Raw genomic sequence first — 72,089 nt, 5'->3', positions numbered from 1 at the left:
TAAAATAAACGTGGAAAAAACAAATGTAGACATTAATAAATGCTTTTCTATACCTTCCAAAATATTATTTTTTACAATGGTGGGGGGAGTGCCAAGATGGAAGCGTGGTGGCTTCAAAAACAGCCCCCCTGTCAATCTAGTGTTTATATAAATCATTGGGTGTATCCCAGAAAATGGTTAAGGCCATTGCAGTATCTCTTTGTTTGTAGGATAGGCCTACTACTGTACCTGCCAATGAAGAGAATAATTCTGTCAAGAGCTTTACTGAATGCACACTACTTTTTTAGGGACATGATATTTGTGTTTGAGTTTGACTGGGGCTGCATCTCAAGTTAACTGCCTAAAATTAATGGCCTCTTGGCCTTTTCTCCTGACCTCTGAAAAACCTGCACAGGTGGAAGTAAAATGACCTGAGAAAACCAGACCATGATGATGAGACGCAGCAGTGCAAGTAAGTACATCAGGTAATGGAAAAGGTCAGACTGTTGGAGTGTTTGTCAGTGGCAGACATTCAAACAATGGGCCTATTGTTTTATAGAGCAGGGACCCATACAGATAGTCACAATCACTGCCTATTTACCTAGGCAAGTCAGTTAAGAACAAATTATTATTTTCAATGACGGCCTAGGAACATTGGGTTAATTGCCTTGTTCAGGGGCAGAACGACAGATTTTTATTTTACCTTGTAAGCTCGGGGATTCGATCTTGCAACCTTTCAGTTACTAGTCCAACGCTCTAACCACTAGGCTACCTGCTGCTATGATCCCTTATTGATGTCACCTGTTAAATCCACTTCAATTAGTGTAGATAAAGGGGAGGAGATGGGCTAAATAAGGATTTTTAAGCCTTGAAATGTGGATTTTGTGTGTGCCATTCGTAGGGTGAAAGGGCAAGACAAAATATTTAAGTCCCTTCAAACAGGTTATGGTAGTAGGTGCCAGGCTTGATTTGAGTGTATCAAGAACTGCAATGCTGCTGGGTTTTTCATGCTCAACAGTGTGTATTAAGAATGGTTCATCACCCAAAGGACATCCGGCCAACTTGACAGCACTGTGGGAAGCATTGGAGTCAACATGGGCCAGCATTCCTGTGGGATGCTTTTGACACCTTGTGGAGTCCATGCCCTGACGAATTGAGGCTGTTCTGAGGGAAAAAGAGGGTAAAACTCAATAATAGGAAGGTGTTCCTAATGTTTTGTACACTCTGTGTATGTTGGGGACCATTTCATCACATCATAAGCTGTAGAGAAGCAGGCATCCAGGTAGCCTGATCCATCATCCGGTGATAACTTGGGCTAACACTACCATCTGAAATATAGCAATACAATTGTTTTAAACAGTTATGTGCCTGCCAAGATACTGAATAAAATGACATTGGAATTTACTCTAATGGTTTTTTACAAAATATCCAAAGGAAATCATTTTTAAACAGACTTCAAAATGCTGGAAGACCATTTAGATTTCGATTACCTGAACCATGCGCACACAATGTAAATACATGCACAAAAAGACTATAGAGTGCCTATTAACACGCCCTCCTCAGAGAGAGAGAGACAGCTTAATGTGAGCTCTCACATTTTTCAACATGCTTTTTTACAAAAGGATAGATTTGTCGTTAGATAAACTTGGATTTTTCGGCAGGATGCTGCCCTCCACAGCATGACCTTCGCTCCAGATCAGAACTCCAAACCTACAACCTAATTTTGACCAAAGTTAACCGGAGAGATTACTACATCCAAGGTTTTCTTTTTTCAAGCTATACGGAGGGTCGCTCTAACAGCAGAGACCTGAGGACACCATTCCAACCTGGAACTGAGTGACTAGTGTTTGGTCTGATTCTATTTTGTAAGCCAAATAGAAAATTAAAAATGAAATAATGAAAAATAAAGTACATTACGATTATATATTTTATTTTATGGGGACTGAATGCTGAGTTAAGACTCCCAGGCTTGCAAGGATAGACCAATCCAGATGTTGGTCATTACTGAGACGTGGTGAAGGAAGAGTGTTTTGAATACTGATGTTAACCTTTCTGGTTATAACCTTTTTCGGCAAGACCGATCTTCCAAAGGTGGAGGAGTGGCAAACTTTACCAAGGAACACCTTCAGTACTCGGTTGTCTCCACCAAGTCTGTCCGCAAACAATTTGATTTGCTGGTTTTAAGCATTCAACTTTTATATAGCTCTTTGTTGACTGTTGCTGGGTGCTATCGTCCTCCATCAGCACCGGCCTGTGCACTACCTGCCCAAATCTCTCCTGGTCCCTTACACTAAGTCTGAATTTGTCCTGCTAGGTGACCTAAACTGGGACATGCTTAAACCACCTGGTCCTAAAGCAATGGCACTCCCTAAATTTTTCTCAGATCATCACCAATCCCACAAGGTATGACTCCAAACACCCAGAAAAGGCTACTCTCCTCACAAATAATCCTGATGGGTATCAGTCTGGTGTTTTCTGTGATGACCTTAGTGATCACTGTTTTACAGCCTGTGTTCGTAATGGCTGCTCAGTGAAACGACCTGTCCTGATTTGTCATAGACACGTGAGAAAAACTTTAATGAGCAAGCCTTCCTTCATGAACTGGCCTCTGTAAAATGGTATAGAACCAGCTTGATGCCCCCTGTCGACGATGCTTGGACCTTCTTTTTTGATATTTTCAATGGGATTGTTAACAAACATGCCCCCATAAAGAAAATGAGAATTAATAACAGGTTCAGACCCTGGTTCAACCGTGATCTTGCAGAGTTACTGCATGTGGCGAAAGGCTCGGCTCACGCATACTCAGGCTGACTGGCTATTGTTCGGGCAAATGAGAAACAAGTGCACACAGGCTATCTGGGAAGGCCAAAGTTTGTTACTTTAAGGAGCATTTCTCTCTCTGTGGGTCTAACCCCAAGAAGTTCTGGAAAAAGGTTAAAGACCAAGAGAATAAACCCTCCTCTTTACAGCTGCCCATGTCCCTTAATGTTGATGATGGGGTTGTTACTGACAAGAAGCACATGGCTGAGCTCTTTAATCACCACTTCATTAATTCAGGATTCCTATTTGACTCGGCCTGTCCAACATTTCCTCATCTCGCACCCCTTCTAATGCGACTATCCCCGATGCGTCTCCCTCTTTTTCCCTAATGCGACTGGAACGAGCTGCAACAAATACTCAAACTGGACAGGTTTATCTCAATCTCTTCATTCAAAGACTCAATCATGGACACTCTTACTGATAGTTGTGGCTGCTTTGTGTGATGTATTGTTGTCTCTACCTTCTTGCCCTTTGTGCTGTTGTCTGTGGCCAATAATGTTTGTACTATGTTTTGTGCTGCTACCATGTTGTGTTGCTACCATGCTGTGTTGTCATGTGTTGTTGCCTTGCTAAGTTGTCGTCTTAGGTCTCTCTTTATGTAGTGTTGTGCTGTCTCGTTGTGATGTGTTTTGTCCTATATTTATATTGTATTTATTTATTTATTTATTTTAATCCCAGGCCCCCGTCCCTGCAGGAGGCCTTTTGCCAGGCCATCATTGTAAATAAGAATTTGTTCTTAACTGACTTGCCTAGTTTAAAAAAATGTTTTTAAAAAATGTGACAAATAAAGTAACATCCCACTGGGCAGAGATGTCAGTTCAATGCTTATTTCTGATGTACATTTGATTGAGTTGTCAACAAGAAATCAACAACAATTTCACCATGACATTGGATTTAGGTTAAAAGTTGGGTGAAAAAAAGTCAATTCCCTTATGTTGATGACTTTCTGCAAATCCAATGCACGTTGATTCAACATCACATTTATTTATTTTGGTTGAAATGATGTGGAAACATTTATTCCACCAGTTTTTACCCAGTGGGAAGATAGACTGTAACCGGGTTGACAATTTCTTCTTAAATCAGACACAAATTGAGACGGGGAATGGAAGCTTGTTGTGTGCAACAGGGAGTGGCAATTGAATGCTTCACAAAAAATAAAATAAAATTGTTATAACATTTCTAGCCTGTCTATCTATGGGTAACAGGGTTGTGTTATGCTTGACCCGCTCAGTTTTCCAGCACAAAATACCAGAAAAGTACATAGTTCTATCAAGCAACAGACAAGATTTACATTGCGCCAGGTTTCTGTCTCTAGGTCATTTACTGCTTGTTTATACAGGGGTATCTTCTCAGTTTCACCCTCCTTAACACACATATACTAATGCAACAAGTCCTGTGTTCTTCTGTATGTAAGAGAGAAACTGGAGGGAGGGTTCACCTGGCCCTGGCAGAAAGGCCACTATTTCGTAGACACTATTCAATCAATGGAATGCAGGCTGTAGGTTCTATCACCTAGCCATCATAAATCAATTGCCAACCCCAAGCCCCAGAGACCCAAATCAGTCCCACAGACACAGATGAGACTGTACAGAGAAACCTTATTCAATGCATAAACAGTTTTAAAACAATCTTGTAATATTCTACTATAATCCCCCATTTTGAGACTTGAAGAAAATATGTTTTAAAAACACATGAATACAAATGTAGAAAAACACATCAGGCATGAAACAACTTCTAACTTAAATATATAAAAATAACTTCCTTGCACTATTATATTACCATTGTAAATTACCATCCGTTGGTTCATTTTGTTTAACCTTAACAAATGATTGGTACATTTTTAAATCAGTATGAAACACAATCACATTGACACTGAGCATACTCCCATTGGTCAGCATGGTGGAAATAACTAAACTCAGCAAAAAAAGAAACGTCCTCTCACTGTCAACTGCATTTATTTTCAGCAAACTTAACATGTGTAAATATTTGTATGAACATAACAAGATTCAACAATGGAGACATAAACTGAACAAGTTCCACGGACATGTGTCAAACAGAAATGGAGTAATGTGTCCCTGAACAAAGGTACAAAAGTAACCGTCAGTATCTGGTGTGGCCACCAGCTACATTAAGCACAGCAGTGCATCTCATCCTCATGGACTGCACTATATTTTCCAGTTCTTGCTGTGAGATGGTACCCCACTCTTCCACCAAGGCACCTGCAAGTTCCCGGATATTTCTGGGAGAATGGCCCTAGCCCTCACCCTCCGATCAAACAGGTCCCAGACGTGCTCAATGAGATTGAGATCCGGGCTCTTTGCTGGCCATGGCATTCCTGTCTTGCATGAAATCACACACAGAACGAGCAGTATGGCTGGTGGCATTGTCATGCTGGAGGGTCATGTCAGGATGAGCCTGCAGGAAGGGTACCACATGAGGGAGGAGGATGTCTTCCCCGTTACGCACAGTGTTGATTGCCTGCAATGACAACAAGCTCAGTCTGATAATGCTGTGACACACCACCCCAGACCATGACAGATCCTCCACCTCCAAATTGATCCCGCTCTAGAGTACAGGCCCTGGTGTTAACGCTCATTCCTTCTAAGATAAACGCGAATCCGACTATCACCCCTGGTGAGACAAAACAGTGACTCGTCAGTGAAGAGCACTTTTTGCCAGTCCTGTCTGGTCCAGCGACGATGGGTTTGTGCCCATAGGCGACATTGTTGCTGGTGATGTCTGGTGAGGACCTGCCTTACAACAGGCATACAAGCCCTCAGTCCCGTCTCCCTCAGTCTATTGCGGACAGTCTGAGCACTGGAGGGATTGTGCGTTCCTGGTGTAACTCGGGCAGTTGTTGTATCTGACCTGCAGGTGTGATGTTCAGATGTACCAATCCTGTGCAGGTGTTGTTACACCTTGTCTGCCACTGCGAGGACTATCATCTGTCCATCCTGTCTCCCTGTAGCGCTGTCTTAGGCATCTCGCAGTACGGACATTGCAATTTATTGCCCTGGCCAAATCTGCAGTCCTCATGCCTCCTTGCAGCATGCCTAAGGCACGTTCACGCTGATGAGCAGGGACCCTGGGCATCTTTCTTCAGCTGTTTTTCAGAGTCCGTAGAAAGGCCTCTTTAGTGTCCTAACTTTTCCTAACTGTGACCTTAATTTCCTACTGTCCGTAAGCTGTTAGTGTCTTAATGACCGTTCCACAGGTGCATGTTCATTAATTGTTCATAGTTAATTGAACAAGCATGGGAAACAGTTGTTTAAACCCTTTACAATGAAGATCTATGAAGTTATTTAGATTTTTATGAATTATCTTTGAAAGACAGGATCCTGAAAAAGGGATATTTATTTTCCTGCTGTGTTTATTTTCATCTGTATAGCACCATCTGAAGAAACTAAAATGAGCATATTTTGGACAAATCCAGGTAGTGACTCTGGGTTTAAGTAAAGGTTCTTCAGGTTGGTGCCTAATGAACATGATCCAGGACAAGCATTATGATCCCACTATTGATTTATTTATATTTATTTTATTTCAGCTTTATTTCACCAGGTAGGCCAGTTGAGAACAGGTTTTCATTTACAACTGTGACCTGGCCAAGATAAAGCAAAGCAGTGGGACAAAAACAACAACAGAGATGCACATGGGATAAACAAACGTACAGTTAAAAACACAATATAAAAATATATGTACTGTGTGTGCAAATGTGGTATGGTTAGGGAGGTAAGGCAATAAATAGGCCATAGTGGCGAAATAATTACAATTTAGCATTAACACTGGAGTGATAGATGTGCAGATGATGATGTGCAAGTAGAGATACTGGGGTGCAAACAATATGGGGATGAGGTAGTTGGGTGTGCTATTTACAGATGGGCTGTGTACAGGTACAGTGATCGGTAAGCTGCTCTGACAGCTGATGCTTAAAGTTTGTGAGGGAGATATGTCTCCAGCTTAAGTGATTTTGGAATTCAATCCAGTCATTGGCAGCAGAGAACTGGAAGGAAAGGCAGCCAAAGGAGGTGTTGGCTTTGGGGATGACCAGGGAAATATACCTGCTGGAGCGCATGCTATGGGTGGGCATTTCTATGGTGACCAGTGAGCTGAGATAAGGCGGGGCTTTACTTAGCAAAGACCTTAAAGATGACCTAGAGCCAGTAGGTTTGGCGACGAATATGTAGCGAGGGCCAACCAACGAGAGCATACGGGTCGCAGTGGTGGGTAGTATACGGGGCTTTGGTGACAACCGATGGCACTGTGATAGACTACATCCAATTTGCTGGGTAGAGTGTTGGAGGCTATTTTGTCAATTACATCGCCGAAGTCAAGGATCGGTAGGATGGTGAGTTTTACGAGGGTATGTTTGCAAGTAAGAGTGAAGGAGGCTTTGTTGCGAAATAGGAAGCCGATTCTCGATTTAATTTTGGATTGGAGATGCTTAATGTGAGTCTGGAAGGAGAGTTTACAGTCTAGTTAGACACCTAGGTATTTGTAGTTGTCCACATATTCTAAGTCAGAACCGTCCAGATTAGTGATGCTAGGTGGGCGGGCAGCAATCAGTTGAAGAGCATGTATTTAGTTTTACAAGCATTAAAGAGCAGTTGGAGGCCACGGAAGGAGTGTTGTATGGCATTGAATCTCGTTTGGAGGTTTGTTAACACAGTTTCCAAGGAAGGGCCAGATGTATACAGAATGGTGTCGTCTGTTTAGAAGTCGATCAGAGAATCACTAGCAGCAAAAACTACATCATTGATGTATACAAAGAAAAGTGTAGGCCAGAGAATTGAACTCTGTGGCACCCCCATAGAGACTGCCAGAGGTCCGGACAACAGGCCCTCCGATTTGACACACTGAACTCTGAGAAGTAGTTGGTGAACCAGGCGAGGCAGTCATTTGAGAAGCCAAGGCTATTGAGTCTGCCAATAAGAATGCGGTGATTGACAGAGTTTAAAGCCTTGGCCAGGTCGATGAAAACGGCTGCACAGTACTGTCTTTTATCGATGGCGGTTATGATATCGTTTAGGACCTTGAGCGTGGCTGAGGTGCACCCATGACCAGCTCGGAAACCAGATTGCATAGTGGACAAGGTACAGTGGGATTCGATATCGTTGGTGATCCGTTTGTTAACTTGGCTTTCGAAGACTTTAAAAAGGCAAGGCAGGATGGATATAGTTCTGTAAAAGTTTGGGTTTAGAGTGTCTCCCCCTTTGACGGGGGGGATGACAGTGGCAGCTTTCCAATCTTTAGGGATCTCATGAAATAGAGGTTGAACAGGCTAGTAATAGGGGTTGCAACATTTTCGGCAGATAATTTTAGAAAGAGAGGCTCCAGATTGTCTAGCCCAGCTGATTTGTAGGGATGCAGATTTTGCAGCTCTTTCAGAACATTAGCCATCTGGATTTGGGTGAAGGAAAAGCAAGGAGGGCTTGGGCATGTTGCTGTGGGGGTGCAGAGCTGTTGGCCGGGGTAGGGGTAACCAGTTGGACAGCATGGCCAACCGTGGAAAAATGCTTATTGAAATTCTCCATTATCGTAGATTTATCGGTGGTGACAGTATTTCCTAGCCTCAGTGCAGTGGGCAGCTGGTGCTCTTATTCTCCATGGACTTTAGTGTCCCAAAACCTTTTGGAGTTAGAGCTACAGGATGCACATTTTTGTTTAAGAAAAAGCTAGCCTTAGCTTTACTAAATGACTGTGTATATTGGTTTCTGACTTCCCTGAAAAGTTGCATATCGCAGGGGCTATTCGATGCTAATGCAGTACTCCACAGGATGTTTTTGTGCTGGTCAAGGGCAGTCAAGTCTAAGGGCATTGCCTATGGACTCTATGTGCCATTAGCACAAACCTGCTATAGTTCATAAGTATTATCATCAAAATGTAATTTGGTAATGGAGATAGGTCAAATAGATTAGGATAAGATTCACTCTCAGGATCAAAGGGTTTCCCCTCTCCATTTAGCAGGGGCATGGTGAGATCTTTAGTACACAACTTCTTAGCACACGTGACAATTTGCATAACAAATCAATCCATAATACATTAATTGCTCCACTCATATCGTTAACATACTAAAAACTTTCTCAAATCATTGTCAGTTTCCAAAAACCTTTCAGTTTCCAAATCATAATTAAAACCCAATTAATGAATTATCCAACCCAAATTTAGAATTACAATGCTTAGAACTAACGTGAATCACTATCACTCAACGTTAAAACCCTTAACTTAACACACCAACACTGGCAGATTGACATTAATATAAACATACAATATATTCATCTTGTAATTCTAGCATTGATTTATCATGGTCATAATTACAGATCAGTATCTTAATGCATTCTTAGTCTAAATTACTATACATTTTGCAGTGTGTAGACCTGTACAATCAACTTGATACCCCAAATAAACAATTTAGGGCAACCCTAAATCAATTATGGGCACAGTTGACCCACCCCTGCTTCAGGCACTCATTCTTATGGCATCTCTTCATTGTCTTCTTCAGATAGATTCAAAGTTCAAAGTGGTTGGTCCATGATAATGTCCTGATTTCAATGTCTCACCTGGGTTGCCACCACCTTTATCACCCATTATGTCTTGTCCATTTGCCAACCAATATACCAGCAGCATGAGAGAAGTTTGGACAGGATCTCTCTCCATGCTCCCTCCACGTGGACTCATGTCGCACCCCTGAGAGGAAAGGCATGAGAGAAAAGGCAGTTGATAGCTTCGACTGGATGCTGGGTACAGGTTGCTGGCTCGGACTCACGTCTCAGGTAGAAGTGGGGAAGGACAGGGCTGTAGTGAAAGCCATTTTCACCATTTCTTCAGCTGGTTATAGGGGGTTTGAGGTCCACACTGTTCCTTGGGCAAATTGTCCCTGCTATGCCTAGATACCATCTGTGGTGACCTTTGCAGTAACATACAAAGAGGACAGATCAGAACAACAGTGTAGTTTAGAGCATTTCTGATTCAGGAATCCCAGACAAATTATTTCTGTATGACGAATTACTACTACTAGCAATATTCTTAATACTAATTTCTAAGACAAATGTCAAAGAAAATGACACAATCTGTTAACCATTTTTTCAAATTGGCTTATACTCCCCTATCACACCGTCGACCTCACTGCAGAGTCACAGGATCAGGAAGTTAGACCGCTAATCCTTAGGGAGAAATCTTGATCATCCTGCAGACCCAATCTGGTGAGATTTGTATCGAAACAAAATGGAAAGAGAACAAACACAACAATACACTCCTTCACTCCTATATCACGCAATACACTTCTATACATCACTCGAGGTGTGTAAAACATCAATCCAAAAAAACTCAGAACTGGTAATTCCCCTATTTTGACACACATTTTGACTCACAACGTGATTAATGTGTAAAAAAAACACTGCTGGTTAAATAAAAATAAAACAATTTTTTAAAATTAGAATTACTACCTTTAACTCCATAAAGAAATACATTTTATCTCATAACTCAAGGAATAGAGAACGACTAGAGACAGGTTTTCCATCTCCTAGTCCGAATCACTCTAACTATTAATTATAAAACTTATCCGTAATTATGAGTACTTACATATTACATATAAATCTTACCCAAATGTTTCTAGGCCCTCTAGTGAAGGTGATCAAGCCTCACCAGAAAGTAAGAAGTCATTCAACCCCTTCAAGTGAGTGTTTATCTCCCTTTCCTTTCCTTTCCCTGTACCTCAGACGAATTATTTAAAAACATGTCAAACATTTTGTGTACCAGGTTTGTATTGTTTTTTTTTCAGTACATTCCTTATCAAAATAATTTACAAGTGTTCAACCAAAACTAACAATGGAAGCTTCAGAAAATGTAATGTGTGCCCGTTAAGGTGCATCCTTTCTAACCTGTGAAAAACCCACTAAAACCAAATAAAAGAGACCCCACACAATGCATCAAATACGGTATTAAGACCACTAACAAATATTCATTACGTAGGGTAAAAACAAACTAAATTGACCAGGCCTTATTTAATTTGGGAGCACCCTTAACATACATACTGTAATGGACTTCCATCAGTTCTGGAAGAAAGAATCCTAATTAAGAAACCAGATAATGGTATCCTATTATGTGGAATAGACACCTAAAGTAAACAATCCCAGAACCCCTTTCATGTAAGTTTATCATTATAACCGGTTGTTTAACAAATCTAGGACCTTCAAAAAGTTGGTGCTGTCTTATAAGATTAATATTCAATACTAAAATATTAATTTCAATCTACGTTAAATACTTGACACTGTTTCACGTAATGGAAACAGATTATCGTTTTAAAGGACATTACCTTCCGGCTTATAAAATTGAGTAATAATAAGTAGAAATGGTCAAAGAACATCTCCCATTGAACTATTCATACCTCTGCTCCAAATGTCCCACATGCATCCCTTACAGCCTGATATAGCCCAGTGAGCACGACTTGCTTTCACCCGCGGACTAAAACATGACATCATTAGAGTCTATCCAAAAACACTAATAACATATTTCCATTATTAGAAGGCATTGTTTTCATTTTAAACAATATTACTCTATATTCTGAATACCGACCTCTATTGGATATTTCCTTTCTGCTTCACACTTAAATATATATTATTTTAAGATTAACATGCAATGCGCCAAATGTATAAAATAAATCAGTCAATTCCTAAGGGAAAAGATGCATTTCGATGGGAGCTAAAATAGTTCAATACTAGAGTCTCTTTCTGCCCACAACTTCAATCCATTGCAGTTGTAACCTTGTTTTATCATAATCATGTTCACAGCGATATCGCAATTGCCGATCAGATGTTATTAGAATGCATTAGATTTAGGTAACAGTCTGTAAGATTAGGCTACAGGTAATAAAACAAACACTGGCTGTTGTTGACAAGCATACACTACCGTTCAAAAGTTTGGGGTCACTTAGAAATATCCTTATTTTTGAAAGAAAAGCACAATTTTTGTACATTCAAAATAACATCAATTTAATGTTATTTTATGGACAAAAAGGTGATTTTCTTTAAAAAACAAGGACATTTCTAACTGACCCCAAACTTTTGAACGGTAGTGTATATTCAGTTCATATCCATATTATTAATATTTTGTGATTGAAATTATGACACCATTCTCAGTAGCCTATTCTAGCAGGTTATTAGGCAACACAAAAACGTATTACCATAAAATGTCCTCACTATTCATGTTGAATAAATTAGCCTTTCAATTTGAACTAAGCAAGCTGCTAAATCATTCAGTTTACATCTTAAAACAGACTGGCTGCTGTTTCTAGCGATGAAAACCATGGCAATAGTTGAAATACAATTAGAAATCCAGATTTTAGTCAGTTACAGATGCAAAGTTATTGAATTGACAAGTAAATCTCACAAATAACCCAATTATAATGGATTTTAAAAAATGTAATTATTTCACCTTTATTTAAGCAGGTAGGCTAGTTGAGAACGAGTTCTCATTTACAACTGCGACCTGGCCAAGATAAAGCAAAGCAGTGCGACAGAAACGACAACTCAGAGTTACACACGGAATAACCAAGCTTACAGTCAATAACACAACAGAAAAAAAAGAAAGTCTATATACAGTGTGTGCAAGTGGCATGAGGAGGTATGGCAATAAATAGACCATAGTAGCAAAGTAATTACAATTTAGCAGATTAACACTGGAGTGATAGATGAGCAGATGATGGTGTGTAAGTAGTGATACTGGTGTACAAAAGAGCAGCAAAGTAAATAAAAACAATATGGGGATGAGGTAGGTAGATTAGGTGGGCTTTTTACAGATGGACTATGTACAGCTGCAGCGATCGGTTAGCTGCTCAGATAGCTGATGTTTAAAGTTAGTGAGTGAAATGTAAGTCTCCAGCTTCAGCGATTTTTGCAATTGTAGTCTTAACATCTGGCACATAATAACGACACAATTACCAGAAAATAGCCTTAAAGTTCATACAATTGTTTCTATGCAAAGATTTCAGAAGCGCAAAGGGAATTTAGTAGTCAATGAGTGGAATCGACATTCATTGATTTGGAAACAGATCTGGCGAGTTTAATAAAAGTGGATGATCTTTTCTCGTGCGAAATAATGAAATTCCTTTATTACTACATCACATTAGCTCTGCAATAATTATTATCTTGATAGAAAACCTCATTCGATTTTTATGTCGTTACATTTATGTCTTCATTCCATGTTAATTCCCTTGAACTTTATGAAAAAAAGTGTTTATTCGATAAATATAGCAACTCCTCTCTTACTGTGGGAAAAAAATAACATTTTCAGTCCTTATGGGCAGTTAAAAAAAAATATTATTACCTGGACAGAGGTAAGTCAATTATTACCTGGACAGAGGTAAGTCAATTATTACCTGGACAGAGGTAAGTCAATTATTACCTGGACAGAGGTAAGTCAATTTCCCATATTTTTACAAAAAATGGATACACGCCAATCTTTTTCTGAGACTCTTTCCAAGACTCTTTCCATGACTGTAGACAGTCATAATGCATTAACCTTATCTCTATCAAATGATCCATAAAGGGACCAACTGAGAATACTTCTAAAATACTTTGTACTCCCCTTACATACATCTACGTGTGAGTTGTTTAAGTTGCATATCATTATCACTTTATCAAATCTGTAGTAATCAATTATACACACACATTAAAACATGACAAATTATATATTCACAGAATCCATATATAACGTTAGAAATCTTAGGTACTCACATCAACCACTCCGTGTGTGTTTTCAACGACTCTCCATTGCCACAAAGTTTCAGCTGTGCAACCAAACTCCCAGTAGAACCCCAAAAACCGTCTTCAAGGACAGGCGGGGATCCAATCTGTGTGGTCTAGTGGAGTACGGCATCCCCAGCTGCATCTAATGCAACTCCAATCTGTGTGGTCTAGTGGAGTACGGCTGCATCTAATGCAACCCAATCTGTGTGGTCTGCATCCCCAGCTGCATCTATGCAACTCCAATCTGTGTGGTCTAGTGGAGTACGGCATCCCCAGCTGCATCTAATGCAACTCCAATCTGTGTGGTCTAGTGGAGTACGGCATCCCCAGCTGCATCTAATGCAACTCCAATCTGTGTGGTCTAGTGGAGTACGGCATCCCCAGCTGCATCTAATGCAACTCCAATCTGTGTGGTCTAGTGGAGTACGGCATCCCCAGCTGCATCTAATGCAACTCCAATCTGTGTGGTCTAGTGGAGTACGGCATCCCCAGCTGCATCTAATGCAACTCCAATCTGTGTGGTCTAGTGGAGTACGGCATCCCCAGCTGCATCTAATGCAACTCCAATCTGTGTGGTCTAGTGCATCTAATGCAGTACGGCATCCCCAGCTGCATCTAATGCAACTCCAATCTGTGTCTAGTGTCTCCCCAGCTGCATCTAATGCAACTCCAATCTGTGTGGTCTAGTGGAGTACGGCATCCCCAGCTGCATCTAATGCAACTCCAATCTGTGTGGTCTAGTGGAGTACGGCATCCCCAGCTGCATCTAATGCAACTCCAATCTGTGTGGTCTAGTGGAGTACCCCCCAGCTGCATCTAATGCAACTCCAATCTGTGTGGTCTAGTGAGTACGGCATCCCCAGCTGCATCTAATGCAACTCCAATCTGTGTGGTCTAGTGGAGTACGGCATCCCCAGCTGCATCTAATGCAACTCCAATCTGTGTGGTCTAGTGGAGTACGGCATCCCCAGCTGCATCTAATGCAACTCCAATCTGTGTGGTCTAGTGGAGTACGGCATCCCCAGCTGCATCTAATGCAACTCCAATCTGTGTGGTCTAGTGGAGTACGGCATCCCCAGCTGCATCTAATGCAACTCCAATCTGTGTGGTCTAGTGGAGTACCCCAGCTGCATCTAATGCAACTCCAATCTGTGTGGTCTAGTGGAGTACGGCATCCCCAGCTGCATCTAATGCAACTCCAATCTGTGTGGTCTAGTGGAGTACGCTGCATCTAATGCAACTCCAATCTGTGTGGTCTAGTGGAGTGCCTTCCAGCTGCATCTAATGCAACTCCAATCTGTGTGGTCTGTGGAGTACGGCATCCCCAGCTGCATCTAATGCAACTCCAATCTGTGTGGTCTAGTGGAGTACGGCATCCTAATGCAACTCCAGCTGCATCTAATGCAACTCCAATCTGTGTGGTCTAGTGGAGTCTCCCCAGCTGCATCTAATGCAACTCCAATCTGTGTGGTCTAGTGGAGTACGGCATCCCCTGCATCTAATGCTCTGTGTGGTCAGTGGAGTACTCCCCAGCTGCATCTAATGCAACTCCAATCTGTGTGGTCTAGTGGAGTACCCCAGCTGCATCCCCAGCTGCATCTAATGCAACTCCAATCTGTGTGGTCTAGTGGAGTACGGCATCCCCAGCTGCATCTAATGCAACTCCAATCTGTGTGGTCTAGTGGAGTACGGCATCCCCAGCTGCATCTAATGCAACTCCAATCTGTGTGGTCTAGTGGAGTACGGCTTCCCCAGCTGCATCTAATGCAACTCCAATCTGTGTGGTCTAGTGGAGTACGGCATCCCCAGCTGCATCTAATGCAACTCCAATCTGTGTGGTCTAGTGGAGTACCGGCATCCCCAGCTGCATCTAATGCAACTCCAATCTGTGTGGTCTAGTGGAGTATCCCCAGCTGCATCTAATGCAACTCCAGTGTGGTCTAGTGGAGTACGGCATCCCCAGCTGCATCTAATGCAACTCCAATCTGTGTGGTCTAGTGGAGTACGGCATCCCCAGCTGCATCTAATGCAACTCCCTTGCACGGTTAACCTAGATTACCCCGGGAACAATCAGCAAAATTAAGATGATCATCGCATCCTAGTCGCCAAATGGCTTTACTATGATGTCGACATTGAGATTAAGTGGGTTAAAATAGTCCTAGAAGTGACACAGGGTTGACGGAAGGACATGTCAAAATGCTGAATTGAGACTTTAGCAAGCCTTTTTCATATTCTGATTTATAGAATTTCCATGTGGTCTATATTAAACATGTTAATGCACAATTTCTACTTAAAATATTAGAGGGACACAAGGCACTCGTTTTGTGGAACGACTCACACTGTCACCCAAGTTTCCCAATTGACTCACATTCCTCCTGTCAATCCAGTCAGACCAGAACCTGTCCTTGAGAGCAGACTTCCCAATTACATTGTTGATTACAGATCAGCATTTGGCAACCATCTCAAATGGATGGACAATGTTACTTTGTTAAATAAATTCTAGATATACAATTAAATAATCATCTTCAGACTGTCACTAACTTTTAAGTCATCATTGCCTGCAACAGATATATTTCTCTCATAAACGGTTTTGCCTGCTACAATGACATTAATGTGTCCATCCATCCATTCCCAAGGGTAGAGAAGTGGACATTAGTATGTAGGGGCAAAAGGAGGAGTATGTGGCCCTAACAGCAGCAATGGGTGGAGGGCCATTGGTAGTCTCTCCTGGAAGCATCTGGTACTTGTGCTCACCAGCTGTATCAATGTCCTTCTCTGGCCTCCAGGGCTGTGTTTCACCTGGCCTTACCCTGCTCAGCCTCCACAGTGATCTCTGCATACATGTGCTCCTGATGGGCACTCCTCTTATTATGGAACTTCCTCTGACTTTACATCTTAATTCTTCTGTTTGTTGGGATTTGGGTCCAGGTGGTGTGTGTTCAGTCGGGGCCTGTGGTCGTCAGTCTGTATACACCATCCTGGGTCCTGGGGGGCCTTCAGGTGCAGTGCTGCTCTGTGTCTTGATCTTTCTCTGTGGAAGAACAGGGAGCTCTGGCAGGTAACTCATGAGGTTGGTCTGGCTGGCCCACGGTGACTAAGTGTATCTTTCTGGGCATTGGCTTAGCAGTACAATCTACCTGGAATATACAGCATAGATAGACTGTATTCTTACACTAACTTAAGTTCTCTTTGATCTCAGTGGATTCAACCTGCAGACATATGTAGGCAATAAAGGCCTACAATGCTTTTGCAATAGCAATATTTCAACATTTAAAAAATAAAACTTTAACCCTATCCCCCAACAAACACACAATGTAATTCCAGCATTTTTCTGATGCTTGGGTTTTGGAGGCTCGTTGTGTTTAACTCTGTCTCCAGGCAGGGGTAGAGTCTTGGAGGATGGCCGTTTGGAGTTACTAGCATTTGGAGGGTAGCCGGCAGGGTCACTCAATGTGCTGGGATGATGTTGGAAGGCAGGTTAAGTGTCCTCAGTTGGTTTTAGATGAGTACTACTGTTCATGTGTGGGGGGTTATTCAGCAACACACCATGATTAGGGTTCATGGGTTGTCTTTTGGGGGAATAAAAGTTCGGTATAATTAGCCCCGTCCGTTGATACCAACAACAACAAGTAGATGAAAGGGGAGAATGTTTAGTTAAAAACATGTCAATTCACTTACGTATGTATCCACAACAGTGTTCAAAAATTCAGCTCAGTGTGCTGTACCCTGACCACTGTGTGTGTGTATGCCATATCAAACCAACTCAATTCAAGCCTATAGGATACCTGTGTGTGTACAAAATGAACAATATGGTAGTTTACGGAATCAACTATAGTTCCTCACCTGTCCACAAGCTACAGTCAGCAGCTCATTGAAAGGCATGACAGGCACCCTGCAGTGAAAGTTCACCAGGTCTTGCAGCACGTCGATCCTGAAGTGCCTGCAGTGATCAGTGGCACTAGAAAAAAACAAAATAAGGAAGTGGAGAAGGACTTTAAACTACACTGGTGAATAGAACAAGGGCCTGTCAGCGGGTAATAGGTGTGACGATGGTGTAGAATCAGATAAGATACAAGCTATGGAAACAGAACACAACTCATTTGCTCATGTGCCGATTGTTAACATTTCTTTGCCTGCCTGTTTATAGAAATGCCATTCTTCATGTTTCAGCTGAACAAACAACCAGTCTAATGACACCTCGCCTGGAAGTGTCTCTAGTGTACAGACGCTTACCGATAGGAGAGCGTGTATCCTATCCTGCTTTCACTTACTTGGAACAGGAAGTAGTCTGTGGGCTTGGAAAGGAGCATTTCCTCAGCAACCCTGCAGCGAATAGACACAGCCATGTTAGTACAGACTTCAGTTTTAACTTACTTAACTGAAGAATATACAGCATGCAATGTCACAGAACACTACCGTTCAGTGCCCTACTGTAATACAATAACAATAGTCATAAGGCATATTCATGAATGTCTATCAACCCAAAGTTTGCATGTTTGCATCTCATCACAGACAACTTTAGCAGTTTAGCAACTACTGACAACTGTTTAACTACTTTTCAACTACTTAGCATGTTAACTAACCCTTTAACTTCTAGATGCACCCATCCCGTTAGCGGGATCATTTTCGTCAACATCCGCTGAATTGCAGAGCGCCAAATTAAATGACTAAAAATATTTAATTTTCATGAAATCACAAGTGCAATATAGCAAAACACAGTTTAGCTTGTTGATAATCCACCTGGCATGTCAGATTTAAAAAATGTTGCACTCACGAGACTCCCAGTTACACAATACATTTTCCTTTTGTTTCATAAAGATGATTTTAAAATCCAAAAACCTCCATTTGGTTGGCGCGTTATGTTCAGAAATCCATAGGCTCGAGCGGTCACGACGGGGCAGACGAAAATTCCAAATAGTATCCGTAAAGTTCGTAGAAACATGTCAAACGTTTTTTTATAATCAATCCTCAGGTTGTTTTTACAATGTATAATCAATAATATTTCAACTGGACTGTAGCTTCTTCAATAGGAGAGAAAGAGAAAATGTCTGCTCCACTCTGTTGGCGCATGCAAAACGCTGCTGGCACCCAGCCATCCAGTGACGCGATGTGATCTTTCTCGCTAATTTTTTGAAAATAAAAGGCTGAAACTATGTCTAAAGACTGTTCACACCATGTGGAAGCCATAGGAAAAGGAACAATGGAACAGAGAGCTTTCAGGAAAAACAGCACTTCCGGGTTGGATTTTCCTCAGGTTTTCGCCTGTCTGCTCAAAAACGCTGCTGGCACCCAGCCATATCATTATGTTCAGAAATCCATAGGCTCGATGTTATACTCACAGACAATATGTTGACAGTTTTGGAAACTTTAGTGTTTTCTATCCTAATCTGACAATTATATGCATATTCTAGGCCTGAGAAATAGGCAGTTTCATTTGGGTAATTTTTTTCATCCAAACATCAAAATACTGCCCCCTACACTCAAGAGGTTAACCTAGCTTCTAACCCTAAACCCTAGCGTAGCTAACGTTAGTTACCTAGCAAACATTTAGCGGCCCAAAGTTTGCAATTTCGAATCTCATCAAGGATAAATTTAGCTATTAGCAACTACATACTACTTTTTTAGCTACTATGAAATTACTTAGCATGTTAGCTAACCCTTCCTCCCCTAACCCTCTTACCCAACTCCTAACCTTAACTCCCCCAGTGTTTCTCAATTTGTTATCATGACCCCAAGGGGTGCACATTTTGTTTAATTCCCTACCATTATGCCCTAGTTTTGGGGACAGAAAACTGTATTGAGATCAAATGTTTAATCAATGAGAAAATTTGCAGAATGTCAGCCAAAATCCATCTCTTTTCCATCTTCTCCCATTGCCCGCCAGTAAGCTTCCTCTTACTACCATATTTGGTAGTGAGTGGAAACGGCAAGTGGACACTTCACATTTAAATATCTAGTGAAATATTTGTCTCGTGGTTCTGTGGTACTGTCCTTGGTATTACAGCTTTAAAGCTATTTTGTTTAAAAAAAATGTTAATATGAATTCCATATAGGATTAGGCCTATTCAATATACATTGATAACATTTGATTAAGATTCATTCGAAAATGTCTGACAAAAAAATGTAGCAAGTTAAAATAATCTCATTTTAATAAATCATCAAAAGGACACATCTACAAACATGTAGATCAATTCAACCAGATTTATGAAAGTAGGTAACAGTAAAATGTATTTCTTATTTACAATTGTTTTCAAAATGCGATTTTTCTCCTCCATTTAACCCATAATCAACTATGAAATCCAAATTGTCTTGAACATGGAATGCTAATTATATGTTCAAAGGAAAGTAATTTATAAACTGAAATATGTACAAATAGTTCCACCAGAAGGAAAAGAAAACTTCATAATAACTGGTATTCTGATGAAACATTTGCCAGACCTTTGTAAAGGTCCTAAAAGATACAACAGTCCGACAAACTGACTGTGCCCCACCCATTGGAATTGAATTATTTTATGTCCTCTTGTAAAACACTTACACTTATAAAATAATTCAATTCCAATTTACTTCATTGTCACAACTAGAGAAACAATTTGTGATAATTCATGGGGAAGTCACTGTTGTTCCTTTGCTATGATTTAACATGTGCTCCATTCCCTATAGATTTGCGTTGAGAAAAGCAAGTTCAAGGTGACAAAAAAAAGTAGAACAGAAAGCTATACAAGAATGATCCTTTGCACATTTCTAATCTCAAAGAGAAGCTCTTCAAGTCAAATATTAAAAGCCTCAAGAGGTCCAACAGTCTCATGATGAATAGTTCCAAAGCCCATTATATCAAGCATCAGGTGAAAATAAGCCACTTCTGTTGCGATGGACAGGGGCAAGCTCCGAGGGAATGATAGACGAGAACAAAAACAAAATGCTAAATCCAATATGAAGTCACTTTCCTCCAGCCATCCATTTAACATCGTCACACTGAAGGCGACTTAAATTAAGTCTTGAGGATAGAATCTGTACTGTAGAATATCGCAACTCATTCATCATAAATCATTTGGTCTTTCATGACAATGGAGAATTATTGAAAAGTGCATAATCAAGAGCAGGCTTTCTACAAGGGCACTTTCATACTTGGATGTTTTTTTTCCACTCTGACTACACGTTCTCTTGCTTGTAACATTTTAGTCCATTGCCATGTCACTACAGTGGTATGCCGATGTCTTGCTTCGAATACAGTACGCAATGCAAATACCTTCAACTCAAAACACTCCAAAATAGATTGTGGTCTTAATACTGGCACATCAAAAACCAACATTTGGGCCTTGGCGTTAAATTAGGACAAACATAGATACCGCTCTTGACTAAAGAAGGGGAGCGGCGACAAGGACACTAGTGACCATCAAAATGACTAACCAGAATCTGAAACGGACCCTTACCTTAACGGCCATGCATTCATATAATCTCCGCCCAGCCAGAAGAGTACTGGACATCCCAGAGCCTGGTTCCTCTCTATTTTCTGATATTTCTAGGGAGTTTTTCATAGCCACCACACTTCTACATCTGTATTGTTAGCAGTTTTAGGCTGGGTTTCTATTTAAGCGCTTTGACATCTGCTTAGGTAAAAAAATGATTTACAAATAAATACATTTGATTAAGCCTAACCTAATTTGAACCAATTCTTCAATGAAATATCAGTTAGCAGGTCAGGAGTGTCCGTGTAGCCTTTTCCCTAAAGATGCAGCAGGAATGGTTCTGGAATGTCACAGCATATTGATAAATCAACAGAAAAAAGAACATAGTAATAAACCTGGAAATTAATATTCATGGCATTTGTTTCACCATACAGTAGGTTGACATTATTCAATTGAGTTCTTATAGGCAGCCTACTTTGGCGCAATTGTCACAAATGTTCTGTCACAAATACTGACAAGCGTGAAAACAGCTTACAAAAGTCAAAGGCCACACAAACCTACATGGTATTACAGTATCACAATTAAAACAACCAGTAAAAAAAAAAGGAATAGGCTGAGAGGCTGGAATTTGAAAAGGGTGCTTAAGAAGTTAAATGACATCAAGCAATTACCACCCAAAGTACTATATCTCTATTTCAGTGATCTCTACATCATACATAACATGAATATTTGGGGCAATGAGGTGCTCACAATTTTTTGGGGTGGAGTGGTATAAGATTAAACACATTCTGAATGCCAAAACTAAAAATATGGTAAACGTATGCATTCATTTGTTAGATTGCAATTAATTTCCTAACTAGACTGATGTTATTGTGGAACAGATGATTTTAACTTCTAGCCTCTGGAACAATTCTGGAATGTAATAGTTCTAATGAATACTGACATTCCTATACAAGGGACTGGAATAAGACATACTTTTGCAAATTGCAAGATGTGCAGCCAATTTCACTACTAAAGTGCAAAAGTACACAGTAAAACAGGGTTCAACTCAATGTGCAGTTGCCGGCACATAACATTTTTCTAACACACAGTTTGCAAACCTTGTGCATAAAAATAATCTGAACTGCATAATGGTAAATACTGAACACAGATGAAAATTCAGGTATGTCGTTAAGATGGCATGTCTTTACTGTTAACATTAAGACTAACACTTCAGAACTGTATTATATTATCTTAAGGAAATAAGTGGCTTTCTGGTCTATTTGTTGGATGGCAAAAGGGGATTTACGGTAGAATACAGATAATCACTAATTTGATCAAGGAAAAACAGGGATGCATAGATGACACATTTGGAATAAATCTCCATAGTAGCTAGATGACGCAGAAGTCAACAATCTCACAGAAGATGTATGATGGTTAACTAGTCTTATCATGGAATTAAGCCACTGCTTTTAAGGATAAGGTCAATCCATGTTGAGACAAAACCTCACTAAGGATCAACTTTGGCAGCAGTACGACCACAGAGCAACATACAGCATCTGTGACAACCGTTGCAGAGAACAGAGAGAGGAGAGGGTGAGCAGAAACCTAAGTGTAATTACGAGAGACGATATAAGAGCATGAGGGTACAGAAGAGTGCCTGGTATAGAGATCTCAATCTAACGCCCATCCAACAACACTGATTGATACACCTGACCAATGAAAGCTACCGTTTGTAAACTGGGGGCACATGGTGAAGCAGAAAAAAACAAAGCCCAAAGAGGCCTGGGATATCAGGAATGAGAACAGGGCGAAAGAGGAAAGCTCTGAGCAAGTCCAGTTCTGTCCAGCTGTGGACAATGGTAAGATCGTTGTCCTCACAGGAGGGTGCAGCGGAAGAAACTGCTCTTCTTGGGCTGTTCTGTGATCTTCACACCATGACTGCTGCCCTGAGGATTGTTGCCCTCCTGGAACACACACACACAGTCAGAACACACACACACACAATACCGCATCTAAAATAGATTTGCACATAACACACACACACTTACCAGTTTCTTGTCCATTTTCGCCTTGATGTCTCTGGCAAGGGTCATAAATGCCTGAAATTTCAAGGGGAAAGAAAGACAGGACAAATTAAGATCAAATAGACAAAACAATGTGCAGTCTCTTTCAACCTAACAGAACAACAATTACTGTACAGCCATTGTTGTTTTTTAACTGCTGAGAATTAGTGAACTCACATTCTCCACGTTGATATTGGCCTTTGCACTGGTCTCCATAAACTTGATACCGTACTCCAACGACAACTGCCAAAGGTCAGTAAAAAGGGATGCACAAAATATACTCAGCGAACATTGACAGTAGCTCAATCACAAGTCTACATCTGTAGATACTCAAGATGTGAGTCATTGATTATAATTATTGATAATAGCCTACATAACATTTACTGATCCCCCACCTTCTCACATCCGTCTTTGGACAACTGTCACTCAGCAAACATGGACAGTAGCACAAAACATCTACTGTATAGTAAGTTTGATATCAGTCAGGTAGTTTGATATTTTTCATTTCCTGATCAGTGATGATCACCCACCTGCTCCCCTCTGTCTTTGGACACCTGTCGCTTGTCATTGACGTCACACTTGTTTCCCAGAACCATCTTCTCCACGTCAGCAGAGGCATGCTGGACAGGAAGACAGAAGATTGATCATGCAATGTAATTGCTACTTTCAGTAAAACGTACAGACTTCAAAGATATACCGTGCACTCGAAAAGTATTCAGCCTAGGGTCGACCGATTATGATTTTTCAACGCCGAAACAGATTGGAGGACCAAAAAAAAGCCGATACTGATTCAAATCGGCAGAGTTAAAAATATATATATATTTTATTTGTAATAATGACAATTACAACAATACTGAACAAACACTTATTTTAACTTAATACATTAATAAAATCAATTTAGCCTCAAATAAATAATGAAACATGTTCAATTTGGTTTAAATAATGCAAAAACAAAACATTGGAGAAGTAAAAGTGCAATATGTGCCATGCAAAAAAGCTACGTTTAAGTTCCTCGCTCAGAACATATGAAAGCTGGTGGTTCCTTTTAACATGAGTCTTCAATATTTCATGGTATGATGTTTTAGGTTGTAGTTATAGGAATTATAGGACTATTTATCTCTATACCATTTGTATTTCATATACATTTGACTATTGGATGTTCTTATAGGCACTTTAGTATTGCCAGTGTAACAGTATAGCTTCCGTCCCTCTCCTCGCCCCAACCTGGGCTTGAACCAGGAACACATCGACAACAGACATCCTCGAAGCATCGTTACCCATCACCCCACAAAAGCAGAGCAAGGGGAGCAACTACTTCACTGTCTCAGAGCGAGTGACATCACCGATTGAAACGCCATTAGTGCGCACCCCGCTGACTAGCTAGCCATTTCACATCGGTTACACCAGCCTATTCTCGTGAGTTGATAGGCTTGAAGTCATAAACAGCGCAATGCTTGAAGCACAGCGAAGAGCTACTGGCAAACGCACGCAAGTGCTGTTTGAATGAATGCTTACGAGCCTGCTGCTGCCTACCACTGCTCAAGTCAGACTGCTCTATCAAATCATAGACTTAATTATAACATAATAACACACACAAATACGAGCCTTAGGTCATTAATATGGTCAAATCGGGAAACTATCATTTAGAAAACAAAACGTGTATTCTTTCAGTGAAATATGGAACCGTTCCGTATTTTATCTAACGGGTGGCATCCATAAGTCTAAATATTCCTGTTACATTGTACAACCTTCAATGTTATGTCCTAATTACATAAAATTCAGGCAAATTAGTTCGTAATGAGCCAGGCGGCCCAAACTGTTGCATATACCCTGACTGCGAGCAATGAACGCAAGAGAAGTGACAATTTCCCTAGTTTAATATTGCCTGTTAACCTGGATTTCTTTTAACTAAATATGCAGGTTAAAAAATATATACTTCTGTGTATTGATTTTAAGAAAGGCATTTATGGTTAGGTACACATTGGTGCAACGATAGTGCTTTTTTCGCAAATGTTTTTTGCAAATGCGCTTGTTAAATCACCCGTTTGGCGAAGTAGGCTATGATTCAATGATAAATTAACAGGCACCACATCGATTATATGCAAGACAAGCTAGATAAACTAGTAATATCATCATCCATGTGTAGTTAACTAGTGATTATGTTAAGATTGTTTTTTATAAGATATGTTTAATGCTAGCTAGCGCCTTACTTTGGCTCCTTGCTGCACTCGCATAACAGGTAGTCAGCCTTCCACGCAGTCTCCTCGTGAAGTGCAATGTAATCGGCCATGATCGGTGTCCAAAAATGCTGATTACCAATTGTTATGAAAACTTGAAATCGGCCCTAATTTAAAATCGGGCCATTAAGATTAATCGGTCAACCTCTAATTCAGACCCCTTGACTTTGTACACATTCTCTTATGTTACAGCCTTATTCTAAAATAGTTTTTTTTATTCCCCTCAATCTACACACAAGACCCCATAATGACAAAACAAGGACAGGTTTAGACATTTTAGCAATTTTATTAAAATAAACGGAAATATCACATTTACATAAGTATTCAGACTCTTTACTCAGAACTTTGTTGAAGCACCTTCGGCGGAAATTACTGCCTCGAGTCTTCTTGGGTACGACGCTACAAGCTTGGCACACCTGTATTTGGGGAGTTTTTCCCATTATTCTCTGCTGGTGCTCTCAAGCTCTGTCAGGTTGGATGGGGAGCATTGCTGAACAGCTATTTTCAGGACTCTCCAGAGATGTTAGATCAGGTTCAAGTCCGGGCCACTAAAGGACATTGAGACTAGTCCCGAAACCACTCCTGCGTGGTCTTAGCTGTCTGCTTAGGGTAGTTGTCCTGTTCGAAGTTGAACCTTCGCCCCCAATCTAAGTTCCTGAACGCTCCGTTTATCTTTTACTTGATCCTGACTCGTCTCCCAGTCCCTGCCGCTGAAAAACATCCCCACATGATGCTGCCACCACCATGCTTCACTGTAGGGATGGTGCCAGGTTTCCTCCAGATGTGATGCTTGGCATTCAGGCCAAATAGTTTCATCAGACCAGAGAACCGTGTTTCTCATGGTCTGAGATTCCTTTAGGTTCCTTTTACTGAAGAGTGGCTTCTGCCTGGCCACTACATAAAAGGCCTGATTGGTGGAGAGCTGCAGAGATGGTTGTCCTTCTGGAAGGTTCTCCCATCTCCACAGAGAAACTCTGGAGCTCTGTCAGAGTGACCATCGGGTTCTTGGTCACTTCCCTGACCAAGGCCCTTCTCCCCCTATTGCTCAGTTTGGCCGGGCGGCCAGCTCTAGGAAGAGTCTTGGTGGTTCCAAACTTCTTCCATTTAAGAATGATGGAGGCCACTGTGTTCTTGGGGACCTTCAATGCTGCAGACATTTTTTGGTACCCTTCCCCAGATCTGTGCCTTGACACAATCCTGTCTTGGAGCTCTACAGGAAATTCCTTCGACCTCACGGCTTGGTTTTTGCTCTGACATGCACTGTCAACTGTGGGACCTTATATAGACAGGTGTGTGCCTTTCCAAATCATGTCAAATCAATTGAATTTACCACAGATCAACTCCAATCAAGGATGATCAATGGAAACAGGATGCACCTGATGTCAATTGAGTCTCATAGCAAAGGGTCTGAATATTTAGCAGGTATTGGCCATATACCATAAACCCCCGAGGTGGCGTATTGTTATTATAAACCGGTTACCAACGTAATTAGAGTAGTAAAAATAAATGTTCTGTCATACCAGTGGTATATGGTTTGATATACCACGGCTGTCAGCCATTCAGCATTCAGGGATCGAACCACCCAGTTTATAATGGCCAATATACCATGGCAGTGTTTTGTAGCAGTGCGGGTTAATGGGGCCCGGGGTCCTCATTTGATCATTTTTTTATGTAGAGTTACTGAGAAGCTCAGCTGACTTTTTTAAAAGGACATTCTACTCCAAAATTAATGGAAATAAAATCATGCTGACACCATCTCAAATATAATTTCCACCTCCAGGAATGATCCCAATAACATATCGGTAAAAATATGGTGTTACAATTATTTTAACATTATTGAACTAATGCGCATATAGCCTATGCATGGTCAATATTATTAGATATTAGTGGAGTAGGAAAATAATTGATAGTTACATATCTTGATATTATATTTGAATACTATTTCTGCGCTAGTTGGATGTACCTGCACCAAAACTCCAGTATTATTCCTTCATAGCTTGTTCTCCATCTTTTTAAATAGGGAGCAAATTTATTTTCAGCACTTCCATGACTGATCAAAATGTGTTTTTTCACGGCTGTCCCTTGTCCCTCTGCAGCAGACATATGGTGAGCAATACGTTTGGAATGTCAAATCACAAAATTAGCTTCGAATCGCAATAGTTATTGTATCGGTGATAATATCGTACTTCTCACGGAAACCACTGCATGTCACAATTCTTTCCCCCAACACTTTCCCTGGCTGCCACTACTCTTACTCAACTAAAGACCTTTAAAACTCCTGTTTACCCATGATTGCATTATGAATTGTTGTGCATTGACTGCTTGTCAGAATGCATGTTTCCCTCCCTGTGGCAATCGCAACTCGAATGCACCTTGAGAGAAATATTTATCTAGCATAGAACACATAACAAGCTGACTAGGTAAATTGCTAAACTATTTTACTTATGGGGTCTGTTTTTTCTGGTAATTACTTGTTTTGTTTGCAGGGAAAAAGTAAAATGTGGACTGTTCTAGCATCTTTAAAGTGAAATATTTTTGACTGTAGTGGAAACACTACCACGGCTAAGGGCTGATCTTAGGCACCACGTGACATAAAATGCTGTTTCAGCGAATAAGCATCCAGGAACCAAACTACGATAATTTCTGAATTACCTCCTCTATATTCCTTATCCAGTTTTTGATGTTGTCAAACGACTTCTCATTGGTGATGTCATAGACCAACATGATGCCCTGGGGAGAAAAACAGAGACTTGGTAAACAACAACCACTAACAATGAATGTCAGATACTAACATCCTGTTAAACTTAAGACTTGTACACCTCAGTAAAAAGCGAATTGTTACGAAGGGCCTGAACAGGAATCCAGTGCGATTTTACACCTCCCATGAATGATCTCAAGTATGTAGTGCTCAATAAAATAAATAAAAAAGGGACTCAAACTAGTGTGCAATCTAGGCCTAACACAAATTGATAGCCATTAATGTCTCTGAATATGGATTTTTTTTCTTATCTAAACTACATTCTCATCAACGGTGTAAAGTACTTAAGTAAAAATACTTTAAAGTACTGCTTAAGTCGTTTTTTGGAGCAACTGTACTTTATACTTGACAACTTTTACTCCACTACATTCCAAAAGAAAGTAATGTACTTTTTACTCCTTACATTTTCCCTGGCACCCAAAAGTACTAGCTACATTTTGAATGCTTAGGAAAATTGTCTAATTCACACACTTATCAAGAGAACATCCCTGGTCATCCCTACTGCCTCTGATCTGGCAGATTCACTTAACACAAATGCTTTGTTTGTAAATTATGTCTGAGTGTTGAAATGTGTCCAGGCTATCCATAAATTTAAAAAATAAAATAAAATCAAGCCATCTGGTTTACTTAATATAAGGAATTCGAAATTATTAATATTTTTACTTTTGATACTTAAGTATATTTTAGTGATAACATTTACTTTTGATACTTAAGTACATTTAAAACCAAATACTTTTAGACTTTTACCAAAGTAGTATTTTACTGGGTGACTTTCACTTGAGTCATTGTCTTTTTAAAAAGGTATCTTTACTCTTATTCAAGTATCTTACTGATTCTCATGTAGGTATATGTGCTTTGTAGTACATTTGCACAATTTGTGAGAGGGGCATAGTAAAGCAAAGCGACTGACCATGGCTCCTCTGTAGTATGCCGTTGTGATTGTTCTAAACCGCTCCTGGCCAGCTGTGTCCCTGGGAGAGAACAACACAATGAGATCCTTTCATTCCCATCCCTGATTTTAACCCACTTGTAGAATTATAGGCCAATTGTGATCATTCCCACTGTGCACTTTTTTAAGACATAATTTCAGAGACATTCTGTGAAGTCAAAGGGCTGTCTTACCATATCTGTAGCTTGATCTTCTTACCATCTAGTTCTACAGTTCTAATTTTAAAGTCAATACCTGAAACAGGAATAGAAAAAGTGAGACAATTATTGCACTTCTACCCACTTAAAATGTGATTTCACTATCGTCTAACCACAGAGCTCCAAACGACAAAGGATCATTGAAACACAACCATTTGAGTTGAATGTATTTTGTAGGCCTACAGCACTGTTTATGCACAAGTGGCAAAACCAGACTGGATTCAACATTTGCTTGAAGGCTAGCTAGTAATTATTTGGATTATATCATGTCCAGAGAGTTCTGTCTAGGGAGGCCCATCTTTTTAGATGATGCTGCAGGCCACACACAGGAAGTGCACAACTTCGATTTGAGCGATGGCTTGTCTAATGTAAATGGCTGCATAACTTCAGGGAAGACCTCCCCAACATGTAGCTACTAAAACGTACCTTTCTGTAATGTTACAGTGACTAGTTTGAACTAGCAAACTTGTTCATGTGTTGCTTGCTGGGAAGTGAACTTCACTGTTATCTAACGTTAGCTAGCTAAGCTATCTAATGAGTCAGTAAGCTTGTTCTTGCTCACTTGACAGCTAACGTTAGTTAGCTAAGGAGTCAGGTGACGTCGCCTGCTAAAATCTCATGAAAATATACATTTGAGGAATGTTGGGGATGCTGAAGTGCTGGTTTTATTGCCAAGCGAGCAGTTTGAAAAGCCGGTTAAGTTAACTAGCAAGCTAGTCCTGAATGCTAACCAAATAAGCTAGCTAGCCAGCTAACTTTAGCTAACTAGCGTTAGCATGACAGGATGGGCGCACACTGGGTGCTAAACTAGCTACCCGTCATCCGGTATAACTTTTCTAACCAGAAAACTTACGAAATTCACATACCTATTGTGGAGATAAATGTTGAGTTAAAGGCATCTTCTGAAAACCTGAACAACACACACGTCTTTCCGACGCCAGAATCGCCGATTAACAGTAGTTTAAACAAGTAATCGTAAGTCTTCGCCATATTATTAGCAATTGCGGAAATCCCGCCCGGCAGTTGTGCAAAGAGATACGTTACTGCTTTACTCGATTTACTGGACCAGTGATTGGACAAACAACATTTCACTCTTGACTGCTCTGTATCCGTGAATTACCCGCTGTCAATCAAAAGGGTAACGTCAGCTGATTGTGCTCTTGAAGTCAATGTCCCACCCATGAAAATGTGATCCCACCATTATCTTCTCATTTTAACAACGATATCAGTCTGCAAAGGAGTGCTGTAATATTCTAATCAAAGTTGAAAGTACAGTGCCAGTGAGTGAAATAACAATAACCAAGAGAAGCAATGTCGGTAAGTGGTTTTTCTTTGCTCATGCGAGCAATTCTTTGGAATAGCCAGTCAAATACTGTACAACGTGTACATGTTTATTGGTGGTCTTGTTTTGACCATGAACATTGAAGTTAGTTGCTAATAGTGCTGCGCTATTAGTACTTTGAGGTTGGTCGGTTTCAGTTCGATTATAAAAAAATAATCATGGTTTTCGGTTTTGATCCTTTAAAAAAAAAAAATTGACATGAAATGCATTATGAAATAATAGCATTACAATGATTTTAGAGCTTTGTAATGGAAATTCCAAAGTCAAGTAGTAAACATTCATTTGTCAAAACATTGCAAATGTTGCTTTGTCTCAGTTCCACATGAGGTAGATATCAATATAAAATAAGAAATTACAATGAAATACAATATTTCCGGTGTGTATATTACTTTTTATTAAATGAGCTTATTCGTTTTAATATCCTAATAATCTTTTCTCTGCTTAGGCAGTAACAGTCAGCCGGTGGGATCTTGGTTTCAAAGAATTTCGTATTTTTCTGTTATGAATTCTAGCTAGGTGGCTAACGTTAGGCTTAAGGTTAAGTTTAGGAGTCATGTTTAAAGGGGTAGGGATAGCAGACATGTTAAGTAGTTATAAAGTAGCTAAAAAAGTAGTAAGTAGTTGTAAATTAAAACATTTCAAGTTGTCCGTGATGAGATTTGAACTCGCAACCTTTGGATTGGATTTGGACCTTCGCATTTATATACGGCCACCCACTAAAACCGGACTAAATGAATTCAAGTAATTGACCGACGTTGCAAATAACCAGAAAATATGTCGGTTAATCGCTCAGTACTGGCTAATGATTCAGTCAATTTCAGCAATAAGTTATGAAGACTATGATTTGGTTTAAAACATGACCATTTAGCAAATATAAAATAGTGCCTGTTCTGGGAATGGAATACATGCCCGGGCAAGCCTCAGAAATAGTTATGCTGCAGTTCTTGTATTAGACATGAGAGGGTGCCCTTGACTTATTTCCCCCTTCACATGGTTTTATATTTTTTTAATGGTTCTAATGGTGTGATCTGTGAAAACAAATATTTTTATACATTAATCCATATTGCAGCTCACTAAGGACCTAATTTGGAGGCTGAGAGGCAAAGACACAAGAAGAAGAGGTTGGTTCAGAGTCCCAACTCCTACTTCATGGATGTAAAATGCCCTGGTGAGTATTAAGGATGTAGTTTACATCAACTGCCCAAACTATTTACATGTAGTGTTCACACTATTATTAAATTAGCTTTCCCATTTCCCGATCTATAAGAATTATAATAATTTACAACACAAAAAAAATAAAGCATGAAAATAAATAAAGCATTTACAAAGGATTATTAAGGTTACAGAAAACATATTTGTTTTAAACTTTATTCCAGGCTGCTACAGGATCACCACAGTGTTCAGTCATGCCCAGAGAGTGGTGCCCTGTGGTGGCTGCTCCTTCGTCCTGTGCCAGCCCAGAGGGGGGAAATGCCGCCTCACTGAGGGTAAGACTGTTGCACAATCACATTGCTCAAGAACTTATACAGTAGCATAGGCCCATATCAGTGTAGAGCTCTATCGAATATCTACTGATTTTTGACTTTACCAGTCCCTTTCTCACCCCTATACAGGCTGCTCCTTCAGAAGAAAGCAACGCTGAGTGAGATTTCAGTAGTGAGCTTTCAACTGTGATAGTTGTAAATTGTGGACCATGGATGTTTTGTAAATTATTACATTATATGGAATGGGGATTATTCAGCTGAACTGATTGGCAGTGTTTTGTCCTTATGATATAAACAGATTACAATATTGTTCAGATACAATATGCCTTTTTGTAATGAATAGGTATAATATACTGTATGCTGAAGTGGTTTCTCTCTGTGTTTGACATTTCTATTTTTCTTACTAAATAATACATGAAATCATCTCGAGCCAGGTTGTGTAAAAATTTATTAGACTGAAAGCTGGAAAAGTGAATGAATCATTTCAACACAGACTCAGTCAAATAAGGATGAGAAGCCTTGATTGATTACCTTCACAGACAACAATAAAACCTTTTGACGGTTCACCTTCTGTGGTTTGTGTATTCTTTGGTTTTGAGAGTTCCCCTGACTGAAAGTTTTGTAAAACTGGAGCAATACATCAATAACTAACATTATTCTACTATATACAATAAGTATCCATGTTTTATTACCTTGATTGAGGCCCCCGTATTGCTTTTTTTGGTTTAACTTTTAAATATGCTACCACCACAATATAATACCAGGATTATGATTTTACACCTAGGCTAGGCAGCCAAATACAGAGCTGGGATAGTGGCAGGCATGTCAGGCCATAGTGGAAAGGAGGTGCTATGAAGCTGCATGTCAGCATATGGCGGCACTTTAAGACCACACAGATAATAGGTTCGGTCAGAAGAGGAGTTGTAGTTCCTTGCACTTTAAGACCACACAGATAATAGGTTAGGTCAGAAGAGGAGTTGTAGTTCCTTGCACTTTAAGACCACACAGATAATAGGTTCGGTCAGAAGAGGAGTTGTAGTTCCTTGCACTTTAAGACCACACAGATAATAGGTTAGGTCAGAAGAGGAGTTGTAGTTCCTTGCACTTTAAGACCACACAGATAATAGGTTAGGTCAGAAGAGGAGTTGTAGTTCCTTGCACTTTAAGACCACACAGATAATAGGTTAGGTCAGAAGAGGAGTTGTAGTTCCTTGCACTTTAAGACCACACAGATAATAGGTTAGGTCAGAAGAGGAGTTGTAGTTCCTTGCACTTTAAGACCACACAGATAATAGGTTAGGTCAGAAGAGGAGTTGTAGTTCCTTGCACTTTAAGACCACACAGATAATAGGTTAGGTCAGAAGAGGAGTTGTAGTTCCTTGCACTTTAAGACCACACAGATAATAGGTTCGGTCAGAAGAGGAGTTGTAGTTCCTTGCACTTTAAGACCACACAGATAATAGGTTAGGTCAGAAGAGGAGTTGTAGTTCCTTGCACTTTAAGACCACACAGATAATAGGTTAGGTCAGAAGAGGAGTTGTAGTTCCTTGCACTTTAAGACCACACAGATAATAGGTTAGGTCAGAAGAGGAGTTGTAGTTCCTTGCACTTTAAGACCACACAGATAATAGGTTCGGTCAGAAGAGGAGTTGTAGTTCCTTGCACTTTAAGACCACACAGATAATAGGTTAGGTCAGAAGAGGAGTTGTAGTTCCTTGCACTTTAAGACCACACAGATAATAGGTTCGGTCAGAAGAGGAGTTGTAGTTCCTTGAAAGATTTGTATAGAATACTCTTTTCACATAAAAAATGATTTTTTAAATTCGCTTTGGCAATCCCTCCACCTGAATGATAGTCACAGTATTTTAGCACCACCAGTAGCACCACAGACATGTTCACCATCGTTTCCATGAGTCTTCCTCTAGTGTCAATGACCATGTTAACACACACATATACACCAAAGGTAGAATATTGGCTCATTATTAAAAGGCACAGTCCAACCTGTGGATATGTTCAACCTGTGGATATGTTCACATACATTGTGCATGCACTAAATTACCATGTCAGTTGGTAAAAGCTGATTCCTGTCAACTGTTTGCCAAATAACTCTCGGTGGAGCTCATGAATCATACATAAATGAAGGCCATACATATAACACAACCTATTTCAAAACATGCTTTTGAGTGCACATGTCAAATATGAGTTGTTTTTTTCTATTCTTGACTCATTGGTTTAAAAAACTAAGGGTACAAGTTAAGTTAATCCCCTTTCGCTGGGAATAAGACTTTACAGCTCAAAATGTGGAATGAAATGTAATATTTATGGAATGTTGCAAGACTTTTATCCTCTCCATCTTCCTCCTCATCTTTATAAGCTGTTGAGCTCTTGCAGTGTTTGATCCAGGACTTGATGCATTCCCAGGTTCTCTTCTTTGGCACCTGCTAATTTCTCTAAAAAATAAATAAAATAAAGACATATTGAAGACATATAGAATGAAACCACACATGACAGGACCATCATACAGTTGATTAATATGAATTCATTCTCCTTAGGTTTGGTAAATAATATTCTACACATAATCCAAAGCCATTCCTATACAGGATGTACAACTGCTGCTTCCTAGACACCGTGCTTCTACATCTGCATTTCTTGCTGTTTAGGGTTTTAGGCTGGGTTTCTGTATATCACTTTGTGACATCAGCTGATGTAAAAAAGGACTTTATAAATACATTTGATTGATTGATTTTACATACTGTTAAGTTGTTCAATATGCAAAACACAACCACACTAAAGAACACTACCCAAAACAAAAGGCAGATTTGCATTTATAAAACTGATGACAGTAATGTATGGAGTTGCGTGACAAATGTTATGTAAAAAGCATGTGAGGGACACTCAGTGTGAATGCATGCCACACTCCATAAATTCTCACCTTCTTAAAACAGTTGTTTATCCTATTATAAAGATTGTAATATCAAAACTATTTAATTAAAGAAGGATAGTTGAGATAGTTAGCTTTTAATGAGTTTCATTACACAGTGAGATGGACAGAAGGCACAGAGAAAAGGAGAAAGGGTATTTCAGGAGGCTAACCCCAGGACACAATAGCCTAAAGTGGGAAGGGTGAGAGGACAGACACCCTGGAGGGACAGACATCCTGGAGGCAGCAGGAGGCCGGCAGAAAGAAATGTCTACAAGGAGGTCATGTCATTGAGGGCATGATCCAGCTCCTCGCTGATAGCCTTGTACTTCAGCTTCTGAGCATAAAGTTCATCTGGAGGTCAAAGGGCAGCAGGAAGTAGCACAGGTAAGGCACAAGGAAATCAGCAGCCGAGAGAGGTGGAGGACAGGACAGGGAATCAAAAAGGAAATGGTGGCAAAAAGAGAGGGAAGAGAAAGAGAGGACAGGTCAGTGGATGCAAAAGAGAAAAGTCATACAGTATAAAAATGAAAGAAGAGAATATGCCAGAAAAATAAGACATCTTAGTCTACCTGTGAGCATTCTAAAATTGAAATATGTTGCAAATCTTTTTTTTTTGCGGGGGAGGGGGGGGGGCAAGAGATGACTACCTTAAGCATTTAAGCCTATATCAAGGTTTCCATAAACGGACTTCATACCGGTAAACCCATTTCATCTGGCTCTAGGACCAAAAATGCTGATCTTAAAGGAATTTGAGCACTCTGTTCTTAGTGCAGACATCAGACACCAAAATAGGTGCTCTTTGGTTAGTAGAAAATGGGCCTACATATTTCTTTACACTGGAGACCAAGGCAGTGTGTTTTATTAGCTTGTCGGAGAAGTTTCCATACGTTTGGCAGGGTACCCTTTCTTCTAGAGAAATATTTCCAGCTAGTTGAATTTTTTTATTTTTAGCTGGGACCATGTCAATGTGAAACTGTGCATAATAAGATGTTGTTTCATTGCTCAGGGAGAGGATTAAATATCCAGACCTCTTGACCAAGGAAATGACATACAATGGGGAATACGGAACAAGCTCGACATCTTTACTAATTTACTGACATGGAATGTTCTTATTTGAGCAACTCAGCTTTATAAGTCTGAGATGCAACTGAGAACAATGATAAAACGGTTATTTTCAAAATATATAGTTTAATCTTCTGCAATAAAATATGTCTAATTTACAGGAACTTTCTCTCCACACTAAGGTACGTTTACGTTCTCTTCTATCGAAATGCCATAGAGCAGTTTGCAACAGCGTTTTTAGCACTCATACCTTCCAGGTCATCAATGAACTTTTCCAGTTTGGCCACTGTCCTCTCTGAAAACTCTGCACGAGTCTCAGCCTGAGGGACACACAGGGAGGAGGGTGTCGGAACAGGACGCCGTTTTGACATGGAGCAAATTGGCTTACTACTGTATGAACTAAGAATCCAATAAGATGCCAGCAGCTGCTTACCTCCTTCAGCTTGTCACTAAGAACCTTGATCTCCTCCTCATACTTGTCCTCTTTTTCTGAGTACTGTCAAAATACAAGACAAAGTCTGTTCCAGGCAAGCTCTGAAATCTTGAACATGTCAGACCATTCACCTCAGAGACAGAAACGAGTACAGAAACAGACAGACATGAAAGTGCATAGACAGCGATGCTCTTGCGGCACTGTTTGTCAACCATGCTTCGCTGTAATACAACTAGGGTTGCAAAGGGAGGGTATATTACTGGAAACTTTCTAAGTTTAAAAGTAAACTACCAACATTTGGTATATTTCAATGTTTTTATCACAAACATTTAGTGGCCCTTTTGGGTATTTAAGATTATCACAGGTGTCTGTAATAATCTCTTAGCTCTGTAATGCCTCATCACATGTAAAATATATTAAATAATTAAATAAGATGATTTTAAAATAAAAAATTGAATGACAAAGCTGTAAAACATTATCCTAAATGTAAACCATCAACTTCTTGAATACCATTGGTGTTTAATAGGAGGGTTTCAACATGAACTATCCTTCATCTTTTTACAAACCTTTATTTTACTATTTCAATATGTATTTGCTAATGTTTTGGCGTCAAACTAGTGACAGTTGTGAAAAATGTCAATAGTTGGAAGAGTTGCAGAATTTATAGAAAATAATGCCAGTGTTGATTAGATGCTTTTTTCATTAATTTGGCCATTTTCTCTTGAACCATATGGTCTATCTAATAAGAAACTCATGAACAATATGGACACATATATAAAAAATGAATACTATATGAATAAAACATGTTTTAAGTTATTCAAGTATAAATTACCAAAATTCCGATACATATTTTCTGTTAATTACCAAAATTACTAACTTTTGTAAATTACAGGTAGCTTTGCAACCCTAAATACAACTCTTCAGGTTTGATAAACTGGCTGTGTGTTAGCATGGGTATAAGGAACACATCGTGCTGTGATGCCAACCATGAGAAGGGCAGTGATTTAATCAGCACCGGGCAACTGCTTAAGTGGCTGAGGGAGATTCATGTGGCGTGACTGGCACTAAGCTGGCTAGGTAGGAATGCAGACAAAGGTCTGTTTTGGTCCAGGGCTATTACACCTTCCTGTTCCATCAACATTATCAGAAAGAAATCAACATCCAATTTGTCAGGTGACACCAAGATCTTTGTGCAGATGTCTTTGAAGATAAAAGTGTGTGAACTCTGCTTTCATGTCTGCCATGTCAACTAATGATTTGGGACTGACTTAAGTGGATGCACTTACCCAAAACATGCAGATATCCAGAATAGGTTTTTAAAAAATTATGTATTTGAATTGGGACTGGTGATCTACACTGCACTTAAACGGAGTTTGCACTCATCAGTAGTTGGCTGTATTTACTTGTATGATGTAATAGTATGCACACTGACCTTCTCAGATGAGGCTTCTAGGGATTTTAGGTTGTTGGTCACATTTTTCAACTCCTCCTCCAGATCACTGCATTTACTACCGGGGAATAAAGGAAGAAAAGTACTTAGCATTGGCATCTCAATACTTAGATACACAATACTGGAAGGATCTTCACATGTTCATTTCAAGAACCTTTGTTTACCCTCTTATTTTAGTGTAGGAGGCTGCACTTACAGTTCTGAGACCTCGGCCCTCTCCTCAGCTCTCTCCAGTTCTCCCTCAAGGATTACCAGCTTACGGGCCACCTAAGGTAGAGAGATAAACATGTTAGTGGAACAGTATGAGTATGTTAAGGGATACTTCTATGAATGGATTATACCCCAGACAGAACAAACTCTATGGGACCATGTGAAGTCTCACCTCCTCGTATTTGCGGTCGGCCTCCTCAGCGATGTGTTTGGCCTCCTTTAGCTGCATCTCCTGCATCTCCATCTTCTCCTCGTCCTTGGAGGCCCGGTTCTCGATCACCTTCATGCCTCTGATAGGACAGGACACACAGTAATGTCAGCAACACCCAAGATACAATCAATTTCAAGTATCATTTACACAGCCCACCCAATATGGAGGCACATTGAATGGTTTTACACATTCAAGATGGCTTTCCGGAAATATTGCTTTCAGTACGCTATTGAAGGGGCTGGTCATTTGCTAACAATGGACATGGCATCAAAACCTATAACAATAAAAAAAAATGTCAAAGCAAGCCACATGTGCCTGGTACTATCGAATGGAAAATGGCATACACAGTGCATTTGGAAAGTATTCAGACCCCTTGACTGTTTCCACATTTTGTTACATTACAGTCTTATTCGAAAACAAATGAAGTCGTTTTTTTTCTCCCCTCAAACTACACACAATACCCCATCATTTATTTAACTAGGCAAGTCAGTGAAGAACAAATTCTTATTTACAATGACAGCCTTGACAAAGCAAAAACAGGTTTTTAGACATTGAGGCAAATGTATTAAAAATAACAAACTGGAATATCACATTTACATACGTTTTCAGGCCCTTTACTCAGTACTTTGTTGAAGCACCTTTGGCAGAGATTACAGTCTCAAGTCTTCTTGGGTATGACACTACAAGCTTGGCACATCTGTATTTGGTGACTTTCTCCCCTTCTTCTCTGCAGATTGGCTGGGGAGTGTTCCTGTACAGCTCTTTTCAGGTCTCTCCAGAGATGTTCGATCGGGTTCAAGTCCGGGCTTTGGCTGGGCCACTCAAGAACATTCAGAGACTTGTCCCAAAGCCACTCCTGCATGGTCTTGGCTTTGTGCATAGGGTTGGTGTCACAGTCTTAGGTCCTGAGTGCTCTGGAGCAGGTTTTAATCAAGGATCTCTCTGTACTTTGTGCCGTTCATCTTTCTCTCGATCCTGACTAGTATCCCAGTCTCTGCTGCTGAAAAACATTCCCACAGCATGACGCTGCCACAACCATGTTTCACCGTAGGGACGATGCCAGGTTTCCTCCAGACATGACACTTGGCATTCAGGCTTCATCAGACCAGAGATTCTTGTTTCTCATAGTCATAGAGCCTTTAAGTGCCTTTTGGAAAACTCCTAGCGGGCTGTCATCTGCCTTTTAGGAGTGGCTTCCGTCTGGGCACTCTACTATAAAGGCCTGATTGTGGAGTGCTGTATAGATTTTTGTCCTTCAGGAATATTCTACTATGGGACCTTATATATACACAGGTGTGTCTCTTTCCAAATCATGTCCAATCAATTAAATTTACCACAGATGGACTCCAATCTAGTTGTAAAAACATCTGAAGGATGATCAATGGAAAGAGGATACACCTAAGCTCAATTACAAGTCTCATAGCAAAGTGTCTGAATACTTATGTAAATAAGGTATTTCTATTTTTAATTTTTAATACATTTGCAAAAATGTCTAAAAACCTGTTTTTGCTTTGTCATTAAGGGGTATTGTGTGTAGATTGAAGAGGAAAAATATTTATTTAATCCATTTCAGAATAAGGCTGTAACGTAATGAAATGTGGAAAAAGTCAAGGGGTCTGAATACTTTCCGAATGCACTGTAAATATAAAGATTAAAATGTGAAAGATTATAAATATGTCCGTTTCTGTGGCTGGCTGGTACTGACCTCTCGCTCTCATCCGCAGCCTTCTCTGCCTCCTCCAGTTTCTGCAGCGCAGTGGCCAGCCTCTCCTGGGCCCGGTCCAACTCCTCCTCCACCAGCTGGATCCTGCGGTTCAGACCCGCCACATCACCCTCCGCCTGGGAGAAGAGAGGGGGATGAGGTCAAAGGTTACACATATCAGGGTCACACTGACACATTAATGTGTTGTACTAGAAAGAAGCACATCCTGCTAAGAGGATGTTCCCTGGATGGTACCCTCACATGGTCTCCTATCATTGCTATGCAGATGACACTCAACTACTTTTCTCCTTCTACCTTCCGACACCCAGGTGGCGACACTCATCTCTGCGTGCTTGGTAGATATCTCAGCTTAGATGTCAGCCCACCACCTTAAGCTCAACCTTGACAAGAAGGTGCTGCTCTTCATTCCGGAGAAGACCAGCCCGCTCAAAGACCTCTCCTTCCAGATTGACAACTTCACAATGGTCCCCCTTCCAGAATGCAGAGAACCTTGGCGTAACCATGGACAACACCCTGTCATCTTTGCAAACATCAAAACAGTGACTCGCTCATGCAGGTTCATGCTCTACAACATCCAAAGAGTACGATCCTAGCTCACACAGGAAGTGGCGCAGGTCGTAATCCAGGCACTTGTCATCTCCCGCCTGGGCTGCTGCAACTTGCAATTGGCTGGGCTCCCCGCTTGTTCCATTAAACCCCTACAACTTATCCAGAACGCTACTGCCCACCTGGTGTTCAACCTTCCCAAGTTCTCCCATGTCAACCGCTTCTCCGCACACTGCAAAAATGCCTTTTGTGAACTAACATTCGATCTTGACTTTCTTTCCTCCCCCTACTACCTCTGACTTTGCTGATAGCTACTTTATTGAGGAAAAATGGACTTACTATGACTGTGATGTGGTTGTCCCACCTAGTTATTTTAAGATGAATGCACTAATGAGCTGTAAGTTACTCTGTATAAGAGTGTCTGCTAAATGACTCAAATGTAAATGCTAATGTAATGGAAGCCTTCATATGGGGGGGTAAAGACATCCTCAGTCACCCATAACCATGTGTCAGGATCCAACGACAGGGGAGTACACAAAGATCCCATATCCTCTTCATGATCCCTTTCCTATAGTAAAATGACCAAATCGCCCTCTAGTGGCCTCATGTGTGAAATGTTATTAATATTTTTCCGAATTTTATAATTAAACAGAAAGTCCAGTGTTTCTATGTCAAAAGGTTTTGTTATATTTCAGTGTTCTGTGAAGTATATAAAGTGTAATATTGGGATGTAAACTCAAAATGTAAGACATTTCAACTCTATATCTGACATGGTACAGTTGCCTTAATTTGTTTAAGTCAATAACCATATGTGTAAGGTGTATACATTCAAAATAGATGTGTTTAAGACTAACAAGAAACACTCTGTGTGACCCTGATTTAGCCCACTGCAGTAAAAGGTCAAGCCAAGTTCTTGGATGTAAAATTCGTCATGCATTCAGTGTCTAAATAATTAATAACTAATTTACAAAGTGAATTGGAGACAGATGGAAACATTCAAATGGATAGAAGCAAGAGTCTTAAGGTCAGTAGGTTTAATGATGAATGAGCATCGAACAGAACTACTGATTCCATTCAGTGGAATCCATTTGATTTGATTTAAGACAAAATAAGTGGGTCACATGATGGATTTTTTACTTGATCCTCTTTACTTGATTAACAATCCCGTTTCGTAGAAAGCAAACAGAAAATCAAACCTTTATTCCCTCTCTCAGTCCATAAGCATATCCACCTCCCAGGGAGTAGGCCTAATATAGAAACACAGATTTCAGACAAATACAATGGAAGCTCTCCAGCCAACTCTGACTCAGGTCGTACTACTACTACTCCTCCCACAGTTCAATACAGCACCCACAGGCCTGCCCTTGGCTGACCATGTCCAGACCCAGCGTACACAACTAGGCCTCAGGCCTAGGGCCTGGAAGAGAAGCTCTACAGAGATAGAGATGGGGGTTACTGTTGGAAAGTGAGGCATAGAGAGAGCTAACAGAGGACAGAGGAAAAGGGCAATTAGGATTTATTTGTGCAGAGTGAGTGCCATTCCATTCTCTCATGGGCTGGATATTTCAGCTCTGCTCTGGGATGGCTGTGGGAGAGACATGGCTTCCTGCTCTGCTCAGGGCCTGGCGGTTAGTCAGCACTCTCCTTTCTATGCCTCTCTTTTGCTTTCTCCCGATCTATCTTTCAGGCCTGACTGACACCCCACCCATCCCCCCTCTCTCCCTAGTTAATATGTGCTTAGCATGTGCTTAGAGAGGCAGTGGAAGCGGGCAGGAAATGTCCATTAAATGAATGATGGATCAACAGCCAGCCAGCTAAAACTCAATTGAATCCAACGAGACACTGAGCGTTTTCTAAACTGGTGCATAAAGTGACCACAAAATGAATCATTGTGGATAATACATCATCCCTTAACTTCTTTATGGGGTTGTATGGACATCAGATCAACTGCCAGACAGTTTGAAAGAAACGATGCCTGAAAAAACAGATACAGTTATGAGGCAATTGTCTGGAGAAAGCCTCCACACAAAAACAAACATAAATTCTATTCATGAGCGCAGGTCAGTTAGGTATGTATGTCTGTATGTGGCTATGAAACTCGTTCTGATACAGACAGGCAGGCAGTTAGCAATAGAGCTACAATAGCTACCTGAACAGTTGAATGGCTGTTGTGTTGACAAAAAAATCAGCAGCATAGAAATATTTTTACTAGCGGATTTACCACTAAAACAATGAGCGATAGCCATTATAAACTAGTGCCTCAAAACTATATAACATCAGACGTTGATTATCATGTGGGGAAATCTCCCCCAGACAATTCTCTGTGTGTTTTAAAGCTTGCTTGTCCATCTACAGATGTAGGATCTTAATTTGATCACCCTGTTGCAGGATAACTTTTCTGTAATGCAGGAAATTTAAAAGTTCTAGTGTATTTGAGGTTTTAAAAGGATTCAGACAAAAATCTGCATAATAATTTACATTTCCTATTGCTGCAGGATTATTTTCCTGCTATAGCAAACTATAAAAAGATCCTACATCGTTATATAGTATGTTCCAAAGGTAAATCATTCAGCCATGTCGAGTGGACAGGCATTCTTCTTCGAGATGCATGATGATGTAAGGTACTTGCATTCAAAAACTGAAGTCTCTCAGAGTTGGTTGGAAAAGCATATTGTTAGTTAGATGATTTACTGTGTAGCTGAACGATGGACCAGGCCCATACCATATGGATGGTCGCTAAAGAATACTCTGGAGACCTGAAAAGTACCACAAAGAAAAGTATGCAAATATCATAGCTAATTACCAACTATCTGTCATAACAACTCACATCACACCCTATACAGTACATGAGCACATTCCTGTTATTTAGACGAAAATGTAAAGACCCTATTTGAGAGAAAGGAAATGGAGTCGGTTTAAAGGGGAAAATGGTAGAAAACGGACAGGAAACCAATCCACACTATATCCTGACCTTCCTCCCTCCCCTCTTTCTCTCACAGTCAGTTCAGGGTCAGAGGAGAGTGCTTTCTCTTTCTCTCTTTCTCTCCTTCCCTCCCTCCCTTTTCCTAGCCATGCCCTTCCGTAGTCAAATAGCATTCTCTGGCTGCCTGAGACACACACCTTATATGGTAAAACATACTCGAGAGAATGTTTGTGGTGCAGTGCCAAGAAGATGTTAGAGAGCGCACGCACACACCACACACACACACACACACAATGGCGCACAGACATACACACAAAAAGAGACACACATAGGAAAAAAATGCTAGGAAAAGGAAAGACACCAAGCTAAGGAGGTGCTCTGTTAGTGCTTCCTCTCTCACATATAAATAAGAGGATCCAATTATGAATGGAGGATAGAAAATGTCTAGTGAGAAACTCAACAGACTAAAGTTATGCTAATGGTATGTCTATTATTATGTCATGGCATTAAATACATCAACAATAGTGTATAGAATGAAAAGTGTATCAGTAGCGACAAATGTAGGATCTTTATTATTGTGTGGATAATAATGAATGGACATTTTTGTTGGGGTCGATTCCTTTTTTCGGAAGGGAAAATCAGATCTGAAATTTCAACGTGTAAATTACAAACTTCAGAAGGCTTTTTAACTCCTAGCCATTAGCTTCTATATATCTGCTGTACCAGCTGACTGTGTTCTGTTGTATTGAGGCCGTTTGAGTCTAGCTGGCAGCTGATGACACAACGAAGCCCCACTGACACTAATAACCCACTGCCACAGCATCCTTATCAAGCGCCAGCAGCTCACTACAATACGCTTGATATTCCACCAGCATCTGGAGCGCTAACTCGCTGAATCGCTCACTTTGTCCCCTGCTCTGGACAAAGTTCTATCTCCCTCCCTGTGGCCACGCGACCAGCTTTCTTTACGCTTTGGAGACTTTATATCAATACCAGAGCCTTTTCATTGGCTGTGATTATGATTAAATCCTGAGCCAAAGATGACAGGGATATACCATTTAGCGTGTAATTTTTTTATCAAAAGGGACTTACAACAGTGACTGAATACATTTTCGTATTGATGGCCCCAGCGGGAATCGAACCCAAGACCCTGGCGTCACTAACGCCATTCTCTTATGAACTGAGTTACAAAGAACGAAGGAGGTGAGAGTGAGACATGCATTCATTAGAAAACACATGCCTGTTGTCACTCTCATCCTAAAGTGTCATAAGCATTGAGAGGGAGCGAGGGCTACTGCACGTCAGGAATCAAATTATTGCTTCATTTGAGGACAGTGGGGTAATGAAGAGCATAAGGATTGGGTTTCTAAGGAAGTGTTCCAGGCTGGAGCTGTGTTATATTGCTGGTCCAGTCCTGTTGTGATCCCATCTGTTAACAGAGACTTGACATACAAAGACAGCCTCATATAACTAGGCATTTCAGGAGGAGATATGTAAAGGCAGGATATTAAACATCAGCCACGTGCTTCTAATGCAGTGCCACAAGCCTTTTCAATGCAAATAGTACGCTAAATGAACAGAGGTCAACTCCATCGTATTTCAGCCACATTCAGACCCTGTCCTGTTCCTCATCCTGACTTAAGCCAGCTTCAGAGTAGGGATGGCTCACTGATTTGTTTATGGGTCTGAGAACATGTGCAAAACAAAAGCCCTGTGCTTCAGCAGGGTCTCGGTTGCTGGCCAACACCAGGAAGTAGTGCCGGTATGCAAATAAGAAAGTGAAAGCTCAATTGGGTCTTAGACCGGAGAGTTAAGTACCAGCAGGTAAAGTAAACATTCTGCCTGTGAAACTATTTACTGGTTTATATATTATGCTGGTCTAAAGCAGTGGACAAGCTTAGGCCTGTCACTATGCGTGGCAGTGGGATCCCTGGTCAACACTGTAAGTACAAGCCAACATCCACTCCCTCAAATACTGTACTTTCAAGTTCCAAGGGAGTGCCCTGTGCCCAATGAATGCCAAAATGTATTACTGTTAAACTTAAATTTGAATAGTCGTGATACTCCCATGGAGAAAGTCCAAAGTTAGATCTTTTTTTCTTCTTCAGTGGAACCAGGAAGTAATTCTTTCCGTAGCATGCAATGCATCATGGTGCTATTTGTGGCAGGAAACCAGTGGCTAATTACCAGACAGGCCAGTCAACAAATCTAGACCTATTTGGCATTCACTACTGTATATTTACGTGGCTGTCAAAAGCATACAGATCTAAGCAAACAAATGTTATTTAAAACTTGGTGAGAGGGATAGACTGCCCAGCTAGCACATTTGGTTCCTTGGAAGTTGTGGGAACGTCCGTTTTTGGTTTCCCATTGGTTCTGGGAAGGAAGCCATAAGTATCCTGACCAGTAAAACTGAATGTTTTTGGGGCCTTCCGAGTGACGCAGTGGTCTAAGGCACTGCATCGCAGGGTTTGGCCGGGGGGTCTTTACTTGGCTCATCGTGCTCTGACAACTCCTTATGGTGTGCCGGGCGCCTGCAGGCTGACCTCGGTCGTCAGTTGAATGGCGTTTCCTCCAACACATTGGCGCAGCTGGCAGGTGTTAAGGAGCGCGGTTTGGTGGGCCATGTTTCGGAGAACGCATGACTCGACCTTTGCTTCTCCCAAGCGGGTTGGGGATTTGCAGCGAAGTAACAAGATCATATATGGATATCACGAAATTGGGAAGAAAAAGGGGGTAAATTAAAAAATATATTTTTATGTTCTGAGGACGGAAGTGAACATTCAAAGGAAACAAGCACTCATTAAGATCAGGTGTGGCCAACACACCTGAACACACTTAACAAGATAGAGGATAGAGAGAGTTTTGTCGATGCGGAGAATGGATTGTATACATTATTCTTAAAACGTTCTCTGAACGTTACTAAAGTTTTCATGTCAATGGTCTTAACGTTCTGAGAACGGAATGTATGTTTTTGTATTCTTAGAAGTTCTCTGAAATGTTATTAAAGTTCTCTTGTGGTTTTTATGTAAAGTTTTCTTAACGTTCTCGGAACAATTTGAGAACATGACTTTAAATACAACCATGAGAACACCTGTAGGAAACGTTATGCTGAAGTACGGAAATTCCGACAGACGAACGTTGTTTCTTAAGGGTCTAGAACATTACCAAAATTGAAATGAAATGTAACCATGTTTGAACTTTTAGGAAACGTCCTGTTAAAGTAATGAAATACCAAGAAAATAAACATTTTTGTCAAGTTTCTTAAATGTGCTGAGAATGTTCCAAAGCCATGTAACTATCCTGCACCATTCCCAGAAAGTTATGTTAAGATTTTATGCTAAATAACCATAGGACAACCACGCTCATATGGTTCTCAGAATGTTATGCGCTAGCTGGGTGTGGTCTGCTCTTTACACTTTTATAATAAGTGATTATAAATATCACATTATTCTAGAGAAGTCTTTTGATAAGAAATATTTGCAGCACCAAAGTCAGTAGCCAACTTCATATAGCAACGGGGTTCTCTTTTAGACCCCCCAGATAATCAGGATGTGTCTGTATCACAGAGTCCAGGCCTGGGAGAAATGTCCAGCATCTGCTTATCTTCCTGCTGATGTGGGCTGAAGCTGCGGCACAGGAAGTGTCGGAGTGGAGCCGACAGGCAGTATCCTGGGCCTGTTCCTCAGGGGCAGGGAGTAGAGAGAAGCTGCGTCTAACCACTGATACTGGGTCAGATACTGTTTCATCCCCCTAATGGTTAAGGCTAGGACTGGGGGTAGGGTCATCTGATCCTAGCTCTGTGGTTTGGAGCACTATGGTTTATATCGAGCCAGAGGCAGTCCCTCCAGGAAGGGTCTGGGAGTGAAGCTAGCTCCGCTTGAGATATCATCCCTCTCCTCTACATACATAGAATATGGATAATAATCCGAAGTAGGCCTAGAACCTCCAACCTAATCTAAATACTGTACATACTGTGAGAACTGTTGATATGAATATATAGAACCTCAATGAAGCACATCTTGTTTTTGTGACCAACTTTTTATTTTGACATTCCTTTTTCAGAGGGGGTTTGTTTACAAGTACAAAAACAATCAAACAAAATGCATACAAAGATAAATCTGACCCTTTCCCCCCTTAGTCCCCATCCACTCGCCCGCATCCTCCCTCCCCACCCGGAAACCATGCTTCCCACCCCTTCCCTTCCCATCCCATCCCACCCAGCAACCAAGGTTGCTTATCAGTTCATCTCTCTCCCATCCATCCCCTGAGTCTCCTCTTAGAGACTCTTGCCTTACCACCCTGTCCAGTGGGCCTGAATACTAAGAAAGCAATAAAAGTCTAAATAAATATATATTGTATAATTGGTCTGTATGTGTGGGGCTTTACCTGAGATGGTTTTTTACAACATCAAGTATTTCTTGATAATCATTCCATGGTGGTTCAACAAAGGCAGAGGGTGTCGTGTGAAGTTAAGTTACGCCTTGCAAGACAAGAATGCAACTTCACTCCAAAATAACATCAAGGCATTCATTTTAGGCCCATAGTCTCCATGTTTAAACTATTCAAAAGAAGATTCATTACCTCAAGAAAGATAACAATGTTCCCTCTTTTGTGCAGCTTGTTCCAATGAAAGAGTTTGTTGTGCCAAGAAATCACCCTGGTTTGCCCCAATTATTCACACATGGGCCCATACACCCTTGAGGTTAGCCACACAAGTGCTTACTCAAGACTCAACCACTTCAAGTCTTTTCATCCTTGAACACAGACTAATGGCTTGAGCTTGAAGGGATAGTTTGGTATTTTGGCAATGAAGCCGTTTATCTACTTCCCCAGAGTCAGATGAACTTGTGGATACCATTTTTATGCCTATGCGTGCAGTTTGAAGGAAGTTGCTGTCTAGCGTTTGCGATAGCGCAATGACTGGAAACTTTTGTGAATTACAAACTCCAGAAGCCTTTTTTAACTCCTAGCCATTAGCTTCTATATATCTGCTGTACCAGCTGACTGTGTTCTTCCAGTCATAGCGCTAATGTTAGTTATCATTGGTTCGTGAAACTACCTTTAACTTTTTTCATGCTTGAGAGACATAAAAATGGTATTCACGAGTTTATCTGACTCTGGGGAAGTAGATAAATGGCTTCATTGACAAAATCCCAAACTATCCCTTTAAGAGGTACATTTCAAATGCTTTGAGGCTGAGAAGACCGACATGATGTAAGGTCTGAGTCTGTGACTGAAGAAACTGTGAATGTAATAGCAGCCAGGTTGCAGACTTGGGGTCAGTTCAGGGGATGAAATGAAAATGCATCCCCCACCACGCCTGGTTTTTAAGCTTCTCACAGACCCACTATGGCCTCCCTGCTGTCCAATCATGAGTCAGTACTCATGTCCAATGAGCCCTGAGGTTCTGTCTCTTCTATATGCATCACCATATGTCAATGAAAGCTGCCTCTCTACAAGGCCTATATCTGACAACAACTACCAAGAAGCCATTCGCGCACATTTACATCCTGGGCCTCTCGTGGAGGACAATGCTATCCATCAAACATCCATTTCACATCCCTCTTTCTTTTGCTTCCTTTGATGGATTGCACTGAAATGAAGGGGAAACCCCTCCTTTAGCCAGATCCTCTCATTACCTCACCTCTTGCTGCCTTCCCAATCAAGACCTGACAGCTCAATCTCTCTACTCTTATTAGGCCCCCCCCACAAGTAGCAATTTAATGATTCTATTGCAAATATTTTTTGATGATTCGGACATATTTCAAAAGCAACAGCATTTGAAATACTTTTTGAACCATACAGCTATTTTACAAGAAACTTAAGTTTGTGCTGGCCCTCCAGATTGACCCATTTTCTATACAACATCTTGTTCCATCAATAGACTCATACAAACCTAAATCGGGCCTTATTATTAAGCCTAGCCTAGTTACAGCGTACTCCTTTATAATGAAAAGGAAATGTCCAAAGAGAGGAAAGGACCATATATTTAGGTCTTGAAAATATGTCAATAGTGGATTGTCTAAGACAAAGATGGATGATTCCTACTGTAGCACACATCTGATGATTAATGGGCACGCGCTAGGACCTTTAGCAATTCAGCCTTTTTTGGAGACCATTGTGTCTTCATTACCGGCAGATCAATTCATTAACGTGTATCTTCCACACTATTACAGAACGTAACATTTTGGCAGACCTGGTCATGAGGAGAAGGACAGATAAGCGAAGTTTTTAAAAGAAGTAGACAGAGGAAAAAGATAAGTATTCGATTGTCTCACTTTCTCCCGAAGTTCTCGTTCCCCATCCAGTTCTCTCTGTAAAACCTGGGCTCGGTCTTCTGCATCGTCGGCTTGCTGCTGCAAACACTGGATTTTTCTTTTCACAGCGTCCAAAGAATTCAAACCCGACATTCTCGTACTATTCGTTAAAAAAATACTTTTGGTTTCGAAAATTGTAATATTGTGCAAAGGTTGCTTTGGTCTATTCAAACAGGATATAATAATAGTACTCAGTCTTTGGAATGGACCGAAAAAGCAGAATATAAATCCTCAAGTGCAGTGCAATAAGAAAAGTTGTATAAACCAAGACAATAGGTTTTCCAGGTGGTTATTTAGTTCAGACTAAGAGTAACTTTTAAAAAAGTATTCAAATATATACTTTGGAATGAAATATGTTTGAACGCATTAGCGAAGCGTTCCAGTTTTGAACGGCAGAGAATAAATAAATAAAAGGAAGGAATGATGAGGAAAGTTCCTCCAATACAGAGAAGTGTGATTCAGATGAGGTCACGGTTTTAGGATAGGCGGGGCGTTCCCGTTCTGCGTGATTCTTGCGGGTGTAGGCAAAGGGGACATTCAATGAACAGCTTCAATGGCAAGAAATCAATCCATTTTGTAGCCTATAAAGTCTTATGTACGTTAACAGTTGCCAATGCCATAGTAAATAATGTATGTTCTTCAAATTCAGGGCTTCAATTTAGTCACCAAAGACAGGGAAAACAGGAAATCCAGTCCAGCAAACATGAGGCTAAAATGTGACACTTTTAAGTGCCTATAAATAGCTCTTCTCTCTGGTTTGATATGGAAAATTCATACTTGAACTTTAAGAGATTATTCTGAACAATATTCACAACAGTTCATTCTAATTATCTATTACAGTGTACAAAAATTCCAGGTTTTATCAACAGTTGTTAAATCAAAGTCTAAAGCATTTGATTTTAGGCTAAATGTTGTGGTGTTTTCGTGTAGCTCTGGCGACTCCTATTTGTATTAGTTACTGTAACTTGATTGTTGAATACCTCATCAATATGTGTGTGGGTAGCAATACACAAAACAATTCACATGATTCAGTTGTCTATACTCCAGCAAGCAGATGGAATCAGCAGGTTTTGATTTATGGTGTCTCGGGTGAGTGTCTTGTGGAAATGTGGTCGGTACAGCTTCAGCTCTGTGAGTGCCTATGTGAATTCCCCACCGGAAAAGCTTGGAGCATTTATTTCATTAGACACCGGAGTGTGGGCCTATCTGTTTGCTTTAGCTGCATTCCTGACATTCCAGAACTGCTGCTCTGCCCTGCTGCTCCACAGCCCTTTTCAACCCGTATCTACAGCCCATTCTCTTAAGGTTACCATGCCTCACAGACACAAAGGAAATACCACACGCTTCAGGTTGGAGTTCCCCCTAGGCACTGATCTAGGACCAGCTTAACCTCCCTAAAATCCTGATGTTAAATCATTAGCTGGGAAAATGTACCTTAGACCAGTGTCTAGGGGCAACCTCACCATACTGTTAATTTACAATGCCTCACAGACACAGGCTAACATTAGCAATCAGCTGTTGTCTGGCTTATAGGGCAGTTATTATCTGCCTACTCATCTGATTTGGCTGTGTTAATTCAGATGTGTAATGAGTTGACCGTTGCCTCTAATAAATGACATGTGGCGGAGTGTTCAGGAGCATGTTTTCATGGGAAGCCTGGCCTAAATTCCCCAGAGCTGCCATGTCAGTCCTGCCTTCCTGTGCCTGGTCAGCCACTTCCTCTCTCTCTGTCTTTCTCTCTCCCTGTGCAAGACAACAGCGAGTTTCTCTGGGATATCCGGAATCCCAAACAATACGGTCTCCTTGTTGAAGTTGAATCTGACTTTGTTGTTTTATCTACAAACCACTATCTCTTACGTTAGAGAATTTTAAAAAGTGTTACAGGAACTGTATTGTTACTGCTAATTGTTTTCTTGCATAGATTGTTTATTGTATAAATATTGGTGCTCATTCTTTCTGTCTGCTTACAGATCTCAGACACCAGGCCTACTGTGTTTGGGAAAATGAAAAAGTGGGTCTGGTATGAGAGATAATATCTCATAATGACAGCAGGATAACATCATTCTAGCCACAGGCAAAACAGACACTGCCTTTCTTTGACGAACAGTCGTTCAGAGAGCACATAACTAATATTACATTTACATTACATTTAAGTCATTTAGCAGACGCTCTTATCCAGAGCGACTTACAAATTGTCTATAACATGTATATAATGCCTATAACATGCCTATAACATCCCTATAATATTCTTATAACATGTCTATAATGCCTATAACATGTCCATAACATGTCTATAACATGCCTATAATGCCTAAAATATTCATATAACATGCCTATAATGCCTATAATATTCATATAACATGCCTATAATGCCTATAATATTCCTATAATATGTCTATAAAATGTCTATAATGCCTATAACATGTCCATAACATGCCTATAATGCCTATAATATTCATATAACATGCCTATAATATTCCTATAAGATGTCTATAACATGCCTATAATATTCATATAACATGTCTATAATGCCTATGACATGTCTATAATGTATATAACATGTCTATGTCTATAACACATCTATAACATGTCTATAATGCCGATAACATGTCTGTAATGCCTATAACATGTATGTCTATAACATGCCTGTCACATGCCTATAATATTCCTATAACATGTGTATAATGCCTATAACATGCCTATAATATTCCTATAACATGTGTATGCCTATAACATGCCTATAACATGCCTATAATATTCCTATAACATGTGTATAATGCCTATAACATGCCTATCACATGCCTATAATATTCTTATAACATGTGTATAATGCCTATAATATCCCTATAACATGTCTATAACGTATATAACATGTCTATAATCCTTTGTTAGCAAGACTCATCAATTAATTCAGGCTACAACAGTGTTGACCCAATGACAATCACCGAATGTCATTAAACATGTTGGTGTTTTGTAACAGATGTCCCTTTCCATTCATCAAATGACATGAGTGCACAGAGCATTCTGGAATTAGCCAGGAATTATTTTCCAATCCAGACTGTATCACAACCGGCCGTGATTGGGAGTCCCATAGGGCGGTGCACAGTGTCGTCCAGGTTTGGCCGATGTAGGCCGTCATTTACACAGCTATTTGTATTTTTTAAATTTAACTAGGCAAGTCAGTTAAGAACAAGTTCTTATTTACAATGACAGCCTACCCCAGCCAAACCCAATCCCGGGCAACGCTGGGCCAATTGACTCCCAATCACAACCGGTTGTGATACAGCCTGGAATCAAACCAGGGTCTGTAGTGATGCCTCTAGCACTGAGATGCAGTGCCTTAGACCGCTGCGCCACTCGGGAGCCCAAATCAAAATGTCACACCATGGTAAGCCTACACAAAACAAAGACCTAATTTTAAGTGTTTCTAAAATCCCTTAAAGGCAAAATGATTGGTGGAAAAAACAATTGGAGCCATTTCTCTGTTTGACTTCTAAGTTTTATGGTTATTATGCCACATACTGTGGTACTCTATGGGAATGAATAAAATTGTGCAGTATTTCAATCAAATGTTTCAAAGACAAAATTACATCTATTTTAAGTATTTTGTTGTATTGGAGACAGTAGCATTAGTAATCTAAAAATGTTTTACTTTTAAGAACATTTTTGCTCACATAATATAATTTAAAAGTATACAAAATGGTGTGTGTAATATAATACATGCATAAACAAATGTAGACATTAATAAATTCATTTCTATAACTTCCAAAATATTTTTTACAACGGTGGAAGAGTGCCAAGATAGGAACATGGTGGTTTCAACACATCGCCCCCTATCAGTCATCTAGTGTATATATAAATCATCCCAACAGGTGGGAACCATTCCAATAATGCTTAATATTGTAAAGGAGCTGATCGCGGACTTACAGGAGGGGCGAGCACGCCCCCATCCACATCGATCGGGCTGTAGTGGAACGGGTCGATAGCGTTGAGTTCCTCGGTGTCCACATCACTAACAAATTAACATTGTCCACACACACCAACACAGTTGTGTAGACAGCACGATAGCACCTCTTCACCTTCAGGAGGCTGAAATGATTTGGCATGAGCCCTCAAGTTCTACAGCTGCACCATTGAGAGCATCTTGACTGGCTGCATCACCTCTTGGTACGACAACTGTAAGGCCATACAGAGGGTGGTGAGTACGGCCCAATACATCATGGGGGGCTGAGCTCCCTGCCATCCAGGACCTCTATACCTGATGGTGTCAGAGAAAGGCCCCAAAAATGGTCCGAATCCAGCCACCCAAGACAGGTTGTTCTCTGCCACCGCACGTCAAGTGGCACCAGTGCTGCAAAGTCTGGAACCAACAGGAGCCTGAACAGCTTCTACCCCCAAGCCATAAGACTGCTAAACACTGAGCAAATGTTATGTCTTGTGAGCTAAATGTGTTTTTAAACTTCCGGCGAGTGTTTACAGTGAACACTGAGGATGTACACTTGCAGTTTTAGACAGTAGCCAATTGACTATTCTGGCGATTTGAGCATAATGTAGGCCTACCAACAAAACCAATGCAGCAAATCCCATAACATTTTTATGTGGAATTATCTTTTGATTTCTATGATATACAGTGCATTTGGGAAGTATTCAGACCCCTTTACTTTCTCCACATTTTGTTAAGTTACAGCCTTATTCTAAAATGGATTACATAAATATTGTTCCTCCTCAATCTACACACAATATCTCATAATGCCGAAGCGAAAACAGGTTTTTAGAAATGTTTACAAATCAGGCATCTATGGTCGAATTGCTGCAAAGAAACAACTACTAAGGGACACCAATAAGAAGAGGAGACTTGCTTGGTTGAGATATTTTTGGTTCCAACCGCCATGTCTTTGTGAGACGCGGTGTGGATGAACAGATGATCTCTGCATGTGTATTTCCCACCGTAAAGCGTGGAGGAAGATGTGTGATGGTGTGGGGGTGATTTGCTGGTGACACTGTCTGTGATTTATTTAGTATTCAAGGAACACTTAACCAGCATGGCTACCACAGCATTCCGCAGCGATATGCCATCCCATCTGGTTTGGGCTTAGTGGGACTATCATTTGTTTTTCAACAGGACAATGACCCAACACACCTCCAGGCTGTGTAAGGGCTATTTTACCAAGACGGAGAGTGATGGAGTGCTGCGTCAGATGACCTGGCCACCACAATCTCCCGACCTCAAACAAATTGAGATGGTTTGGGATGAGTCGGACCGCAGGGTGAAGGAAAAGCAGCCAGCAAGTGCTCAGCATGTGTGGGAACTCCTTCAAGACTGTTGGAAAAGCATTCCAGGTAAAGCTGGTTGAGAGAATGCCAAGAGTGTACAAAGCTGTCATCAAGGTAAAGGGTGGCTAAGAATCTCAAATACTTTTTTGATTAATACATGATTCCATATGTGTTATTTCAAAAGTGTTGATGTCTTCACTATTATTCTACATTGTAGAAAATAGTAAAATAAAGAAAAACCCTTGAATGAGTAAGTGTTCTAAAACTTTTGACTGGTAGGGTACTTAACCCACGCGCCCAACCTCCTCCTAGTCCCCTTCCTCCAATCACCACCCAGTGGGTGTGTGATAGGGGCTCTACCCAGGGTGCTTTGCTGCCCACTCACGTCTGCGGCGGTCTTCTCAGACTGTTCCAGTTTCTCCTGGGCATCTTTGAGGGCCTCAGAGTATTTGTCCAGCTCGTCTTCAGTCCCCTTCAGGTTCTTCTGCAGGCCCAGCAGCTCGTCTTCCAGCTAGAGCAGGACAGATGTTTGTTAGTTAATAGTACACGCAGTTAGCTCTCTCTCTCACTCACTCACCCACCCACCCACTCACGCACGCACGCACGCACGCACGCACGCACGCACGCACGCACGCACGCACGCACGCACGCACACACACACACACACACACACACACACACACACACACACACACACACACACATAAGCTCTCCTGCATGCACACACTCACAAACATTGGTGTCTTTTCTTCTTTCAGTATATTAGCCTACTCATCTTGCTTTCTTATATTTCTATTATGATAACTCTTATTATATCACCGTTTTATCAAAGTCAACGTAAGGTTTTTAGTATCAAGTTTCCATCATATGTTGCCGTTCTTGTTTATCTTCTTTGATGAATTAATAAAATGTGAGATTGTGTTTCCAAATTTCTACAAGAAAATATGTTGGTATGGGTAGGAATGTTTATGTTTTGTTCAGTTCTGTCCTTCAGTTACACATCTAGCTGTATCTGTAACGTCTGCTTCCAACTCACACCCTCAAACATGTAAATCCCCTGAATGCAGCTCACTTTCCAGTCCATTTTCCAGCTCACACTCTCAAACACCTAGATCCCCTGAACACAGCTCACTTTCCAGCTCACACTCTCAAACACCTAGATCCCCTGAACACAGCTCACTTTCCAGCCCACTTTCCAGCTCACACTCTCAAACACCTAGATCCCCTGAACGCAGCTCACTTTCCAGCTCACACTCTCAAACACCTAGATCCCCTGAACACAGCCCACTTTCCAGCTCACACTCTCAAACACCTAGATCCCCTGAACACAGCTCACTTTCCAGCCCACTTTCCAGCTCACACTCTCAAACACCTAGATCCCCTGAACACAGCTCACTTTCCAGCCCACTTTCCAGCTCACACTCTCAAACACCTAGATCCCCTGAACACAGCTCACTTTCCAGCTCACACTCTCAAACACCTAGATCCCCTGAACGCAGCTCACTCTCCAGATTCCAATCACCTGAATTCTAATCACCTGTTCACATACCTGTATGTCATTATCACACACTATTTAGGTCAGTTCTTTGCAGCCCATCCCTGTGAGGTATTGTTTGGTTTGTGACACGTCTTTCCCACGATTTACTCACGTGATTGAGAGTTTTTGCCTGCCTCACTAACGACGCCTTTTGCCCATGCCCTGCCTGTACTTTAGCCAACGGCTACAGGACCACCATTGCTATGGTAAGGCTGAGAAGAGTGCCTTTCACGTTACGACGGTACCCTTCCTAGGGTTCGTGCTGACACCAGGAGGGGTCAACATGGACGAAGGCAAAGTCACGGCTGTGCTTAACTGGCCCAAACCTACCACCGTAAAGGAACTACAACGTCTCCTAGGATTCTCCAACTACTACTGCCGGTTCATTCTGGAACTGCAGCAGCACAACCGCTCCTCTCTCAGCTCTCACTAGTCAAAACCCGTACCCTCCAATGGACCGACACCGCCCTTACTGCATTTGAGACCTTGAAATGCCTCTTCACCTCTGCACCCATCCTTAGGCAGCCAGATCCTACCCTTCCTTTTGTTCTGGAGGTGGATGCATCGGAGGTCGGCGTGGGAACGGTTCTCTCTCAGCGGGTCGGGACACCTCCCAAATTACTCCCATGTGGCTTCTTTTCCAAGAAACTGTCACCCGCTGAGAGGAACTATGATATTGGGAACCGAGAGCTCCTCGCCATTAAGCTGGCTATTGAAGAGTGGCGCCACTTGTTAGAGGGAGCTCATCACCCATTCCTTGTCCTCACCGCCCACTGCAATTTGGAGTACTTAAGTGCTAAGAGGCTCAACCCCAGACAGGCTCGTTGGGCACTCATCATCAACTTCACCTATCTGCCCTGCAAGACAAATGTGAAGGCTGATTCCTTATCCCGTCTACTTGACACCCCTTCCTCTAACCCAGCTCCTGAGCCCATCCTGCCTCCATCTTGTGTCGTGGGACCCATACAGTAGGAAATCCAAGCAGCCGTCCAGGAGGCCCTATGCCACGACCCAGCACCTCCCGACACTCCTGCAGGCAAGACATATGTTCCTGCATCCGTCAGACCCCAACTAATGCAGTGGTGCCATACCTCGCTGAGTTCTGGCCATCCCGAAATCACCCAGCCCACGGAGCTACTGACACGCAAGTTCTGGTGGTCATCCTTAACAGCTGACGTCCGAGATTACGTTCTTTCCTATCCCGTCTGTGCTTGGGCAAGGAGCCCTCGCCAACTACCTACCGGTAAGCTCGAGCCTTTACCTGCACCAAAGAAACAGATCCCCTGAATGCAGCTCACTTTCTAGATCCCAATCACCTGAATTCTATTCACATGTTCGCACACTTGTATTTCGTTAACACACTATTTATTTCAGTTCTTTGCACCCCATCACGGAGGTATTGTTTTTCCCACGATTTACTCCTCCCGTGTATGTTTTTGCCTGCCTCACTAACAATGTCTTTTGCCTATTCCCTACCTGTACTTTATCCTATGGATTTATAGGACCGATGTGTCTACCCAGAATCCATATTGATATTCAGGGGACCTATTTAGCAGCCCCAATGTTACCAATGTTACACCTCTATGATTTGATGGTAAAACATTAAAATAAATGAATGCCTACAAAGTTATAACTGCAGCTGGATTGATAATCTGCTCAAAGCAACAGTGATGAGAGAAATCTACAATGTGCATGGTAACTTCCCTGAGGGTGTTGACAGTGGATTTCATTTTTTTGTCAGAACAATAAAGTGCTAGCATGCAGAGCCTGCACACACTGGGGGCTAAGTAGTAATCAGAGTTCCCCTCTGTGCTTTTGGGGCTCTGAAGTGCTGATAATCCCGCTGGATTCCACACGGCCATCTCCTATTGTCTAAAAATACAGCTGCTATCCTTGGTTGACTGTGTTCTCTCAGGCAATGGAGACTCATGTCAGGCACTTGGATGGACTCCCGTACAGACGCCCTTGGTCTACCAGTGGTCCTCTGCTACAGCTATACCTCTCCAGAGCCCCATCACGAACCTCCAAACTTGGGGTGAATAGGATCTGGGGCTTGGGTCCATCTCTGTGGAATTGTAGGACCCCGACCACCACTGGGCTTATCCTGATTTGGGCTGAGCCTTGTCAACAGACCATCAAGACGATGCTGCATCCAGCACCTATTTGTCCTTTTTTAAATACATTTTTTTCAGTTGGCATCAGTTTAGTCCAAGCCTGGGGGATAAAGTACTCGGATCATCATTAATCTTTGGACTATGTAACTAAAGCCATAATCGGAGGTTATACTCCGTTTTAGCTGTGTTTTATTGCTCTTGTCAAGTCCCAGTGGTCCTGTGTGTTGTCCATTGAAGGAGTTGTCACCCGGTCCTCTTTCCCTCCCAAGGCTGCTGTGGGCTGTTGGTAAGGAATCTTTCCTCATAGGTCAACGTCATCTTTCATTTGTTGATTTAACCTAAACACTTCCACTGAGCTGTGCTCTGGTCAGCTGCAGACATTACAGGCATATGCACACTGGGTCCACTTTGATTCTTTCATTAACTTTGATTGACTTGGTCTCACATCTTTTATTACAATTCCCTAACAATACATTTGCTAACACTGTCAATCTTTGATTTGGGTCTACACTTTAATCAAACCTATTTGCATTGGATTAATTACACACAATTTTCTCCGAAATACATCTGGTATGGAACAAATGTTTAGATTGGCTTACAGAGTGTAGAGCAGTATGAGACATCAGAGCCCGTACATGGTTTGAATTTAAGCATCATCCAACTCTTGTGATATCCCTTTATGAACATCGCTTTTGATTAAATCTTGCACTTTATCCTTCTGTAGCTAAGTGCCATTTTACTGTGTCAACTGAGTGATGTTTCATAGATTCATCTGCATGTCTCTTTCTCAACTCACCTGCTTGCACTTGTCCTCTGCTGCCTTCTTGTCGGTCTCAGCCTGCTCTGCGCGGTCGATGGCGTTCTCCTTGTCCAGCTTCAGCATCTGCATCTTCTTCTTGATGGCCTCCATAGTGCCTGGTTAGTGTGCTCACTGAGAAGAGAAATGTAGCTGCGAAAGTTGTTACCCCTGTAGTTTGAGATAGAGCCTGTCCTATGCAGTAATGGAGTGACTACTAGATCCTGAGTCCACAAGTCAGAGGTAGAGAAAGAGGGAGCACAATGGAGTGCGAGACAAGAGGTTGCAAGCGCAGCACAGAGGGATGCAGACTTGAGCCTAGGGCTGCTGTCAATGCTTTAAACTCCCAACCAAACCTGAGTGTAGTCTCCGATGCTTCCCTCTCCCTTCCTCCCTCCATCCCTCCACGCACCACTCTGCCCCCCTCACCAGACATCCACCCACCCAATCAAACCACTCATACGAGGCCTTTCTAAGGAATGGCTTGGACCGCTGTAAACACTCACTTACACAGAGGCTCTCAGCCAATCTCCTTATTTGGGTTGCTATGTTTTCACAGAAAAAAAGACAGATCAGACAGGAGAGAGAAACACAGGGCCTAATTCAACATTTAACCCTGTGGATGGAAGAGTTGGCATGTGACGCTTAACACACCTCTTGTCCTGCTCAAGAATAGGGTTGGCTCTGTTATGGGTGAGCCATAGAGAGAGTTAACAAGTTGTGATTGCTTGGTGAAGACGTCTGTGGTCTGTTGTTGGACAGTCCGCCCAAGTCACTAAGAAAGGATGCTTAGCAGCTCCACATACAACAGAGGACAGGTAATGAGTTTACAGTGATGAAGTTTCCCCTCACCAGCTGATATTAGTTGGAATGCCAAGGTTTTGAGGTTTGGATGAGGGGATCAGATGTCCTGTTGATGGGAGAGAATGGAGAATAATATCTGCCATTGAAATAGGAAGATATACACAAATATGATTCTTATTATTGATTGACTGTACTGGAGTATTAAACATATTGAATAATTCAGCATTCTGCTACCAAACACCAACCTCTGAAAGATACCGCTTTGCTTTGATTTCTGGACACCTGACATTTGAGTTTGAGTCGCAGAGAACTGTGGAGAGGTTTTGTCTTATAGGGAGTGGAAAGATGTGCAGGAGGTAGGAGTGTCCCCCCTAAACCTGGACCCACAGCCTGTCTGTCTTCACAGTTTAGTAGCATACCAGCTGCACTAAAACTGTCTCAATAAAGGGCATTGCCCGCTGACTAGCTGTGGTAAACCACTACAACAACAGCCTTTTATCGATTGACTTTGCATCTTGACACATGCCAACCAGATTCTAGTGAGGAACCTGATCTGATTTACAAGAAAGTGTTTTCACTTTCAGGTGTGCCAAAGGCATCCTACTTGCCCCAACTCACCTCATTCATGGAGCGGTATTGTTTACAGACACATCAGCTGCTTTGACATGGCTGACACTGAGGTGAAAAGGTGCCATATATCAATCGTTCATATTTCCTCTGGGCTGTGTGAAGGGAGTTGGCCCAGAAAAGCTCACTGGGGATGAAGTGAAAAATGTCACACCATGTGCCGTCCAGCCTGCCTGTCAACCCAGGCTAACGGCTTTATCATAGAGGAATAAGTAGTTCAAATCCATAACAATCATCGTTTGATATCTGGCAAAGAGCATTTGATGATAGGCTGATATGATAATACAATTGATTTATAGGGAACGAGTCGTTTCATGTAAGCACTTTAAGGTAACTCCCCACTAAGTAAACAAGTACTCATACTCAGAGGGTCTTGTCATAACGAATCTCATCCAATAAGGAAGGAGACATGAGGAATCCAAATCCATAAGGAATTCAGAATTTATCCAAGGGAATATTTACAGTTGAAGTTGGAAGTTTACATACACCTTAGCCATTTAAACTCAGTTTTTCACAATTCCTGACATTTAGTGTTTTAATGCTTCTTTTGTTGTGGCCTTTTCTCCTCTTGAGAATAAGACATTGCACTGCTGTTTAGCTCACATTGCATTTCTGCATGGATGGATGCCACTGGAATTTCCTGACTACGGAGCCCATTTCTGAATGTGGATTGAGAACTAGAAGGATCACATATCATAGCTATTCAAATATGTGTTACAACTGGCTTCCTCTGTACCTTCCCTGTCTGTCTCTGTAGGAATAGGCCTGAATTCAGACAGGCAATTGGATGGACTGTATGGAGCTGGTACCAAATACAGTGCCTTCTGAAATTATTCATACCTCTTGACTTATTCCATATTTTGCTGTGTTACAGGTTGAATTCAAAATGAATTAAATCTATTTTTTCTCTCTCTCACCCATCTACCCAATAATGAGAAAGTGAAAACATGTTTTTAGAAATTTTTGCAAATTTATTGAAAATTAAATAGAGAAATATCTCATTTACATAAGTTTTTAGACCACTTAGTTGATACTTTGTAGAAGCACGTTTGGCAGCATTTACAGCTGTGAGTCTCTCTGGGTAAGTCTCTAAGAGATTTCCACACCTTTTTTGTGGGGTAACTACAATGTTATTGATCCATCCTCAGTTTTCTCCTTTCACAGTCATTAAGCTCTGTAAATGTTTATTAAAGTCACCATTGGCCTCATGGGGAAATCCCTGAGCGGTTCGTTTTCCTCTCCGACAACTGAGTTAGAAAGGATGCCTGTATCTTTGAACATGTAACTGATTGTTTTGCTCTAGGACGCCCACAGGCCTCACAAGACTCGTTTGAAGGTCCCCCGTACCAGTTGAACAAGTTATGGAAGCACATATGGAGACTATTTAGTGCCAAAAATAAGGAGTTAAATATATAAGTGTTTCCTGATCCTTCTTATATCTCTCAAATATAGAACAGACACTTCAGAACAAACTTATTGTTGCACACAGTGTGTCCGTGCTTATTATGTGACTTGTTAAGCACATTTTTTTCCTGAACTTATTTAGGCTTGCCATAACAAAGGGTTTGAATACTTATTGACTCGAGACATTTCAGCTTACATTTTTTTCTTGATTTGTAAACATTTTGAGAAACATAATTCCACTTTGACATTATGGGGTATTGTGTAATCCAATTGGGTATTGTGTAATGACAAATGTAATCCATTTTAAATTCAGGCTGTAACACAACAAAATGTGGAAAAAGTCATAGGGTGTGAATACTTTCTGAAGGCAATGTAGGTTGATGGGGCCTCAGAACACTGGATCCAGAGATCAGAAATACTTCTGAATATTTCACCATGTTCCCTCTCTCAGCCTCTGTGGCAGAAACTCTGGAGCATAATTTAGTGCTTTTAATATGCTGTCCCACAGTTCCAGGCCCGCCTTCTGTTTCAGAAGAGAAGCCACAGAAATGATTCAAAAGATGTTAGACCAATATGAAATATTTTGCCAACTGAGTTTGAAAAGCTGGTACTAGTGTATGGTTTTGATTCATAACCATGAATTATACTGGTCTGTGTAGGAAAGGGGGGAGAGTTGTGATGGAATTGATGGATATCCATTCTGACATTGATTAGGAATCTGCACGGCTCTAAACAACTCTTAGACGTACATTTGTCTTCATTTTATCTGCTGATCTTTTTCTCTCAAGAGGAAAGGAATCCTACTCCTACCATAACCATACGATTTTATGACTGATAAACCTATATGAACATGTTCATTTCCACTATTTAAACAATTAATGACAATGTAGTTACACTTCTCTCAATTTTTAAAACAGTCATGCTTTTTCGGTCTTCTTCCGTATCATAATGTTGAACACAAAACCATGGAGTCATGGCTCTCATTCTCTCCCAGGCATAGAAATGAAAGCAGGCCTGAACTACACCTTCCATTCATCTACTTGTAAACCCTCCTCTCCCTGACTCTCTGACTATGACTCATCCTGGACAGTAAACCACCTGGTCTCTGTTACTAGCCATGATGTTCTCCTCCTCTATAACACACACACACACCTGTTGGAATTATGTCATGCACCCCCCCCCCCCCCCCCCCCCTCCACCTGTCAATGCACTTGTGTTTGGATCGCATTTAGCCAATCAGACATGAGCTCACCTATGAATTTCCCCTTGAGCACTAGAGCAAGAGGATGACGTCATGTACCATGGTACACTTGCAGAATAACACAAACACATATACGCATACACTGACACAAATGTTCACCAGCATACACACACACACACCTGTGTGACTCAACCTTGTTCACCTCTCTTTCGAGGACAAAGCCTGTTCCTGTGCATGTCATCGTGTGACAACTATAGGATCCCAAATCAACATCTCACCATCACCTCCTTACTCTCCCTAGAATTTCTAAGCAAACAGCTGGAGGCAGGGCTTTCTCCTATAGAGCTCAATTTTATGGAATGGTCTGCCTATCCATGTGAGAGACGCAGACTATGTCTCAACCTTTAAGTCTTTATTGAAAGCTCATCTCTTCAGTAGGTCCTATGATTAAGTTTAGTCTGGCCCAGGAGTGTGAAGGTGAATGGAAAGGCTCTGGAGAAACGATCCGTCCTTGCTGTCTCTGCCTGGCCGGTTTCCCACTCTCCACTGGGATTCTCTGCCTCTAACCCTATTACAGGGGCTGAGTCACTGGCTTACTGGTGCTCTTCCATGCCGTCCCTGGGAGGGGTGTGTCACTTGAGAGGGTTGACGTGCCCTTCCTGTCTGGGTTGGCACCCCCCCCCCCCCCACACCCCATGGTCTCCAATGTTCACATCATGTCCACAATTCTTGATTTGTTCTGATCAGCAGACAATAATCCAGATAGTTCATTGAGAATTGTCCTGAGGCATGTTGGTGACAGAAACCTATTGCACAAGTTTAGATGGGCCTATAATGACCAGGAGGCACACAAACAGTAATCTGATTACTCACTCGTGAAGCACTGGAGAGAGAGAGATTGTTTATTTCACTTTTGTTTATCCATTTTACTTGCTTTGGCAGTATAAACATGTTTCCCATGCCAAAAAAGCCAATTGACTTGAGAGTGAAAGGGAGAGAGAGTGAGATAGATCTCTGCCAATTATTAATATTACCCAGATTAATACAGTAGTTATTGTATGAGTTCTGATTACTGTGTTCAGTAGGCTGTGTTTCTGTCACGATACGCTTGTGATACTGTAAGACCTATTTCCTTAACAGGGATGATTAAGTGCTCATATCCAACCTAAGGACGAGTGACTGATGACACACCAAGACCCGTGGCAATTCTCCACAGTAGTCAGTAGATCAGGAGCTTTTCTCAACATGTGACAGTATAATTTATATGGACATGAGATGACTGAGTAATTGACTATTGTCTGGTCTGAGGAGGAATCAGGAGGATGCTCCTCACAGAGGATGTTATGGACTAAGGATGATTTAATGTTTCAATGAGCACCTAGTCCTTGAAGTGCACTCCCCCCCCCCCCACCCCCTTCTTCACCCATACAGTGCTGTCCGCTTGATTTAATAAAGGTTTAGTTCACATGTTTTCCTTACAAAAATTACAAAATAATCTTTAAATGTTGATTTATCCTGAGGTTCTTCAGTACCTTCAGCACTCCTGCTTCCCATGGCTATATGTCTCTCTTCATTTCTCACTGTCTCTTCCGCCCATCCCCACCCAGCCTCTCATTATTGTGTAGTTGCAATGGGCAGTCAAAGGGTTTGGAAATATCTACAGTATCCTTCTTAAGGCATTTGAATCATTGGGCTCTGACTTTTGGGTTCTTTAGTGAAACATGTAAAGGATCATGAGAGAGATGAGGAACGCCTTAAAGTATATTTAACCTCTGTTAAGTAAGGGGCCAGGTCAGCCTGGATTGGAAGGGACAGTGAAGACAGAAAGAGAGCCGGCACGTAGGGCCACACACCCGCTGTGTACAGTACATCTGGCTCTGTGGGGACTGTGCTCTACTCTGCGTAGAACAGGAAACAGACCAGAATGTGTGTGTGTGGGGAGTGGTGTGTGTGTGTATGAGGGAGGAGCAGAGTGGAGTAGCCAGGACTTTCCTTGGGAAAGGGAGAACGAGAGAGAGAGAGGGACAGCGGAGGATGGGCAGGTCCAGGCTTTCAGTTCCACAGGCGGAGAGAGGAAAGGCCTCCCACAGGAAACCACAGCTCAACTAGGCATGTCCTTTTAAGGTAAAAAGCTACCCAAAAAGCTGGTCAACTGGGGAATAGAGGTAAGATATAGCTGGATTTAAAGCTGCAGAGTCACAGTAAAGTGAGGGCAGAGTGTATTACTGAGGGAGAAAACAGGGCTTGGACTGTAACACTGCTACAATGAACATGGTAGTCTCAAAGTATTTTTAGCGTAGATAAGATACTCTTAAAGACCAAAAATGTAAATGTTAAGGAGCAGACGATACCCAAGTAGTCACTGGCTTCATAAATAAGTGCATCGATGTGCATCTGTGACGTTGTCCCTCCAGTGACCGTGCGTACATACCCCAACCAGAAGCCATGGATTACAGGCAACATCCGCACTGAGCTAAACGGTAGAGCTGCCGCTTTCAAGGAGTGGGACTCTAACTCGGACACTTATAAAAGATCCCTCTATGCCCTCCGACGAACCATCAAATAGTCAAAGCATCAATACAGGACTAAGATTGAATCCTACTACAACAGCTCCGATAAGCTCTGCAAACTATTACGGACTACAAAGGGAAGCACAGCCACGAGCTGCCCAGTGACACGAGCCTATCAGATGAGCAAAACTACTTCTATGAGTGCTTTGAGGCAAGTAATACTGTAGCATGCATGAGAGCACGAGCTGTTCCGGACGACTGTGGGATCTCGCTCTCTGTAGCCATTGTGAGCAAAACCTTTAAACAGGTCAACATTCACAAGGCCGCAGGGCCTGAAGGATTACCAGGATGTGTACTCCGAGCATGCGCTGACCAACTGGCAAGTGTCTTCACTGACATTTTCAACCTCTCCCTGACCGAGTCTGTAATACCAACATGTTTCAAGCAGACCACCATAGTCCCTGTGCCCAAGAACACCAAGGTAACCTGCCTAAATGACTACCAACCCTTATCACTCACGTCTGTAGCCATGAAGTGCTTTGAAAGGCTGGTCATGGCTCACATCAACACCGTTATCCTATAAACCCGAGACCCACTCCAATTTGCATACCACCCAACAGATCCACAGATCACGCAATCTCTATTGCACTCCACACTGCCCTTTCCCACCTGGACAAAAGGAACACCTATGTGAGAACTCTGTTAATTGACTACAGCTCAGCGTTCAACACCATAGTGCCCTCAAAGCTCATCACTAAGCTAAGGACCCTGGGACTAAACACCTCCCTCTGCAACTGGATCCTGGACTTCCTGGCGGACCGCCCCCAGGTAGTAAGGGTAGGTAACAACACATTTGCCACACTGATCCTCAACACGGGGGCCCCTAAGGGGTGCGTGCTCAGTACACTCCTGTACTCCCTGTTCACCCATCATTGCATGGCCAAGCACAACTCCAACACAATCATTAAGTTTGTCGACGACACAACAGTGGTAGGCCTGAACACCGACAACGACGAGACAGCCTATAGCGAGGAGGTCAGAGGCCTGGCAGTGTGGTGCCAGGATAACAACCTCTCCTTCAACGTGATCAAGACAAGGAGATGATCATGGACTACAGGAAATGGAGGGCCGAGCACGCCCCCATTCTCTTCGACGGGGCTGTATTGGAGCAGATTGAGAGCTTCAAGTTCCTCGGTGTCCACATCACCAACAAACTATCATGGTCCAAACACACCAAGACAGTCATGAAGAGGGCATGACAACGCCTATTCCCCCTTAGGTGACTGAAAAGATTTGTCATGTAACCGATGTGAAATGGCTAGCTAGTTAGCCGGGTGTGCGTTAATAGCGTTTCTATAGGTGCCATCACTCACTCTGAGACCTTGAAGTAGTTGTTCCCCTTGCTTTGCAAGGGCCGCGGCTATTGTGGAGCGATGGGTAACGATGCTTTATGGGAGGCAGTTGTTGATGTGTGCAGAGGGTCCCTCGTTCGAGTCCATGTGAGGAGAGGGACAGAAGCTATGCTGTTACATTGATGCTGTTGATCCGGATCACTGGTTTCTGCGGAAAAGCAGGAGGTCAAAAGGGGCGTGAGTGTAACCAATGTGAAACCGTAAGACTCCTGAACAGCTAATCAAATGACTATCCGGACTATTTGCATTGACCCCCTCCGCCATTTTTACCATGCTGCTACTCTCTGTTTATTATCTAAGCATAGTCACTTTACCTGCATGTACATATTACCTTGATTACCTTGACTAACCTGTTCCCCTGCACATTGGCTCTGTACTGGTACCTCGTGTATATGGCCTTGTTACTGTTATTTTATTGTTGCTCTTTAATTATTTGTTATTTTCAATTTATTTTTTATTTTTTTACTTCTGTTTATTTTAGTAAATACTTTCTTAACACATTTTTCTTAACTGCATTGTTGGTTAAGGGCTTGTAAGTAAGCATTTCACTGGAAGTACAATTTGATTTAGAACACCAATAGCATTTGCTTTCTTTCTCTTGCTATCCTTCGTGAAGATACTGCACCTAGTTTACAGTTGTTTGAGTTGGTTCACGTCACGGTCTCCTACAGTAATATCTGCAAAAACACCATAGTAAATAGTACAGTATACTACAGTCCGCAAAAACACTACTGTTTAACTATAGTAATACTACAGTAATTATACTATAGTAAACTGTAAATACTATACTGCCCTACCAAGCAAAAAGGCAGTAACTGCTCATAGTGTGGAACTGAGAAAAATAGCTTTTATTTACCTTGGTTTCACAGTAACTTTATGCAGTTACTGCTAACATGACCCCCATTTTCTCAAAAACACAATACAATATACTGCAGTATAATAACGTCTGCAAAAACACTACAATTTCTTAACTATGGTAATACTACCCTATTTATACTACAGTAAACTATAGTATTTTTTCATGTGGGCTCTCACACATGACACATTTTCATAACCTTTCACTATCGAAGCATTTATGTGCAGGGCATACATGAAGCTCAGACATTTCTGTATCCTTTATTTTGTAATATAAGCTAATGAGTCTTGGTACTGAGGACGTATTCTAAACATTCCTCTCTGTGTTGTCCTCTCCAGACGTTTACAGTACTGTCTGACTCAGAGGCAGCAATGTGGAAAGGGACCAGGCACAGGCACAGGCACAGGCACAGGCACAGGCACAGGCACAGGCACAGGCACAGGCACAGGCACAGGCACAGGCACAGGCACAGGCACAGGCAGGTCAGGGACCCCAGCTCTTTACCATGGGAAATGTGTCATAATTTCAAAGTAAGAGTAAACATGGAACATGTCCATAAAACACAGTTGATCACTGAAAAAAACATAAAATAGGACCATTGTGTCTGTTTCGCCTCCATGTTCCCCGTTTGGCCTCTCGTGACCAGTGATTTGCCTCCAGCACTCTTTTCATCAATAACATTTACCCTCCATGCCCTCTCTATTCTGACTTGAATTATACTGTGAGAGCTGTGTTCATGGTACTGCATGAGGTTACAATAACACGGATAACTCAACTCTGACTCCCTCTTTATTGCTCTCGCCATCATTAGAGCACGTCATCATGTAGGCACCCTACAGGGCAGTAAAAGGTTTGGGAAGAAGGCAGTCTTTCTCCATACAAAGAGTTAGCTGTATCAGTCTATATTTTACTGCTGAATCATCATATCCTGTCATGCCCTGCACTGTTATCTGCCCTTACATTTGCCTCTGGCTGTTCAACGAGACAGGGTATAAATAAATTGCTCAGCCTATTTACAATGTTTATCAATTTATTACATTCATTCATAAATGGCTGCCACAAGTGGCACAAAGGCTTGGTGTTGAAAAGGAAGGATAATACATTCGAGTAGTAACATGGATGAGACATGAGTGAGACCAGGCCAACAGAATGTTTGTGCACAGCAAATTCTCCAGTGTTAAATCCACAGGGTTGGCAGGTAGCCTAGTGGTTAGAGCGTTGAGCCTGCAGAGCGTTTGCCCAGTAACTGAAAGGTTGCTGGATCGAATCCCTTTCGCTTTAAAAATCTGTTGTTCTGCCCCTGAACAAGGCAGTTAATCCACTGTTCCCCGGTAGGCCGTCATTGTAAATAAGAATTTGTTCTTAATTGGCTTGCCTAGTTAAATAAAACTTTTTTTTTAAACGGTGTTAAATGTAACACTGTCCCAGTGTCTATACAGTTCCACACATTTCAGTGTTAAATATATCCTTATTAGTAGAAGTTTACATACACTTGGTTGGAGTCATTCTTATGGATAGGGGGCAGTATTTGGAGGTTTGGATGAATGAGGTGCCCAAAGCCCAGAAGCTAGGATATGCATATAATTGGTAGTATTGGATAGAAAACACTCGAAAGTTTCCAAAACTGTTAAAATAATGTCTGTGAGTATAACAGAACTGATATAGCAGGCAAAGAACCGAGGAGAATCCACCCGGGAATTTTGTTGTTGTTGAGCTCACCACTCTTTATAATGGCTGTCTATGGGAATATGAATGGAATTCCTCCCAGATTGTAGTTCATATGGCTTCCAGTAGATGTCAACAGTCTTTAGAAAGAGTTTCAGGCTTGTTTTTTTTAAATGAGCTAGAATTTGTAGTTTTTCTAAGTGGCTCCCATTTTGGCTGTAGTGTTAACTTCGTTATTTATCTTTGGTAATGAACATACTATTCTCCGTCTTAAATTTGATCATTTATTTACATATTAGGGTACCTGAGGATTGATTAGAAATATTATTTGACTTGTTTGGATGAAGTTTATTGGTAACTTTCGGGATTCATTTGTATGCGTTTTGAAGGAGGGAAAACGGTGGATTACTGAGTTTAGCGCGCCAACTAAACAGACTTTTTTTGGATATAAAGAAGGACTTTATCAAACAAAAGGACCATTTGTTATGTAGCTGGGACCCTTGGGATTACAACTAGAGGAAGATCTTCAAAGGTAAGTTATTTATTTTATCGCTATTTCTGCCTCTGCTTGGTTGGAAAATGTTTGTAATGCTGTCCTCAGATAATCGCATGGTGTGCTTTCGTCGTAAAGCCTTTTAGAAATCTGACAAAGCGGCTGGATTAACAAGAAGTTAAGCTTTGAAACGATGTAAGTCACTTGAATTTTCAGGAATGTTTAATATTACGAATGTTGTATTTTGAATTTCGCTCTCTGCAATTTCACCGGATGTTGTCAAGGTGGGGCACTAGCAGCATGCCTATCCCAAAGAGGTTTTAATACCTCTTAAGGATCCACCCCTTTTTTTTAAAAATTTTCGCCTGGATTTTGGCCACTATATGGCAGCAGTGTATGTGCAAAGTTTTAGACTGATCCAATGAACCATTGCAATTCCGTTAAACATTTTAGACTGCCCAAATGTGCCTAATGTTTATTAATAACTTTTCATGTTCAAAATTGTGCACTCTCAAACAATAGCATGGTATTCTTTCACTGTAATTGCTACTGTAAATTGGACAGTGCAGTTAGATTAACAAGAATTTAATATTTTTGCCAATATCAGATGTGTCTATGTCCTAGGAAATGTTCTTGTTACTTACAACCTCATGCTTATCGCATTAGCCTACGTTAGCTCAACTGTCCCGTGGACAGGACACTGATCCCGACAAAGTTGGGCTCTGACACACACAGTGAGTTGTATTGCTGAAGTTATCTGGGTAACACTTAAGAGCCCAGGAACAATGCATGACAATATCGGCCTGCCATTCCACTGACAGGCCAGCAGCAGACAGAGTAGCCATGCTAAGTGCACCGTGAGCTGTTGAAACATAGGTAGACTGGGTACATGGACACAGGTCACTGCGTGAGTAATCAACACTTCGAGTGAAGTGTGCAGAGAGCAGTTAAGAGAGGAGGCCATCAGAATGAATCACTGTCCAAATCATTGTAATTCAATCAAACTCACAATGTAGCAACATAAAACTGAAGGAAAATAATGTTGCTTGATTCATAGTAAGAAGGCATGTTTAAGGTAAAGAAATTACAGATTTAGAGTTTGCAAAGATGAAATGACAATACACTGCAGCTTTCATTGTATTCAGCTCTGAGATCATCATAGGCATTCCGGGAGACCAAAGCAGTAGAAAGAACTTGTTGTCTGCTTTTCCATTGGAGCACATTTTTCTCCTCGCCTCATTTCCATTCTCTTAGAAGCCAGTTCAGCACAACATAGCTTTGATATTCAGATTAGTTTATCCGCCCTTTTTTCTCTGTCCTGCCCCAGCCAGAATCTCCAGAGCTGAATAAGATGTCAGTGTGTCCACTGAATCACAATCAAATCAAATGTATTTATATAGCCCTTCTTACATCAGCTGATATCTCAAAGTGCTGTACAGAAACCCAGCCTAAAACCCCAAACAGCAAGCAATGCAGGTGTGGAAGCACGGTGAAGTCCTGGATTACTCTCCAAAACAGCACAACCCAAACCCCTGTTTTACTCTTGACAGTCAAAACTGACACCTTTACTGGAGACACACGTAGACTAGTCTTTTCATGATTAGTTCCATATATGTCTATATAAATAAATTCTCTG

General features: G+C 41.3%; 3 protein-coding genes across 5 annotated transcripts; 1 reads left to right on the top strand and 2 right to left on the bottom strand.

Moving 5' to 3' along the window:
* Positions 1 to 19,672: 19,672 nt before the first annotated feature.
* Positions 19,673 to 30,197, bottom strand: LOC115109216 (ras-related protein Rab-8A-like). Its single transcript, XM_029633904.2, has 8 exons — positions 30,000 to 30,197; positions 29,110 to 29,170; positions 28,898 to 28,958; positions 27,882 to 27,959; positions 23,523 to 23,612; positions 23,170 to 23,235; positions 22,978 to 23,028; positions 19,673 to 22,893 (listed from the first exon to the last, which is right to left on the bottom strand). The coding sequence occupies exons 1-8, from the start codon at positions 30,121 to 30,123 to the stop codon at positions 22,804 to 22,806; spliced, it is 621 nt and encodes a 206-aa protein (XP_029489764.1). The 5' UTR covers positions 30,124 to 30,197; the 3' UTR covers positions 19,673 to 22,803.
* Positions 30,198 to 30,444: 247 nt separating this feature from the next.
* On the top strand, positions 30,445 to 32,523 carry LOC115109215 (small ribosomal subunit protein eS27-like). Its single transcript, XM_065009927.1, has 5 exons — positions 30,445 to 30,450; positions 30,921 to 30,963; positions 31,554 to 31,643; positions 31,852 to 31,962; positions 32,089 to 32,523. Exons 1-5 carry the CDS (start codon positions 30,445 to 30,447, stop codon positions 32,115 to 32,117), a joined length of 279 nt encoding a protein of 92 aa, XP_064865999.1. The 3' UTR covers positions 32,118 to 32,523.
* LOC115109214 (tropomyosin alpha-4 chain-like) lies at positions 32,391 to 59,867 on the bottom strand. Of its 3 annotated transcripts, none has more exons than XM_029633897.2 (9): positions 59,482 to 59,861; positions 55,420 to 55,545; positions 39,954 to 40,087; positions 38,210 to 38,327; positions 38,024 to 38,094; positions 37,810 to 37,885; positions 36,378 to 36,440; positions 36,195 to 36,264; positions 32,391 to 34,409 (listed from the first exon to the last, which is right to left on the bottom strand). In XM_029633897.2, the coding sequence occupies exons 1-9, from the start codon at positions 59,593 to 59,595 to the stop codon at positions 34,327 to 34,329; spliced, it is 855 nt and encodes a 284-aa protein (XP_029489757.1). In that variant the 5' UTR covers positions 59,596 to 59,861; the 3' UTR covers positions 32,391 to 34,326. The 3 variants fall into 3 exon arrangements, with proteins under 3 accessions (XP_029489757.1, XP_029489758.1, XP_029489761.1); XM_029633901.2 differs by lacking the exon at positions 32,391 to 34,409 and adding an exon at positions 34,441 to 35,233 and having other exon boundaries at positions 59,482 to 59,867; XM_029633898.2 differs by lacking the exons at positions 55,420 to 55,545; positions 59,482 to 59,861 and adding an exon at positions 49,722 to 50,223.
* Positions 59,868 to 72,089: the final 12,222 nt, after the last annotated feature.

This window comes from Oncorhynchus nerka, linkage group LG25 (assembly GCF_034236695.1).
Source record: "Oncorhynchus nerka isolate Pitt River linkage group LG25, Oner_Uvic_2.0, whole genome shotgun sequence".
NCBI classification, from domain to species: Eukaryota; Metazoa; Chordata; class Actinopteri; order Salmoniformes; family Salmonidae; genus Oncorhynchus; species Oncorhynchus nerka.
The sequence above is the reverse complement of the archived record's forward strand: the minus strand, read 5'-3'. Positions and strand labels throughout refer to the sequence as shown.

What these genes read in the sequence shown, in the direction of transcription:
- LOC115109216 (XM_029633904.2), bottom strand. Translation starts at nt 30,123, where the DNA reads ATGGCGAAGACTTACGATTACTTGTTTAAACTACTGTTAATCGGCGAT. An exon ending in CATACTACAGAGGAGCCATG is followed by an intron (nt 27,960 to 28,897) that starts GTCAGTCGCTTT and finishes TTTTCTCCCCAG; the next exon opens with GGCATCATGTTGGTCTATGA. An exon ending in GGATAAGGAATATAGAGGAG is followed by an intron (nt 23,613 to 27,881) that starts GTAATTCAGAAA and finishes CTTCCTGTCCAG; the next exon opens with CATGCCTCTGCTGACGTGGA.
- LOC115109214 (XM_029633901.2), bottom strand. Translation starts at nt 59,595, where the DNA reads ATGGAGGCCATCAAGAAGAAGATGCAGATGCTGAAGCTGGACAAGGAG. An exon ending in CAGAGGACAAGTGCAAGCAG is followed by an intron (nt 55,546 to 59,481) that starts GTGAGTTGAGAA and finishes GTCCTGCTCTAG; the next exon opens with CTGGAAGACGAGCTGCTGGG. An exon ending in AGGGCCGAGGTCTCAGAACT is followed by an intron (nt 37,886 to 38,023) that starts GTAAGTGCAGCC and finishes ATTCCCCGGTAG; the next exon opens with TAAATGCAGTGATCTGGAGG.
- LOC115109215 (XM_065009927.1), top strand. An exon ending in TCTTGGTTTCAAAGAATTTC is followed by an intron (nt 30,964 to 31,553) that starts GTATTTTTCTGT and finishes CAGCTCACTAAG; the next exon opens with GACCTAATTTGGAGGCTGAG. An exon ending in CATGGATGTAAAATGCCCTG is followed by an intron (nt 31,644 to 31,851) that starts GTGAGTATTAAG and finishes ACTTTATTCCAG; the next exon opens with GCTGCTACAGGATCACCACA.